This window comes from Oncorhynchus tshawytscha, linkage group LG15, assembly GCF_018296145.1.
Source record: "Oncorhynchus tshawytscha isolate Ot180627B linkage group LG15, Otsh_v2.0, whole genome shotgun sequence".
In the NCBI taxonomy this organism is placed as follows: domain Eukaryota; kingdom Metazoa; phylum Chordata; class Actinopteri; order Salmoniformes; family Salmonidae; genus Oncorhynchus; species Oncorhynchus tshawytscha.
In genome coordinates, this window is record NC_056443.1 from 34,644,574 (window position 1) to 34,716,662 (window position 72,089).

Here is a 72,089-nt window from a genome sequence, read left to right on the forward strand (position 1 = left end):
CATTCAAATCAGCATTGGAAAAAAGTTTAAATTTGTTCCACCTGAGGGAGTCTGACCACCAATCAGAGACCACTATAATGACACACCAAATGATGACCACCAATCAGATACCACTATGATGACACACCAAATGATGACCACCAATCAGAGACCACTATGATGACACACCAAATGATGACCACCAATCAGAGACCACTATGATGACACACCAAATGATGACCACCAATCAGAGACCACTATGATGACACACCAAATGATGACCACCAATCAGAGACCACTATGATGACACACCAAATGATGACCACCAATCTGAGACCACTAGATGACACACCAAATGATGACCACCAATCTGAGACCACTATGTTGACACAACAAATGATGACTACAAATCAGAGACCACTATTATGACACAACAAATGATGACCACCAATCAGATACCACTATGATGACACACCAAATGATGACCACCAATCAGAGACCACTATGATGATACACCAAATGATGACCAACAATCAGAGACCACTATGATGACACAACAAATGATGACCACCAATCAGAGACCACGATGATGACACACCAAATGATGACCACCAATCAGAGACAACTATGATGACACAACAAATGTGTTTGATGGATTGCGGGAAAAGAGCAGGAATAGGCTTTTGTAGGCTACAGTACCAAGCTATGTCTTCCAATGGTGAGACTGCTGTCGGCATCCAAAGATTATCCATCTTGAATAAACGCTTGGAGGTGAAGGTGACATCAGTGGTGTAGTCTACGGCGATACGAATATCACCTATTATTGATATCTACATAGCGCATTGATGTGAATCACACTGCTGCTCTCTCATTTAGCTATTTGCGCCTTACGGATTGTGGTTGTTGTGGGTGGCTGTTCACAAATCTAAATGTGTATTTCAACCCAATAATGGCTGAATTCATAGAAGTTTAAGCTGCCTATCAATCATTGTTTTTGAAACCAATGGACAGCCAGTGAAAAATGCGCTCTTGCAACAGTTGCATAGTGTAGATCCCAGCCTATGGAACAACAGCTGCATAGTGTGGATCCCAGCCTATGGAACAACAGCTGCATAGTGTGGATCCCAGCCTATGGAACAACAGCTGCATAGTGTAGATCCCAGCCTATGGAACAACAGCTGCATAGTGTGGATCCCAGCCTATGGAACAACAGCTGCATAGTGCAGATCCCAGCCTATAGAATAACAGCTGCATAGTGCAGATCCCAGCCTATGGAACAACAGCTGCATAGTGTAGATACCAACCTATGGAACAACAGCTGCATAGTGTAGATCCCAGCCTATGGAATATACGTGGGGCTTTTATTGCTCAATCTAATTCATGCTGATATTTTTTTTAATCCATAGCCCTAATGGACATGCTCAAACTTGCACACCTTTGATAAACTTAAAGTGGCAATCTGTAGTTGCTACATCCATTTTTGGTAAAAGACCAAGTCTATATCATGGCAAGAAAAGCAAAGAGAAACAACAGTCCATCATTACTTTAAGACATGAAGGTCAGTTAATTGGGAAATGTTCAAGAACTTTGAAGTGCAGTCGCAAAAACCATCAAGCGCTATGATGAAACAGGCTCTTTTGAGGACCGCCACAGGAATGGAAGACCCAGAGTCAACTCTGCTGCAGAGGATAAGTTCATTAGAGTTACCATCCTCAGAAATTGCAGCCCAAATACATGCTTCACCGAGTTCAAGTAACAGACACATCTCAACATTAATCGTTCAGAGGAGATCAGGCCTTCATGGTCGAATCAGGCCTTCATGGTCGAATTGCTGGTCAAATTGCTGCAAAGAAACCACTACTAAAGGACACCAATAATAAGAAGAGACTTGCTTGGGCCAAGAAACACGAGCAATGGACATTAGACCGGTGGAAATTGGTTATTTTGTCTGGAGTCCAAATTGGAGATTTTTGGTTCCAACCGCCGTGTCTTTGTGAGACGCAGTGTGGGTGAACAGATGATGTCCGCTTGTGTATTTCCCACCGTAAAGCACGGAGGAGGAGGTGTGATGGTGTGGGTGTCTTAGTGGGACTATCATTTATTTTTTAACAGGACAATGACCCAACACACCTCCAGGTTGTGTAAGGGATATTTTACCAAGAAGGAAAGTGATGGAGTGCTGCATCAGATGACCTGGCCTCCACAATCCCACGACCTCAACCAAATTGAGATGGTTTGGGGTGAGTCGGACTACAGAGTGAAGGAAAAGCAGCCAACAAGTGCTCAGCATATGTGGGAACTCCTTCAAGACTGTTGGAAAAGCATTGCAGGTGAAGCCGGTTGAGAGAATACCAAGCGTGTGCAAAGCTGTCATCAAGGCAAATGGTAGCTATTTGAAGAATCTCCAATATAAAATCTGTTTTGATTTGTTTAACACTTTTTTGGTTACTACATGATTCCATATGTATTATTTCATAGTTTTGATGTCGTCACTATTATTCTACAATGTAGAAAATAGTAAAAATAAAGAAAAACCCTTGAATGAGTAGGTGTTCTAAACCTTTTGACCGGCTGTGTCTTGAAAGAACCCAAAATATAAACTTTTTTTCTTGCTTGTTTGTCTAAATGCCTCATGATCTTAGTTCAACTCTCCACAGCTCTGTCTATTAATCTGAGAGTGGTTACATTTCTCCAGGCCCATCCTTCAGCTTTAACCCAAAATATCAAACTTGCCCTTTTTTCTTGCTTGTTTGTAAACATTGTAAATGTAAAAGCAAAGTGCTCAAACTCATTCCATAGCGCAACATTTATTTTTCAACGAATCAATGAGCCCAATGTCCTCCATGTTAAAAAAACAAATAAATTGTAAAACAATTTGATATCATTTCCAAGTCTTATTCTTGAAGGTGGTCTGAATGAATTCTGATAGACTTTGGTTTTTAATGTAAAGATATCATTTAATCGTATTATTATATGTAGTAGAAAGCGATGGGTTAGAGGAAGTCTACATAACCAACCCATAAAGTAAAAAAATTTAGTTTGAATAGTAGAATACACAAGACGCAATTTTGAAATTCGGTTGTGCATCAGCAGTTTTTCTCTTGTTATGTTAATCACTGATAGTCAGTCAATTAGCCCATGTCAGCTAACATTTTTTAGATTTGCAAAGTTAGTTTAGCGGCCAGCTATCTAAACTTGTTATCAATTGGGCCCCTCGTGATGAGTTCAGATTTGTTGTTGCCCATCCCACTATGGAGCCCATGAAGTCAACACACAGATCAATATCATAGGGGAACCTGGTCTCAGAAAAAAAACGTATTATATTTTTAAAAAATCCATAACACTCCATTTGATTTGATATGTTACTTTAAGTTAGGTTACATTACATTGGCCTAACAATATAATATCAGTCATACAATATAAAACTAATTGTAGGACAAATATTATCCTATTATCCTCTGGGATGACAGGAAGCATAATGGTTAGAGTGTTGGGCCAGTAACCGAAAGGTTGCTAGATTGAATCCCCAAGCTGACAAGGTAAAAATCTGTCTTTCTGCTCCTGAAGGCAGTTAACCCATTAGGTTCCTAGGCCGTCATTGTAAATAAGAATTTGTTCTTTAACTGACTTGCCTAGTTAAATAAAGGTTAAATAAAGGTTAAACATTTGTTTTCAATACATTGTTATATAGTAGGTTATTAGATAGGTAGGTTGTTAGATATTCGAGTTAATAAGTAGTTTGTGAAGTTGCTAAATTAGATAAAATGTTAAAGTTGTCAGTGATGAGATTCGTGTCATTCGCCCAGCCATCCAACCCAACCAACCACCCTGTTTAATTTTGACGTTAAGTAACCTATTGTCTCATGTGACCATCCTAAACGTAACACATCATACTAAATGGAGTGGTGTGGATTTGAGTCAAATATAATACGTTTTTCTCTGAGACCATGCTGTGCAAACTGGTCTTTAAGTATTTCCACGACTGGCGAATCAATCCAGTTGTTTGCAGAAAGATCGGAAGTTGGCCTATTGTATGTTTGTATGTTTAGCATTTCTTCATAGAAAGAATTTTGTTGGTCAAGGGTTTCTTGTAAGGTAACATAGTCCTCCTCAGATCATTGCTGGGTGACGACATAGTGATAGGAATGGAATACACGCTATCTCACTTGTGTCGCAGTCACACATACACACAGTAGCCTACTTACAGTATTATCTTGAGAAAAAAAAAGCAACACTGTAGTAAAGTCTGCAAAATCACTACAGTTTTTTAAGTATGGTAAATACCACAGATAAGAACAAATTCTTATTTACAATGACGGCCTCCCCCGGACAACCCTGGACCAATTGTGTGCTGCCCTACGGGACTCCTAATCACGGCCGGATGTGATACAGCCTGGATTCAAACCAGGGACTGTAGGGACTGTAGTGATGCCTCTTACACTGAGATGCAGTGCCTTGGAACGCTGTGCCACTCGGGAGTATATACCCTAACCATTCCCTTCCCCCATATTACAGTATATACCCTGACCATTCCCCTCCCCCATATTACAGTATATACCCTGACCATTCCCCTCCCCATATTACAGTAAATTCCCCCTGACAGTAAATTGACCCCCCCCCATATTACAGTATATACCCTGACCATTCTCCTACCACATATCTCAATATGTACAGTATATACCCTGACCATTCCCCTACCACATATCTCAATATGTACAGTATATACCCTAACCATTCCCCTCCCCATATCTCAATATGTACAGTATATACCCTGACCACATATCTCAATATTACAGTAAATACCCTGACCATTCTCTCCCCATATTACAGTATATACCCTGACCATTCCCCCCTCCCCCATATTACAGTAAATACCCTGACCATTCCCCTACCACATATCTCAATATGTACAGAATATACCCTGACCCTTCCCCTCCCCACATTACAGTAAATACCCTGACCATTCCCCTCCCCAAATTACAGTAAATACCCTGACCATTCCCTCCCCCATATTACAGTATATACCCTGACCATTCCCCTCCCCATATTACAGTATATACCCTGACCATTCCCCTACCACATATTTATATATGTACAGTATATACCCTTACCATTCCCCTACCACATATTACAGTATATACCCTGACCATTCCCCTACCACATATCTCAATATGTACAGTATATACCCTGACCACATATCTCAATATGTACAGTATATACCCTGACCACATATCTCAATATGTACAGTATATACCCTGACCACATATCTCAATATGTACAGTAAATACCCTGACCATTCCCCTCCCCCATATTACAGTAAATACCCTGACCACATATCTCAATGTGTACAGAATATACCCTGACCATTCCCCTCCCCATATTACAGTATTTACCCTGACCATTCCCCTCCCCCATATTACAGTATATACCCTGACCATTCCCCTCCCCATATTACAGTTTATACCCTGACCATTCCCCTCCCCATATTACAGTATATACCCTGACCATTCCCCTCCCCCATATTACAGAATATACCCAGAACCATTCCCCTCCCCCATATTACAGTAAATACCCTGACCATTCCCCTCCCCATATTACAGTAAATACCCTGACCATTCCCCTACCCATATTACAGTATATACCCTGACCATTCCCCTACCACATATTACAGTAAATACCCTGACCATTCCCCTACCCATATTACAGTATATACCCTGACCATTTCCCTCCCCCATATTACAGTTTATACCCTGACCATTCCCCTCCCCATATTACAGTATATACCCTGACCACATATCTCAATATGTACAGTATATACCCTGACCATTCCCCTCCCCCATATTACAGTATATACCCTGACCATTCCCCTCCCCATATTACAGTAAATACCCTGACCATTCCCCTCCCCATATTACAGAATATACCCAGAACCATTCCCCTCCCCCATATTACAGTAAATACCCTGACCATTCCCCTCCCCCATATTACAGTAAATACCCTGACCACATATCTCAATGTGTACAGAATATACCCTGACCATTCCCCCCCCATATTACAGTAAATACCCTGACCATTCCCCTCCCCATATTACAGTATATACCCTGATCATTCCCCTACCACATATCTCAATTGGTACAGTGAAAGAAGTGAGGCTGGAGAGGTGAAGCAGGTACGGGGGGGTCAAACATTTAATAGGGAACACACAAAGAACGAGACAGGAACAGCATCGGAACATGTGTGAGGGGTATAGTTAGTTAGTTGATGTGTGAGGGGTATAGTTAGTTAGTTGATGTGTGAGGGGTATAGTTAGTTAGTTGATGTGAGAGGGGTATAGTTAGTTAGTTGATGTGTGAGGGGTATAGTTAGTTAGTTGATGTGTGAGGGGTATAGTTAGTTAGTTGATGTGTGAGGGGTATAGTTAGTTAGTTGATGTGTGAGGGGTACAGTTAGTTAGTTGATGTGTGAGGGGTATAGTTAGTTAGTTGATGTGTGAGGGGTATAGTTAGTTAGTTGATGTGAGAGGGGTATAGTTAGTTAGTTGATGTGAGAGGGGTATAGTTAGTTAGTTGATGTGAGAGGGGTATAGTTAGTTAGTTGATGTGTGAGGGGTACAGTTAGTTAGTTGATTGAGAGGGCTATAGTTAGTTAGTTGATGTATGAGGGGTATAGTTAGTTAGTTGATGTGTGAGGGGTAAAGTTAGTCATCAACTAACTGTACCTCTCTCACATCAACTAACTAACTATACCCCTCACACATCAACAACAGTCAACTCATCTAGAAACATCATATAGGGTGAAAACAGGCCAGTCAACTCATCTAGACTCACCATACAGGGTGAAAACAGGCCAGTCAACTCATCTAGACTCACCATACAGGGTGAAAACAGGCCAGTCAACTCACTGTATCTAGACTCACCATACAGGGTGAAAACAGGCCAGTCAACTCACTGTATCTAGACTCACCATACAGGGTGAAAACAGGCCAGTCAACTCATCTAGACTCACCATACAGGGTGAAAACAGGCCAGTCAACTCACTGTATCTAGACTCACCTTACAGGACCAGCATTTGTGGGTCTTCAGACAAAACTGAAACCGGGACCTGGTCAAGCCTGTTTTTTAAACTCCAACCAAACGTATCTTTTCCAGCAAGGCTAATGTCTGTTCTTTATGTTCTATTTCTATGTTGACACTGACCATTGTGGCAGCCGGGGAGCAGCTGTTGACCACCTTGCAGCAGGATGCAGCCCGTGACCTTGCGAGAGCGAGGATGCAGAGAGAGCGAGAGACGAGAGACGAGAGACGAGAGGCGAGAGACGAGAGGCGAGACGAGAGAGAGAGACGAGAGGCGAGAGACGAGAGACGAGAGACGAGAGACGAGAGACGAGAGTAACTCAGCAAAGAAGTGCACAGTCAAATCTTGTTGACAACGATCATGACATTGTGTATTTTATTTTTTATTTTAAAATCCCTATAAATGTCATGGAACATGTAATAGAACATTCTCAGCCCTCTGTCAGCATCACCAGTGTGGACATAACCTTCCTGGGAAATTTATCTGAAAAGTGATGTGTATATTTGTTAGATACTACTGCGCTGTCGGAGCTAGGAACACAAGCATTTCACTACACCCGCAATTACAAATATGTGTATGTGACCAATAAGATTTGATTTGTACTTCCTATTGGAATCCAGCCAGCGTTAGGATGTCCAACAGTTGACATTTTTATTCCCTTGTAACCTGCATTCATAACGACTGCCATGATTAGGAACAGTGTGAGTAAACTACCTAAGGCATTTTGGTTGGAGCAACCATTTCAGCAACAGGTGTGAAACATCTAACTAACAGATTGGATTAGTTTAGAGAAATGTATGTTATTTATCTTTGCGTAGCATAAGATTAATAAATTAACCACTCAATCAATATACATGGAAAAACACAGATATTAAGAACAATTCCAAAAATCAACCTGCAGTAGAGCATGCTGGGAAAAAAAGAGAATTTGTTGACATGACTTCTCATTTAGTTTTGAGTCAGTACCACATAAACATTTTAAGTAATAATTACTTTTCATTTAACCTAATAGAAGTATTTAAGTAAGAAATGCCTTGAGGTTTACAATGTATAGGCTACATTTATTTATCCATTATTTTACCAGGTAAGTTGACTGAGAACACGTTCTCATTTGCAGCAACAACCTGAGGAATAGTTACAGGGGAGAGTAGGGGGATGAATGAGCCAATCGTAAACTGGGGATTATTAGGTGACCATGATGGTTTGAGGGACAGATTGGGAATTTATCCAGGACACCGGGGTTAACACCCCTACGATAAGTGCCATGGGATCTTTAATGACCTCAGAGAGTCAGCACCCCTGTCCCATCTGTCCCATTCGAAAGACAGCACCCTTCACAGGGCAGTGTCCCCAATCACTGCCCTGGGGCATTGGGATATTTTTTTAGGCCAGAGGAAGAAGTGCCTCCTACTGGCCCTCCAAGACCACTTCCAGCAGAATCTGGTCTCCCATCCAGGAACTGACCAGGACCAACCCTGCTTATCTTCAGAAGCAAGCCAGCAGTGGTATGCAGGGTGGTATGCTGCTGGTATGTAATGTACATAATGTTAATGACCAAAATCCTGATTTATGTTATGCTGTGTAAGGCTGAATAAATTATTGATTATGCGTGTGTACCCCTAACGCCATCGGTTCAGACTCCAGAAACATATTTTTATGGTAAGCTTTCCTCTGAAATGTCACTGCGACAAGGGGACCTTCTGGCCCTGGTGTGGCGCTCGTGGATGGATCTGTCCTTGTCTCCAGGGCTGCCGGCCTCCTCATCTGAAGGGCGTTTAAACTTAAATGGGGGCAATCTTGCAGTTGCTACATCCATTTTTAAAACTTTTTTAATGAATTACATTTAGGCCACCCATTTGATTCTTGAAAATTATAACCTATAGCTTAGTTCAATTGTCTGTCATACCCCATCAGAACCCCCAAAATATAAACTTGTTTAAGTCCTTCGTTCGTAAACAATATAGGCTAAACAAACTATACTTGTATAGCCTCAAAACGTTTTGATATCATGGTGGGTCAGTTCTTGTATTCATTATGCTGTCCATGAGTTTGAGAGTGATTAGGTTACAGTCCTCCAGCCCCACCCTTTAAGCTCTTTACCAAATCAGTGGTGGACTGACCTCTCTGTCATGGTTCGAACTGCGGATTGCACCCTTAGGATCGCTGAAATCTTCGGTGTAATCTTTACAAATGCCTATGTTTGACTTATTTTACGGACATTCATTGCGAAACCACTGGACGCCCTTAAACTTTTTGTTCCCCGTTACTTTTCATTCCTGGCCCGTTCCCTTTTCGTCAGAGGATTGACATCTGGAACGCACTGTCTGTGCAGTAGGCCAATGTAGTGTAACCATAACATAAAGTAACATATTATACATGGGGCGGCAGGGTAGCCTAGTGGTTAGAGCGTTGTACTAGTAACCGAAAGGTTGCAAGATTAAATCCCCGAGCTGACATGGTACAAATCTGTCATTCTGCCCCTGAACAGGCAGTTAACCCACTGATCCTAGGCTGTCATTGAAAATAAGAATTTGTTTTTAACTGACTTGCCTAGTTAAATAAAGGTAAAAAAAATATCAAATGGAGTATTATGGATTTATTGTAAAAATATAATACGTTTTTTCGCTGAGACCAGGTTGCCCTATGATATTGATCTGTGTGTTGTGTCATAGGCTACATGGTGGGATGGGCAAAAACAAATCTGAACTCATCTTGAGGGGCCGCTGTTGATAACAAGTTTAGATAGCTGGCCGCTAAACTAACTTTGCAAATCTAAAAAATGTTAGCTGACATGGGCTAATTGACTGACTATCAGTGATTAACATAACAAGAGAAAAACTGCTGATGCACAACCGAATTTCAAAATTGCGTCTTGTGTATTCTACTATTCAAACTCAAAACAATAAGTTGAGACCCTTGCAGAGTTCGTAAAAAAAAAATGAAATTGACCCGAGGACCTTCAATTTCATTTTTTTTTAACGAACTCTGCAAGGGTCTCAATTTATTGTTTTGAGGTCATCTGATTCTATATCTGTGGTTAAAGGCAACTTCTACCTCAAGCTATCTGACCACTGTCAAAGTTGACAAGATAAACACTCAGTGGTCCTGCAATTACTTATGGTTGTCACATTCGACTAATAAAATGTTCTCAAACATGTTTACATACCAAATTATTACCACATCACAAGGGAAAGAGTGTGTAACAGCAAATAATGGTCAACAAAACACTTGAGACAAATAGACAAGAAATTGAAAACACAAATTGCAGAGTTCGTTAAGGCCCCGAGGACCTTCAATTTCATTTTTTTTTAACGAACTCTGCAAGGGTCTCAACTTATTGTTTTGAGTTTGAATAGTAGAATACACAAGACGCAATTTTGAAATTCGGTTGTGCATCAGCAGTTTTTCTCTTACGTCAGTAACTGATAGTCAGTCAATTAGCCCATGTCAGCTAACATTTTTTGGTGGTCATCATTTGTTGTGTCATCATAGTGGTCTCTGATTGGTGGTCATCATTTGGTGTGTCATCATAGTGGTCTCTGATTGGTGGTCATCATTTGGTGTGTCATCATAGTGGTCTCTGATTTGTGGTCAGACTCCCTCAGGTGGAACAAATTTAAACTTGCACCTTTTTTCCAATGCTGATTTGAATGTCATTGTGAAAACAGAGAAGGGTCAAAGATCATTTTTCTTTCAAACATCCTTTCTGAATTTAAAAGTAATCCTCGAAGTAATCATCTAGCTTTTCAAAAGTATCTGGAATCTGATTACAATATTTTATCTGGTAATTTAACAGATTTACAGGTACCGTTGTTTTTGTATTTGACATGTAATCCGTTACTCCCCAACTTGGATCTTTAGTGTTTTGCCAGATTCAACGCTCCAAAATAACTCCAAAACCACATTTACACATTAATACAAGTTTATTTGGGATGTTTTCATTTCTCAACCTTTTTTTCCAAGATGATACATGGCACATAATAACATGTAAACAAATCAAAATAAATGTTTCCTAAATTAAACTAAAAGAATAGTAATTGAGGCCATAATCAACATTAGGAACCTGTAACTGTGGCAACATAGAACAGTAAGATTCCCTATGTTTAGATGAGTCAGAACTTGTTCAATGTGCTTTCTGATCCCAAATGTAATCCCTTACAATGCAATTTGCCCCAGAGTCATATATTTGTATTCCTTTTTTCCTCCTTATGATTGGCCGGTTTAGGTCATCTGATTCTACACTACCGTTCAAAAGTTTGGGGTAACTTAGAAATGTCCTTGTTTTTTGAAAGAAAAACACATTTTCATTTGTCCATTAAAATAACATTGAATTGATCAGAAATACAGTGTAGACGTTGTTAATGTTGTAAATGACTATTGTAGCTGGAAACGCCAGATTTTTAATGGAATATCTACACAGGCGTACAGAGGCCCATTATCAGCAACCATCACTCCTGTGTTCCAATGGCACATTGTGTTAGCTAATCAAAGGTTATCATTTTAAAAGGCTAATTGATCATTATAAAACCCTTTTGCAATTATGTTAGCACAGCTGAACACTGTTGTTCTGATTAAAGAAGCAATAAAACTGGCCTTCTTCAGACTAGTTGAGTATCTGGAGCATCAGCATTTGTGGGTTTGATTACAGGCTCAAAATGGCCAGAAATGAACTTTCTTCGGAAACTCGTCAGTCTATATTCTTTTTCTGAGAAATGATGTCTAATCCATGTGAGAAATTGCCAAGAAACTGAAGAAACTGAGAAACTGAGAAACAGATGCCTCACAAGTCCTCAAGTGGCAGCTTCATTAAATAGTACCCGCAAAACACCAGTCTCAACGTCAACAGTGAAGAGGCAACTCCGGGATGCTGGCCTTCTAGGCAGAGTTGCAAAGAAAAACCCATATCTCAGACTGGCCAATAAAAAAAAATGTTTTTTTAGATGTGCAAAAGAACACAGGCACTGGAGAGAGGAACTCTGCCCAGAAGGCCAGCAACCCCGAGTCCTATCAACGGTGTGTAACATCAACTATAGGTTACACGAAAGAATTTAGACAAATAGACAAGAAATTGAAAACACAAATGGACATTTACATCCAAAAGTATGCCTCCCTTTTGGACAAAACTTTACATTTAAAAGTATGCCTCCCTTTTGGACAAAACTTTACATTTAAAAGTATGCCTCCCTTTTGGACAAAACTTTACATTTAAAACCTGAAACATTCCCTTTGATTAACTGAGTGGCATACATAAAAAAAGGCCCATGATTAACCTCATCTAGATTATGTTTTCAGATATTAGATAATTAATTAGATAAATATTCAGAAGCCCTAATTGTTTGAACAGTCGTGCTGAAATGGTCTCTAAAACCGGTAGATTTTTAGATTTTAAAGACCATTACGGAGCGTTTCTGCAGGTGATAGATTGATAGTAGTTTGGCCATGTTGTGTGCTGGTCCGTCTAATGTCACAGTAACTGATGAATGAGAAGGTCACTGTGTAGTAGAGACTGAGAACAGTGCCTCTGCCAAGCATCTCCTTATTTCTGGCTATCTTCAAGGTTATTGTCTTTATGTGTGGTTTCCATGACAATTCATCATCAATCAAAACACCGAGAGAGCGGGTCGTACAGGTATATCATCAATATGGACTCCTGGCTAAATATAGTCTGTATTTGATGTACTTTGTACCAAGTAATTACATTGTTTTTGTTTAGTTTTTTGATTCAGTGACAATTTGTTGATTTTTAAACCTCTTTGAGAAATGACACGGTTCATCATTAACAACATGAATAAGGTTTATTAGATCTCTGCGAGAGTACAGTACACTTGTATCATCAGCAAACAATATCTGGTAGAGTTTGTTTCTGTATGTTTCATGGTTATATGGAATGAGTTTTGAGAGATACGTTTTGAATAATTTGTTATTGAAAGAAAGGGATTTCATAATAATACCATTAATCAGTCTTTCTCTTCTTTAGGCTGTGCTTTACTAGTTTTAATATTTTCAGGGAAGTCAAGGTTGTAGGATCTGGATATTTCACTTAAACACTGGGTGTACAGAGTACTGAGTAAATAGGTGTGCAGCAACGCTCCCCATCCAACCTGATCTGCAGAGAGGATCTGCAGAGAAGAATGGGAGAAACTCCCTAAATACAGGTGTGCCAAGCTTGTAGCGTCATACCCAAGAAGACTTGAGGCTGTAATCGCTGCCAAAGGTGCTTCAACAAAGTACTGAGTAAAGGGTCTGAATACTTATGTACATGTGAAATTCCTGTTCTTTCTTTTTAAATATAAATTAGCAAACATTTATAAAAACCTGTTGTGTGTAGATTGATGAGGGGGGGAAAAAACAATTAAATTAATTTTAGAATAAGGCTGTAACGTAACAAAATGTAGAAAAAGTCTGAATACCCTCCTCCGATGGCTCTGTAGGCTTGCTGAAGATAAACAAGTATCCAATGCTGGGATGGGCAACTTTGAAGGGGTGTGGGCCACAAAGAATCCGACCTCATCAAGAGGGGCCACAGTGGCTCGTGACCCCCCACCCCACAATGAGAGCAAAACATTTTGTTTTGTTTTCATTTTCTTGAAAGCGGAGACACATTTTTAAGTTTTAGAGTTAATTTCATGCAATTCTACACATTTTGCCATGGGGTTTAGTTAAAATGTTGCCATTTTAAACAAGGTTGCTTCAATTCCACACATTTTGCCATGGGGCGGAGAGGTAAATGAGCTGTTGTATAGCAAATTTCTTGAAATTCTACACCTTTTTGCCATAGGGGAAGAGAAATGTTTGCAGTTTTAATATGATATCTGAGTGAGACTGACTAACAAAATCAACGGGGGCCACCCAGCCGGTAATTCGACCAGCTATCTAACAAGTTTAGATAGCTGGCCGCTAAACTAACTTAACAATCTAAAAATGTTTTGATGACATGGGCTAATTGTGTGACGGTCATGTGACTGACATCACAAGAGAAAAAAAGCTGATGCACAACCACATTTCGAAATTGCATCCTTTGTATTCTACTATTCTAACTAAGTAAGTTGAGACCACAACTTTGTAGGGGGGGGGGTCCGAGGGCCTTCAAAAGGGGGCAGGCCCCGATCTAAAGTACAGTGGTGGAATAAGCACCATGTTTCTGTTTTCATGTATGTATGCATAGCCAGGGGTCACACTCCAACAGTCGGACATCATTTACAAACAATGCATTTGGGTATAGTGAGTCCTCCAGATCAAAGGCAGTAGGGATGACCAGAGATGTTCTCTTGATAAGCGTGTGAATTGGACCATTATCCTGTCCTGCTAAGCATTTAAAATGTAACAAGTACTTTTGGGTGTCAGGGAAAATTTACGGAGTAAGAAGTACACTATTTTATTTAGGAATGTGGGGAAGTAAAAGTAAAAGTTGTCAAAAATAGTAAAGTACAGATACCAAAAAACCTACATAAGTAGTACTTAAAAGTATTTTTACTTAAGCACCATACACCACTGCTGAAGCATCATTGCAAATTCTAAAAGTGATTGATTGTATGCTGATTGACTATCCTTTAACTGTGTTGACTGATGTCATTGTTATATTCCCCAGCAAGAAAAAACCAAAAATGTCGCTTTAAACAGAAGGGGGACGTAAACAGTGTCACACTTAAATATCACCTGAGCCAACACAGGTGAAACGCCTTCCGAATGACGAGATGACAAACCAGCCAGCCCAGGTGTTACACATTCTGACTAACGAGGTGACACCAATCGATGCAGGCCAGCGTGCTAACGTCCAACCTCAAAATATAAAGCAAAAAATCTAAACCTGTAACAGTCATTAAACTGTCTCCTCTCTGACATCAATGTCATTGGGAATATGGGAAGAAGAGCAGAAATATTGATGCAAAGGATACCAAAAAATAGGTCCTTGTGGAAAATGTGTAAATATGTTATTTAAATCACAGTTGCTGAGTTTTCTGTCATTCTAGCTGGTTTGAAAATTACAGGATTAAAAACAATGTGAATACATGGTATCCAAAAACATATTAGTAATATAATGATTGGGAGAGTTTATGATATTAATATTGAAGTCTCCCATGATATAACAGTTATTTCCCTACCTAGTTCCTATAGCAAGTGTGTCTGCCAAGCGGAGGTTGAATTGTTTTCTGTTATAGTTAGGTCTGTAAAATTCACCCAATGATTTTGGTTATCAATGGTTTCCACTGGATTCTCCAGACAACAACAACAACAACAACAACAACAACAACAGTCTTCTATATCATTCCTTTGAGAGTATTTCATGTCGTCATCAAAGAGATCTCCACCGGTTCGGCCTTCTCTACACCTGCAACCTACACGATTATAGTTTTCAATATGGTAGAGCTCTCTACATTATCTTTACGCAACCATGTGTCTGTAACTCCAAGAATATATATATATTTTAATTAATTCCAGATAATCCAAGGATAAGATGATTAAACATGTACATGGAAGACAGATAAAGCTGCATGTCTAAATGTATTTTTTTTCTGGTTGATGTCAGAAATTAAATCTTTCTCAAGATAATGCTTACGGTTAGACAAAATATTTTGTTTTATACCAGAAAAGCAATTTATGTCAGGATCACATTTTTTTTCTCTTATCATAATCACTCTCGAATTTGGTAAATGCAATGTGTAGTATTGGGTATTGACTAGCAAAATTATAGTCCAGCTAGATGTTTCAGACAGTGCTGTGCCAAGCTCTTCGTTACTGAGATGATTAAATGGAAAAGGGCTCAATACACATACAGATTGTATAAAATGAACGATCGATCATATCATTACTGGGAAGAGATAGGCAGCGATTTGTCAGACGAGATAAGTAGTTCATGCTGCGGACATCAGTCATGATGAAACGAAGTGACTGATACATTCACTGAGAATGTAGATAGCCCGTCAGAAAACAGAGTCATGTTTTTAATGATCACTGTTGAGATGGACTCATGATCTCTCCGAATCTCCGTGATTCCTCATCATTCCTGGGCCTCGCAACAAGTCGATCGTAGCTGATGACAGCGTATTCACCCCGTGCCCTAACCTCCGTCATAAGCAGGGAGCAGCTCCAGCTCTCTTCTTATGCAGTCTGTCAGAGATGTCCTTAATGTATAGAGCCCACAGTGGAGGTGTCATAATACCCATAAAACCTAGCTGTTAAACAGGGAACTGGTTCCAATCGTTTTTACACAATTCATTTTTCCAATAGGGGATTTTAGAAACACTTAAAGTAAGGGCTGTGTTTCGTGTAGGCTTTACCCTGGCTTGATGATTTGGGGCTGTGTTTCGTATAGGCTTTACCCTGGCTTGATGATTTGGGGCTGTGTTTCGTGTAGGCTTTACCCTGGCTTGATGATTTGGGGCTGTGTTTCGTGTAGGCTTTACCCTGGCTTGATGATTTGGGGCTGTGTTTCGTGTAGGCTTTACCCTGGCTTGATGATTTGGGGCTGTGTTTCGTGTAGGCTTTACCCTGGCTTGATGTTTTGATAACCATGTAAATCTCTCTAGGACAAGGTTTTTATCAATATATTTGGCTGTATTTACTCTCATATTCATATAGTTTGATTTACACAAGTACATGTCCCACAAATCAGCACTTTGGCAGTTTACAATGAAGATCATTTATATATAATAAGTTATATTTTTCAAGAATATATGGGTATATATGATTTATTTAAAAGTAAAAAAAATTGATGTAGCAACTGCAGATTTGTCCCTTTAACTTCAAATGCTATTTTCAGAGGAAGAAGGTAACCCTGGAGACAGGGGTAGATCCATCTAGCCGCACACAGGCCAGAAGGTTCCCTTGACGCAGTGACGTTTCAGAGGAACCCTCACCATAAACATTTTGTTTCTGGAGTCTGAACTCTTGGCGTTGGGTGTACGCACGCCTAATCAATAGTTCATTAATCAATACACAGCATAACTTAAATCAAGAATTTGTACATTATGTGGCCTAGGACTAGTACCAGTTGTGCATATGGAAGAAATCCTGAGAAAAGTGTCTGTCTATTTGATAAAACCATTAAATGTTATCTTACATAATGGATTATACTATCTATATGTTCCTCTCCTCACCTGATAACTCAGATTGCTCTCAATGTTTTCCACATCAGCTCTCTCAGTGAGAGCTGAGGTGGAATCGGAATCAGGATAGAGTGGGAGTTCCCACATATCCTCTCCTCTCTCTCCTCTCCTCTCCTCTCCTCTCCTCTCCTCTCCTCTCCTCTCCCTCTCCTCTCCTCTCCTCTCCTCTCCTCTCCTCTCCTCTCCTCTCCTCTCCTCTCCTCTCCTCTCCTCTCCTAGATGAGTTGACTGGCCTGTTTTCACCCTGTATGGTGTGTTAGGTGAGTTGACTGGCCTGTTTTCACCCTGTATGGTGTGTTAGGTGAGTTGACTGGCCTGTTTTCACCCTGTATGGTGTGTTAGATGAGTTGACTGGCCTGTTTTCACTCTACTGTTCAAAAGTTTGGGGTCACTTAGAAGTTTCCTTGTTTTTTAAAGAAAAGCACATTTTTGGTCCATTAAAATAACATCAAATTGATCAGAAATACAGTGTAGACATTGTTAATGTTGTAAATGACTATTGTAGCTGGAAATGGCTGACTTTTAGTGGAATATCTACATAGGAGTACAGAGGCCCATTATCAGCAACCATTACTCCTGTGTACAATGGCACATTGTGTTAGCTAATCCTAGTTTATAATTTTAAAAGGCTAATTAATCACCTCAACCCACAAGAAACCTAACTAAATCTACATAAAGTCCCTACAGAATAAGCCACGGTTATATTAATAAATGACCGATTCAGTTAAGAAATTGTTCTAAATTAATTAACTGACTTGATTTAATCAAGTTTAAAACGAACCATTCAAATGTTCTGCATCTATCCTATAGGAATCCTGACCTTGTGGATATTTCCTCTCAACATATCACTCAGATCACTCTGGGAGTGTTTGTACTCAACTCTGTTTAAGTCAGTGTCGACAACCGATTGGACAAGAGAAATGAAGAAATAACTAGCAGGGCCATAGGCTCCCTGTCTGTGAGTTGGCTACCCTAATATACATATCCTTGACCTGGAAATAAAAACAACTATTAGTTTTATTACTATGGTAAATAAATTCATGAGGTTATTGAAAAAGCAAAGATTGCTAAGATTTGTTCTAGTTTTGCCTTGCTGTGTCTTCTGTAACAACACGGAACGAGTGGTTTTCAGCGGACACAGAGTTAACATTCCCAGCATGCCCACTCCTTCCCGGTGGCCAGCCTCCAGTTCACTGGCATGTGGTGTGCAACATGCTCTGGGTGGCCAGCCTCCAGTTCACTGGCATGTGGTGTGCAACATGCTCTGGGTGGCCAGCCTCCAGTTCACTGTCATGTGGTGTGCAACATGCTCTGGGTGGCCAGCCTCCAGTTCACTGTCATGTGGTGTGCAACATGCTCTGGGTGGCCAGCCTCCAGTTCACTGTCATGTGGTGTGCAACATGCTCTGGGTGGCCAGCCTCCAGTTCGCTGTCATGTGGTGTGCAACATGCTCTGGGTGGCCAGCCTCCAGTTCGCTGTCATGTGGTGTGCAACATGCTCTGGGTGGCCAGCCTCCAGTTCACTGTCATGTGGTGTGCAACATGCGCTGGGTGGCCAGCCTCCAGTTCACTGTCATGTGGTGTGTGCAACATGCTCTGGGTGGCCAGCCTCCAGTTCACTGTCATGTGGCTACATGCTCTGGGTGGCCAGCCTCCAGTTCACTGTCATGTGGTGTGCAACATGCTCTGGGTGGCCAGCCTCCAGTTCACTGGCATGTGGTGTGTGCAACATGCTCTGGGTGGCCAGCCTCCAGTTCACTGGCATGCTCTGGTGGCCAGCCTGTTCACTGGCATGTGGCTACATGCTCTGGGTGGCCAGCCTCCAGTTCAGTTCATGCGCTGGCATGTTCACTGTCATGTGGTGTGCAACATGCTCTGGGTGGCCAGCCTCCAGTTCACTGGCATGTGGTGTGTGCAACATGCTCTGGGTGGCCAGCCTCCAGTTCACTGGCATGTGGTGTGTGCAACATGCTCTGGGTGGCCAGCCTCCAGTTCACTGGCATGTGGTGTGTGCAACATGCTCTGGGTGGCCAGCCTCCACTTCACTGTCATGTGATGCGCAACATGCTGCGGGTGGCCACCTCCCCCCACACCACCCGCTGGCTGAAGCAGGAGTACAATATGGATTGTTAAGCAAGGCCTTCAGCTGCCACTGTATGTTCCTGTAGACTTTGGCAGCGTCTAGGGCCAAGAAACAGAATCAGAAGGAAGTGGAGGAGGAGAGGGACAGATAGATGCCTCTTAAATCTAATGTCGGTTTATAGTAAAGCTGTTCAGCAATTGCTACCAACCCTGGGCCTGAATAGCTACAGGGCAAAAAAAATAGGAATTAAGATGCAGGGTTTCGTTCCAAACCTGCATGAAAACATCTTATTTACCTAATTGACTGTTCATCAGGACCTTGGTTAATCGAATGGATTAGAGTAGATTAGAAGGAGTGCAAAGGGCGAATAGAGTTATCACACACATCACATAGTAGGCGTTCCCTAATGGGAAATATGCAAATACATGCTAGAATCGCCAATAGGATCTTGCTTACTCGTACTTGGCTCTGCCCCCCTCCTGGCTAGTTCTGCCCACTAGGGTGCAACTTTCACAGGTACAGGAGGGACATGTCCCCCTCCCACATTCGGGAAATTGCATTTTGTTTGTGTCTCACTCAGTTTTATCATTGAAATGTGATACAAAAATGAGGCACTTGGGGTACTTCAGGACCCTGCAGACATCTCTGTGCAGTCAGGTAGGTTGTTTGTAGCGTTTACCCAATTGGATAAAACAAATATAAATATTATGTCCCACCCACTTCTAAAACTGAAGTTGCTTCCCTGCTGCCCACCGTGAATCATTTGTTCCCAATGGAAACAACAGGTTGTGGTCTATCTTTGATTAGTTAGAAAAATCTTTGCGACTAGCCTCATTAATAAGAGAGAGAGAGACCCAACTCGGCACTGCATCTCAGTGCAAGAGGTGTCACTGCAGTCCCTGGTTTGAATCCAGGCAGCATCACATCCGGACGTGATTGGGAGTCCCATAGGGCGGGGCACAATTGGCCCAGCGTCATACGGGTTTGGCCAGGGTAGGCCATCATTGTAAATAATCATTTGTTCTTAACTGACTTGTCTAGTTAAATAAAGGTTAGATTAAAAAAAATTGTATTAACTAGTAACACAAACATACAGAGGTGGAAAAAGTATTAAAATGCCAGTAAAATACTTGAGTGGAAAAAGTAAATACTACACACCACATTCTTTATACAACACATCAAAAACCAGATGGCATCATTTCCTTTTTAGTACTTTCTTTAGACAGCCAGGGGCAACTCCAACACAATTTAGACAGCCAGGGGCAACTCCAACACAATTTAGACAGCCAGGGGCAAACAATTTAGACAGCCAGGGGCAACCAACACAATTTAGACAGCCAGGGGCAACTCCAGCGCAATTTAGACAGCCAGGGGCAACTCCAACACAATTTAGACAGCCAGGGGCAACTCCAATGCAATTTCCAACACAATTTAGACAGCCAGGGGCAACTCCAGCGCAATTTAGACAGCCAGGGGCAACTCCAACACAATTTAGACAGCCAGGGGCAACTCCAAAGCAATTTAGACAGCCAGGGGCAACTCCAATGCAATTTAGACAGCCAGGGGCAACTCCAACACAATTTAGACAGCCAGGGGCAACTCCAATGCAATTTAGACAGCCAGGGGCAACGCAATTTTGACAGCCAGGGGCAACCAACACAATTTAGAACAGCCAGATCAGGGCAGTAGGGATGACAGGGATGTTCTCAGCCACCATTCAGACAGTAGGGATGCCAGGGATGTTCTCAGTGAGTCCACCAGATCAGAGGCAGTAGGGATGTTCTTTTGACAGCCAGGGGCAACTCCAACACAATTTAGAAAAATAAGCATTTGTGTTTAGTGAGTCCACCAGATCAGAGGCAGTAGGGATGACCAGGGATGTTCTCTGTTTAGTGAGTCCACCAGATCAGAGGCAGTAGGGATGACCAGGGATGTTCTCTGTTTAGTGAGTCCACCAGATCAGAGGCAGTAGGGATGTTCTCTCTTTAGTGAGTCCACCAGATCAGAGGCAGTAGGGATGACCAGGGATGTTCTCTGTTTAGTGAGTCCACCAGATCAGAGGCAGTAGGGATGACCAGGGATGTTCTCTGTTTAGTGAGTCCACCAGATCAGAGGCAGTAGGGATGTTCTCTCTTTAGTGAGTCCACCAGATCAGAGGCAGTAGGGATGTTCTCTGTTTAGTGAGTCCACCAGATCAGAGGCAGTAGGGATGACCAGGGATGTCCTCTTGATAAGTGTGTGAATTGGACATTTTTCCTGTCCTGCTAAGCATTCAAAATGTAACTAGTACTTTTGGGTGTCAGGGAATATGTATGGAGTAAAAAGTACACCATTTTATTTAGGAAGTAGTCAAAAATATAAATAGTTAAGTACAGATACTCCAATAAACTTCTTTAAAAAAATACTACTTTACACCACTGCAAACATAGGCACAGACACATGCATACACACACATGTACAGATGGATTTTGTGTTGTAGATATGTGGTAATGGAATATGGGCCTGAGGGCACACAATTAGTGTGATGTGAATTCTGTAATGAAGGTATTGTAATGTTTTTAAAATTGAATAACTGCCTTAATTCTGCCGGATCCCAGGAAGAGTAAATACAAATGACATGAATATGCATAGCCATCTCGTGACAACTCGATACAAAGTAGTTTTTCTCCGTTGTCGGGATGTGTCCTACTTATATACGTACACTCGTAACAACTTAAGCATTAAAATAAACTTCCATTCGATCAAATAAACCTCACGTAGCAAACATGCCATTCATTTTTTTTTGTCGACCAAATTCGACACTCTCATTGACCCAAAAACTCCATGCTTAGTGTGCGAAACAACGCCACCTGCTGGAGAGATACAGAGTTTCCGCCAAGTTGGGTCTCTCGCTTTCTCTTCCTCTCTGTTAATCATAAATCACATTTTCTACATTCTTTTTGTGACGTGAAATTGTTTGGTTCAAATCCAACCCTTGTACTGTACATGAAAATAAGGTTCTGGCAATTTGTAGGCTAATTAAACATGTTAAAATGTAAATAATGTGACATGGGGAGCGTTGTAATTCTACATTGCTTATTTGCCGAGAATGATTTTAGAATACAGAGACAAAATCAGAAGGTCAATGGCATGGAGGATTGCAGAGATGTTGGTGTTGGTGGTGGGTAAAGACAGATTTGCACGACAATGTTTGCAAGTCAAAACCACAATTTAGTTTGCCCAAAGTACCATCCATGTGTATGTAGACCTATGTATATTACAGGAAGTGAGCTATTCATCAATGCATGACATCAGTATAATGAAAGAGACATATACTATAATATGAGAATCATAACGTTGAAATACCATTATCCAATTGGTAGCATATTACATGCGAAATGCATGCTTACTGTATCACTTAGAAAATTATAATGCATGTTACTGGTGATTTCTATCCTTTGGCGGGAAAATTTCACTATTTAAATTTACTCAAAACATTCACAACTGGTGGCTTTGAGCAGTTTTGAGGTTTAGGTTGCTTGATGTTCATAGCTAGCTAGCAGCAAATCAAATTGTATTCGTCACATACACATGGTTAGCAGATGTTATTGAGTGTAGCGAAATGCAAACATTGTAATGCACATTTTTCTTCACCCACCAACAACACCAAAAATCTCTGCAATCCTCCTCCATGCCTTTGACCTTATGATTTTGTCTCTGTATTCTAGCAATGCTAAATCATATGGAATTGAAAACCTGACAGTGATCATTTGCTTTCCTCCATTTCTGGGGGGCTGTGCTTGCCCGGAACCAACAAGCAGAACTATGTTTCATGAACTGAAGGTTTTTAAACAAACATCTGCTCGTCACCGATGACCGCATGCAATTTGCATAAAGTAGAGCGGAGCTGAATGTTTTCAACTACTCCCCTAGCAGATCACCTTCCCACAATCCCTTGCGCATTGTTCCGCGTCCTTCCGTTGAAAATGAATGGGGGCGGGCCTTCGTCTGAAGAGTTCGGAAGTGGTGGAAACCCTACATGAGCATTTTTTTTTGTAAACTAAACGTTTTGTGTGTTTCAAATTAATAGGTGTTTAACCTAGTGCCTAATACACATTGCAAAGCACAAATAACATTTGAACTTTTCAAAAATCGCCCAATTTTGTATCTAGGTCATGTGGCGGGATACATACATGTTTTAATATATTTTGTTCAGGCATGAAACAGAAGAACCATCCCCACGTATCACATTTGATGTTAACTCCGAGATTGGCAAATTCTAGTGGTCATTGGTGTGAAAATATTAATCTAGTATAATACAAAGTATAATATCATCTAGTATAATATAAAGCAAGTTTCTGGTTGGTTAGATGGTCTGATTCAATAGTTGTGATTGGATACATTTATATTTCCTGAGTATCTAATCCCGCCTCTCAATACATTCACCAGTAGTCGACCCGCTTTCGTTATCTGTGGAACAAAATAACCCACCGTAACGTTTTGGATCATAAAAGGGACAACAGTGGGTGCCTTGTTTCCAAAAGTATGGATGTAACAACAGATCACATTCGTGACAAACTAATCAAGGAGTTCGGAGCGATACATGTGGTATGTGTCATGTTTCCCCAATCTCCAATGAATGCGCACACGTATGCTGCAACCCATAACGTTAGTGGGCTACGTTATCTATATTGGCCATTTTGTATTTAACATTTACACTGCTCCTGGAGAGCTACTGTGTGTTCAAGCGTTTGCACACTCTCAGGGGTGGGCAACACCAATCCTTGAGGGCCTTGATTGGTGTCACACTTTTTATCCCATGCCTAGCAGTAGCCTGAATCTACTAATCAATTGCTCATGATCAGTGTTGTGTATTAGCGACACCTAGTGGTGTATCACCAGCGGGGCACTAGGGAGTCCAGTCAATACAATTACAAACAGAAAATTAGTTCAATTTTTGTCACATACACAGGATACAGCAGGTGTAAAACACTACAGTGAAATGCTTTAACTTGCGAGCACTTTCCCGACAATGCACAATACAGGTAATAATATAGAGAGGAAGAAAAACTGGAAATATGAGAGAAGAAGAAAACAAATAAGACAAGCACTAGAATTCAGTTGAGTTGTGTGTTTAGTGCAGGACTGGAGCAAAACCATGCACCCCCCCAGTGGTTTTGGCCATTCCTGGGCTGATGTATGACCTCACCAATGACCTTTCTTTCTTTTGACAGGAGGTTGAAGACACATCCTCTAACCAATGTGCTGCCAGCTTCAAAGTTATTTATTTATTTATTTATACCTTTATTTAACTAGGCAAGTCAGTTAAGAACAAATTTTTATTTTCAATGACAGCCTAGGAACAGTGGGTTAACTGTCTGTTCAGGGGCAGAACGACAGATTAAAATCGAATATAATAATTTGTTCTTAACTGACTTGCCTAGTTAAATAAAGGTGAAATAAATTCAAGATTTTCCTGGAAAAATATAAGAAGGTGAGCAGGTACAAAAATCAAATTGTAACAATGAATGATTAGACTCAAGGAAATTGCTTTTCAGACTGGAAAGCCCAAATAAAAATGCTTTCCAGGAAGTGTGAGATCAAGTGTAACTGAATAAAATGGACTGGCACAGCTTTGAATATGAATCAAATGACTCCTCTATTGCACAAAGCTCGAGAACAAAGAGTGTCGGTGCACTGGTTCTTCATGTGTAGTAAGTGAGCAGCAATTGATTTTTCACACTGAATTAACAATTTATTGTTCTGGTCTGGAACATTAGTCAGACTCGCCAAAAGAGAATATAATAAATATTATTTGTAAACATCTCCCCCCTGTTCTAGCGCCCAGCCGGCTCCCACATTGTAAGGCGTCTGCAGCCCAGCCACTTCGCCCCCCCAGATCTCACTACTTGTGCTGTTCCTGCCTTTTCCCCTGGTTAATCTCAGAGGCCAGTACCAGGTCCTGTGGGCTGGTAGCCACCCTGCTGACCTGTGGGACAGTGACCGACCCTGTTCTGGGCTGCCAGGTCTTCATGCCTGTTCCTAGCCTGCTCCAAGTGCTACTGTCTCATCAAACGCACAGCAGAAGGGTGCAAGTATACTTTCTTTAAGCATCTTGTGTGTCCACCCTGCGATCATGAATTCTGCTACATTCTTAGAAACAAAGGCGCTATCTAGAACACCAATCAGGCTCCCTGAGGACTGGAATTGCCCAGGCCTGTGACCTATTGGGACAGCTGAGGAACCCCTTTGGAACCCTTTTTTTCCCTAAGAGTGTATGTCTGTTTGAGGAAAGGTGAGGAATGCCCAATGGGTAAACATCTGTAGTATATACTGTATCTGGGGTCTGTAAAGGAGCAAGGATGTCTAACAGGCTGAGGTTTGCAGCACAACTCAGTTGAGGTTTGCCCTGACTGTGAGATTAGTCACGCCCTGGGTATCTTGGTTCAATCATAGTAATTATAGGCCCCTTGGCTACATTTACACTTGCAGACAAATTATAATATTTTGCCTAATTATTGCTCTTTTGACAAATCAGATCTTTAGCTAATAATTGGAAAACAGATCAGAATTGGGCTCCATGTGCAAATGCAGCCCCTGTGTTTCCCAAATGTGCATTTAAAAAAAAACTTGTGATTAAATGAACAGCTTTATTCTGCCGTCCTGCTTTGCATTGTGACTCACCTGCACAGTCACTGACTGAGTGCAGAGTGGGAGAAAGCAAAACCAGTCGGAGACAAAGACATGACCCCGTCTCTGAGGATGTGAGGATTACTTCCACCACTTTTCTCCTCATGCCCAGGCTCCCATGCGGTAAATGGAAGGAACAGCATGGGAGAAGGAGAGATGGGAGGAGACAGGAGGGAAATGGTGCTCACGTTGTATCCATTTCACTGACTACCACTCTTCTTCTTCTTAGGGGGCTGAGATGTTTTAAGCCCCTACATTAGATGGCCCAAAATTGAGTATGATGTTCATGATCAGGGTTTGGGTAGGTTACTTCCTAAATGTCGGGGAGGCAGGGTAGCCTAGTGGTTAGAGTGTAGAGGTGGCAGGTAGCCTAGTGGTTAGAGTGTAGGGGAGGCAGGTAGCCTAGTGGTTAGAGTGTAGGGGCGGCAGGTAGCCTAGTGGTTAGAGTGTAGAGGTGGCAGGTAGCCTAGTGGTTAGAGCGTAGGGGCGGCAGGTAGCCTAGTGGTTAGAGTGTAGGGGCGGCAGGAAGCCTAGTGGTTAGAGTGTAGGGGAGGCAGGTAGCCTAGTGGTTAGAGTGTAGGGGCGGCAGGTAGCCTAGTGGTTAGAGTGTAGGGGGCAGGTAGCCTAGTGGTTAGAGTGTAGGGGCGGCAGGTAGTGGTTAGAGTGTAGGGGAGGCAGGTAGCCTAGTGGTTAGAGTGTAGGGGCGGCAGGTAGCCTAGTGGTTAGAGTGTAGGGGCGGCAGGTAGCCTAGTGGTTAGAGCGTAGGGGCGGCAGGTAGCCTAGTGGTTAGAGTGGAGGGGCGGCAGGTAGCCTATTGGTTAGAGTGTAGGGGCGGCAGGTAGCCTAGTGGTTAGAGTGTAGGGGTGGCAGGTAGCCTAGTGGTTAGAGTGTAGGGGCGGCAGGTAGCCTAGTGGTTAGAGCGTTGGACTAGTAACCGGAAGGTTGCACGTTCAAATCCCCCGAGCTGACAAGGTACAAATCTGTCGTTCTGCCCCTGAACAGGCAGTTAACCCACTGTTCCTCGGCCGTCATTGAAAATAAGAATTTGTTTTTAACTGACTTGCCTGGTTAAATAAAGGTACAGTTACCTGTCCAAAATTGTAATCAGTAATGTAACTTGGATTACTCATCTCTAATGCTTCAACTCCTTATTGATTGGCAACTTGAGCTGGAGTTCTTATTTGGATTACCCAAACTCAGTAACGTAATCTGATTACGTTCAGTTACTTTTAGATTACTTTCCCCTTAAGAGGCACTAGAAGAAGACCAAAATATATGTTACCAATTGAACGACATCTGTTGCAGAATAAAATCAATGTTGAAGTTTTCATAGCTGGTCATATATGGATGTTACATTTTACTTTATGGGTTGGTTATGTAGGCTTCTTCTAACCCATCGCTTTCTACTACACATAATAATACATAAAATTATATATTTACATTAATATACAGTAAATCATTTGTAAGTCCAAAAATGTATGTAGCAACTACAGAATTACCCTTTAAGTCTATAAAATGTGTGCAAGTTTGAGCATGTGTCCATTAGGCCTGTGGATTTTCTTTTTATATCAGCATGAATTAGATTGAGAAATAAAAGCCCCACTTTTATTCCATAGGCTGGGATCTGTAATGTGCAGCTGTTGTTCCATAGGCTGGGATCTGCACTATGCAGCTGTTGTTCCATAGGCTGGGATCTGCACTATGCAGCTGTTGTTCCATAGGCTGGGATCTGCACTATGCAGCTGTTGTTCCATAGGTTGGGATCTGCACTATGCAGCTGTTGTTCCATAGGCTGGGATCTGCACTATGCAGCTGTTGTTCCATAGGTTGGGATCTGCACTATGCAGCTGTTGTTCCATAGGCTGGGATCTGCACTATGCAGCTGTTGTTCCATAGGCTGGGATCTGCACTATGCAGCTGTTGTTCCATAGGCTGGGATCTGCACTATGCAGCTGTTGTTCCATAGGCTGGGATCTGCACTATGCAGCTGTTGTTCCATAGGCTGGGATCTGCACTATGCAGCTGTTGTCCATAGGCTGGGATCTGCACTATGCAGCTGTTGTTCCATAGGCTGGGATCTGCACTATGCAGCTGTTGTTCCATAGGCTGGGATCTGCACTATGCAGCTGTTGTTCCATAGGCTGGGATCCGCACTACGCAGCTGTTGTTCCATAGGCTGGGATCTGCACTATGCAGCTGTTGTTCCATAGGCTGGGATCTGCACTATGCAGCTGTTATTCCATAGGCTGGGATCTGCACTATGCAGCTGTTGTTCCATAGGCTGGGATCTACACTATGCAGCTGTTGTTCCATAGGCTGGGATCTACACTATGCAGCTGTTGTTCCATAGGCTGGGATCTGCACTATGCAGCTGTTGTTCCATAGGCTGGGATCTGCACTATGCAGCTGTTGTTCCATAGGCTGGGATCTACACTATGCAGCTGTTGTTCCATAGGCTGGGATCTACACTATGCAGCTGTTGTTCCATAGGCTGGGATCTACACTATACAGCTGTTGTTCCATAGGCTGGGATCTACACTATACAGCTGTTGCAAGAGCGCATTTTTCACTGGCTGTTCACTGGTTTCAAAAACAATGATTGATAGGCAGCTTAAACTTCTATGAATTCAGCCATTATTGGGTTGAAATACACATTTAGATTTGTGAACAGCCACCCACAACAACCACAATCCGTAAGGCGCAAATAGCTAAATGAGAGAGCAGCAGTGTGATTCACATCAATGCGCTATGTAGATATCAATAATAGGTGATATTCGTATCGCCGTAGACTACACCACTGATGTCACCTTCACCTCCAAGCGTTTATTCAAGATGGATAATCTTTGGATGCCGACAGCAGTCTCACCATTGGAAGACATAGCTTGGTACTGTAGCCTACAAAAGCCTATTCCTGCTCTTTTCCCGCAATCCATCAAACACATTTGATTGGTGGTCATCATTTGGTGTGTCATCAGTGGTCTCTGATTGGTGGTCATCATTTGTTGTGTCATCATAGTGGTCTCTGATTGTTGGTCATCATTTGGTGTATCATCATAGTGGTCTCTGATTGGTGGTCATCATTTGGTGTGTCATCATAGTGGTATCTGATTGGTGGTCATCATTTGTTGTGTCATAATAGTGGTCTCTGATTTGTAGTCATCATTTGTTGTGTCATCATAGTGGTCTCTGATTGGTGGTCATCATTTGGTGTGTCATCATAGTGGTCTCTGATTGGTGGTCAGACTCCCTCAGATGGAACAAATTTAAACGTGCGCCTTTTTTTCAATGCTGATTTGAATATCATTGTGAAAACAGAGAAGGGTCAAAGATAATTTTTTTCCCCAAACATCCTTTCTGAATTTAAAAGTAATCATCGAAGTAATCATCTAGCTTTTCAAAAGTATCTGGAATCTGATTACAATATTTTATCTGGTAATTACACTTAACCGTTAATCTTTTACAAAAGCCAACCCTGCTCATGATACTCATTGTGGACAAGATGACTTGAAAGGCCTTGTTTCCCATTGGGTAATACGGTATGTAACACAAGAGGTTAGCTGCACTGTGATTGGTTTGTTTTGAGTAAGTCAGGCTTTCGGGCCGCATCATAACAATAAGTAGAGATAAACTTCAGTACATCTTTGCTTTCACTGTGTTTGATGTACACCAATAGGAGAAGAGTCCACTCACACTGTCACCCAGGTATAATATCTGCAATTCAGTCAGAAAATGAAGTAGGCTAAAATAAGCAGATACTATTTGGACAACAGAACTGGAAATAAGAACTCCAGCTGGAAGTGGGCTCAGGCAGCCAATCAATAAGGAGGTGAAGCATTAGAGATGAAAATAGAACAGAGAGAAGGGTCAGTGTTATTAACACTGCTTGAGTCATATCTCCACAGGGTCCAGCTTCTACACACACACACACACACACACACACCTGCTACCCTTGACTTGATTTGGTGAGCAAGAAGACACGTCTCATTTAGGTTCCATTAGTGCAACTTGTGTCTGTGTCAACCCCCCCCAATCATGTCTCAAAACACAGAATAGACTATTTTATAAACAGACAGACATGATTTTTAACCACTTTTTATTTGCTAAAACCTGTAAAACTGACAAACTGTTGACCAATAAGATCCGTGTTGCTGAAGATGGTCGATAAAAGACATCCCGGAGATACACAGCACCTGTATGTCTTCAGCAAGGTTTCGCTCCCCTTGACTTCACGTTTTATGTTACAGCCTGAACTTAAAATGGATCCAATTAAGATTTTTTTCTTGTAACTCTGGTCTACACACAATAACACAATGTCAAAAGTGGAAATGTTTTTGTTGTAATTTTTTACAAATTAAAAAAATTAAAAGCTGAAATGCCAACCCCTTTGTTATGACAAAGCCTTAATTAGTTTGGGAGTAAAAATCTACTTCAGTCGCATAATAAATTGAATGAACTTACTCTGTGTGCAATAATAGTGTTTAACATGCTTTTTGAATGCCGACCTCATCTCTGTACCCCCACACATACAAGTATCTGTAATCGGTCAAGCTGTGAATTTCAAACACAGATTCAACACCAAAGACTCGCAAAGGGCACCTATTGGTAGATGGGTACAAGTAAAAAAGCAGTCATTGAATATCCCTTTGAGCCTGGTGAAGCTATTAATTACACTTTGGATGGTGTATTAATACATCCAGTCACTACAAAGATACAGGCGTCCTTCCTAACTCAGTTGCTGGAGAGGAAGGAAACTGCTCAGGGATTTCAACATGAGGCCAACGGTGACTTTAAAACAGTTACATAGTTTAATGGCTGTGATAAGAGAAAACTGAGGATGGATTAACAACATTGTAGTTACTCCACAATACTAAGCTAAATGACAGAGTGAAACAAAGGAAGCCTGTACAGAATAAACATATTCCAAAACATGCATCCTGTTTGCAATGAGGCACTTAAGTAAAATTGTAAAAGATTTGGCAAATTAGTGAACTTTATGTCCTGAATACAAAGCGTTATGTTGGAGCAAATCCACCACATATCGGAGTACCACTCTTCATATTTTCAAGCATGATGGTGGCTGCATCATGGTATGGGTATGCTTGTCATCGGCAAGGGAATTTTCTTTAGGATAAAAATAAATGGAATAGAGTTAAGCACAGGCAAAATCCTAGAGGGAAACCTGGTTCAGTCTGCTTTCCAACAGACACTGGGAGACGAATTCAACTTTCAACAGGACAATAACCTAAAACACAAGGCTAAATATACACTGGAGTTTCTTACCAAGAGGACATTGAATGTTGTTGAGTGGCCTACTTACAGTTTTGACTTAAATTGTATTGAAAATCTATGGCAATACTTGAAATCGGCTGTCTAGCGATGATCAACAACCAACTTGACAGAACTTGAAGAATTTTGTAAAGAATAATGTGCAAATATTGTACAATCCAGGTGTGTAAAGTTCTTAGAGACTTACCCAGAAAGACTCACAGCTGTAATCACTACCAAAGGTGATTTCTAACATGTATTGACTTAAAGGGTTGAATACTTAATAAGTAATCAAGATATGAGTTTTATTTATTTTTTGTTGTACAAATGTTAGAACATTTCTTCTACTTTGACATCAGAGTACTTAGTGTAGATCATTGAACAAAATGTTTTTAATCGACCTTTTAACCCAACAAAACGTGGGAAGAGTCAAGAGGGTGAATACTTTCTGAAGGCCCTGTATAAACAACAATTTAAACAAAACTGTTTCTCTGGTCATATCTTCAATAATTATATTGAATATATACATATCACATATAAAAACATACAAGCCCCACAGCTTACAGTTGACCATGATCAAAGAAATGATTGCCAAATGATAAGGAGGTTGTTTTTGTAAACAGTCTCTTCTCTTGACCCGTCGCCGTCTGCACCAACGTCTGGGTGAATCTCAAAAAGTATTTCCTTGGTTCTTCAACCTCCTTCTCAAAACTCATTGGAGGAGAAGATCTGAGGTTCCTCCTCTTCCGTGCTACGGCTCCTCCCCTCGGACCTTGTCCTCCAATGAGTGTTTAGAAGCGGTCGAAGGAATAAAGGAAACGCCCATTTCCCCGCTTTCACTCATGGCCGCCTTTGGCCGTGATATCCAACATGGCGTGCAGTTCCCAGGGTTCGTATCCCAGCAGGCCTTGCAGGTCACAGACGAAACGGTAGACGTAGCGCTTGCCAGCGTTCTTGTGGATGATGTTCTTGTCGTAGTAGTAGCGCAGGCCTCGACTCAACTTCTCGTAGTTCATCTTAGGCTTGTTCTTCCTCCGGCCCCATAGCTGGGCCACCTGGGATAACAAACCATTAAACTAGTATTATTATCAACATATTATACAGTATATAGGCCTATCTAAAGTTGGCTAATTGACCTTACTTCAAAATAAGAACACTGTAACAACATATTTGCATATAATAGGCTACAACTCTTGCCTCGTCAGGATCTGTCAGTTTAAACTCCCATCCATCCCCTGTCCAAATTATGAATGATTGACAGCTGCGGTCAATGAGGAGCTCCAATAGAAACTGCCACAGCTGAATGGGACCACTGCCTGTTGAGACATATAGGGAGGGATTAAACTGTTAAGCAAGTCAGTTAAGAACACATTCTTATTTACAATGACGGCCAACCCCGAACAAACACTAACGACGCTGGGCCAATTGTGTGCATCGCCCTATGGGACTCCCAATCACGGCTGGTTGTGATACAGCCTGCAATCGAACCAGGGTCTGTAGTGACACCTCTAGCACTGAGATGCAGTGCCTTAGACCGCTGCACCACTCAGGAGCCCCAAGACTAAGGAGATCAAGATCCAGGCAAAGGAGTTGGCTAAAGCAGAACCTAGATTGTAGATCAACGGGTAATCAAAGAGAGTGGTCATTTTCTACACAAAGAACATCACTCACCAGTATAAGCAGACAGAATGCCTGCTGGAACCACAGCTCTACCCAGATCAGTCTTGTCCCCTATAAACTCTTTGAAGCTCCTGTGTGGGGGTGGCAAATTGAAGGGGTCCTCAGAGATGGACTCTTCCACACCCTGCGTTGGTCTAGTCAAGGACAGAGAAGCGGTGATGTCCGTGTCCTCATAATGCAGGGTCCCAAACTCAGAATCACACTCTGAAGTCAAGAGATTGAGAAAATTGGTTGATGATAGGAAACTATTCCATGAATCTCTCTTAACAGAAGGAGAGACACCTCCAAAGCCCCTGGTCTAAAGCAATAATACATTTCCAAAGGCTTATCAATTAAATATACATTCTGAATGTCAACCCTTTCCCTTCAATCAAATATTAATCCAACACAAAAGGAGAAAAGTTACTTAACATAATTAAATAGAACACACACAGTGGTATGAAGAACACAAAGCATATATATATGGTTTCCTACCAAGGTCTATATGGTTTCCTACCAAGGTATCTATGGTGTCCTACCAAGGTATCTATGGTTTCCTACCAAGGTATGGTTTCCTACCAAGGTATCTATGGTGTCCTGCCAAGGTCTCTATGGTTTCCTACCAAGGTCTATATGGTTTCCTACCAAGGTATCTATGGTGTCCTGCCAAGGTCTCTATGGTTTCCTACCAAGGTATCTAGGTACCAAGGTCTATGGTTTCCTGGTCTATATGGTTTCCTACCAAGGTCTCTATGTTTTCCTACCAAGGTCTCTATGGTTTCCTACCAAGGTATCTATGGTGTCCTACCTGTCCTACCAAGGTCTCTATGGTTTCCTACCAAGGTCTCTATGGTTTCCTACCAAGGTATCTATGGTTTCCTACCAAGGTCTCTATGGTTTCCTACCAAGGTCTCTATGTTTTCCTACCAAGGTCTCTATGTTTTCCTACCAAGGTCTCTATGGTTTCCTACCAAGGTATCTATGGTGTCCTACCTGTCCTACCAAGGTCTCTATGGTTTCCTACCAAGGTCTATATGGTTTCCTACCAAGGTATCTATGGTGTCCTGCCAAGGTATCTATGGTTTCCTACCAAGGTCTATATGGTTTCCTACCAAGGTATCTATGGTGTCCTGCCAAGGTATCTATGGTTTCCTACCAAGGTCTATATGGTTTCCTACCAAGGTCTCTATGTTTTCCTACCAAGGTCTCTATGGTTTCCTACCAAGGTATCTATGGTGTCCTGCCTTTCCTACCAAGGTCTCTATGGTTTCCTACCAAGGTCTCTATGGTTTCCTACCAAGGTCTCTATGTTTTCCTACCAAGGTCTCTATGGTTTCCTACCAAGGTATCTATGGTGTCCTACCTGTCCTACCAAGGTCTCTATGGTTTCCTACCAAGGTCTCTATGGTTTCCTACCAAGGTCTCTATGGTTTCCTACCAAGGTCTCTATGGTTTCCTACCAAGGTATCTATGGTGTCCTGCCAAGGTCTCTATGGTTTCCTACCAAGGTATCTATGGTTTCCTACCAAGATCTCATTGGTTTCCTACCTGTCCTACCAAGGTCTCTATGGTTTCCTACCTGTCCTACCAAGGTCTCTATGGTTTCCTACCTGTCCTACCAAGGTCTCTATGGTTTCCTACCAAGGTCTCTATGGTTTCCTACCTGTCCTACAAGGTCTCTATGGTTTCCTACCGGTCCTACCAAGGTCTCTATGGTTTCCTACCTGTCCTACCAAGGTCTCTATGGTTTCCTACCTGTCCTACCAAGGTCTCTATGGTTTCCTACCTGTCCTACCAAGGTCTCTATGGTTTCCTACCAAGGTATCATTGGTTTCCTACCAAGGTCTCATTGGTTTCCTACCTGTCCTACCAAGGTCTCTATGGTTTCCTACCAAGGTCTCATTGGTTTCCTACCTGTCCTACCAAGGTCTCTATGGTTTCCTACCAAGGTCTCTATGGTTTCATACCTGTCCTACCAAGGTCTCTATGGTTTCCTATCTGTCCTACCAAGGTCTCTATGGTTTCCTACCAAGGTCTCTATGGTTTCCTACCAAGGTCTCTATGGTTTCCTACCTGTCCTACCAAGGTCTCTATGGTTTCCTACCAAGGTCTCTATGGTTTCCTACCAAGGTCTCTATGGTTTCCTACCAAGGTCTCTATGGTTTCCTACCAAGGTCTCTATGGTTTCCTACCAAGGTCTCTATGGTTTCCTACCAAGGTCTCTATGGTTTCCTACCTGTCCTACCAAGGTCTCTATGGTTTCCTACCTGTCCTACCAAGGTCTCTATGGTTTCCTACCAAGGTCTCTATGGTTTCCTACCTGTCCTACCAAGGTCTCTATGGTTTCCTACCAAGGTCTCTATGGTTTCCTACCGAGGTATCTATGGTGTCCTACCTGTCCTACCCAGGTCTCTATGGTTTCCTACCAAGGTCTCTATGGTTTCCTACCAAGGTCTCTATGGTTTCCTACCAAGGTATCTATGGTGTCCTGCCAAGGTCTCTATGGTTTCCTACCAAGGTATCTATGGTTTCCTACCAAGATCTCATTGGTTTCCTACCTGTCCTACCATGGTCTCTATGGTTTCCTGCCAAGGTCTCTATGGTTTCCTACCAAGGTATCTATGGTTTCCTACCAAGATCCCATTGGTTTCCTACCTGTCCTACCATGGTCTCTATGGTTTCCTACCTGTCCTACCAAGGTCTCTATGGTTTCCTACCTGTCCTACCAAGGTCTCTATGGTTTCCTACCTGTCCTACCAAGGTCTCTATGGTTTCCTACCAAGGTCTCTATGGTTTCCTACCAAGGTATCTATGGTGTCCTACCTGTCCTACCAAGGTCTCTATGGTTTCCTACCAAGGTCTCTATGGTTTCCTACCAAGGTCTCTATGGTTTCCTACCAAGGTATCTATGGTGTCCTGCCAAGGTCTCTATGGTTTCCTACCAAGATCTCATTGGTTTCCTACCTGTCCTACCATGGTCTCTATGGTTTCCTACCTGTCCTACCAAGGTCTCTATGGTTTCCTACCAAGGTCTCTATGGTTTCCTACCTGTCCTACCAAGGTCTCTATGGTTTCCTACCGGTCCTACCAAGGTCTCTATGGTTTCCTACCTGTCCTACCAAGGTCTCTATGGTTTCCTACCTGTCCTACCAAGGTCTCTATGGTTTCCTACCTGTCCTACCAAGGTCTCTATGGTTTCCTACCAAGGTATCATTGGTTTCCTACCAAGGTCTCATTGGTTTCCTACCTGTCCTACCAAGGTCTCTATGGTTTCCTACCAAGGTCTCATTGGTTTCCTACCTGTCCTACCAAGGTCTCTATGGTTTCCTATCTGTCTCACCAAGGTCTCTATGGTTTCCTACCAAGGTCTCTATGGTTTCCTACCTGTCCTACCAAGGTCTCTATGGTTTCCTACCAAGGTCTCTATGGTTTCCTACCAAGGTCTCTATGGTTTCCTACCAAGGTCTCTATGGTTTCCTACCAAGGTCTCTATGGTTTCCTACCAAGGTCTCTATGGTTTCCTACCTGTCCTACCAAGGTCTCTATGGTTTCCTACCAAGGTCTCTATGGTTTCCTACCTGTCCTACCAAGGTCTCTATGGTTTCCTACCGGTCCTACCAAGGTCTCTATGGTTTCCTACCTGTCCTACCAAGGTCTCTATGGCTTCCTACCAAGGTCTCTATGGTTTCCTACCTGTCCTACCAAGGTCTCTATGGTTTCCTACCTGTCCTACCAAGGTCTCTATGGTTTCCTTCCTGTCCTACCAAGGTCTCTATGGTTTCCTTCCTGTCCTACCAAGGTCTCTATGGTTTCCTACCAAGATCTCATTGGTTTCCTACATGTCCTACCAAGGTCTCTATGGCTTCCTACCAAGGTCTCTATGGCTTCCTACCAAGGTCTCTATGGCTTCCTACCAAGGTCTCTATGGCTTCCTACCTGTTCTACCAAAGTCTCTTTGGTTTCCTACCAAGGTCTCATTGGTTTCCTACCAAGGTCTCATTGGTTTCCTACCAAGGTCTCATTGGTTTCCTACCTGTCCTACCAAGGTCTCTATGGTGTCCTACCAAGGTCTCTATGGCTTCCTATCAAGGTCTCTATGGCTTCCTACCAAGGTCTCTATGGCTTCCTACCAAGGTCTCTATGGCTTCCTACCTGTTCTACCAAGGTCTCTTTGGTTTCCTACCAAGGTCTCATTCGTTTCCTACCTGTCCTACCAAGGTCTCTATGACTTCCTACCAAGGTCTCTATGGTTTCCTACCTGTCCTACCAAGGTCTCTATGGCTTCCTACCAAGGTCTCTATGGCTTCCTACCAAGGTCTCTATGGCTTCCTACCTGTTCTACCAAGGTCTCTTTGGTTTCCTACCAAGGTCTCATTGGTTTCCTACCAAGGTCTCATTGGTTTCCTACCAAGGTCTCATTGGTTTCCTACCAAGGTCTCATTGGTTTCCTACTTGTCCTACCAAGGTCTCTATGGCTTCCTACCAAGGTCTCTATGGTTTCCTACCTGTCCTACCAAGGTCTCTATGGCTTCCTACCAAGGTCTCTATGGCTTCCTACCAAGGTCTCTATGGCTTCCTACCAAGGTCTCATTGGTTTCCTACCTGTCCTACCAAGGTCTCTATGGTGTCCTACCAAGGTCTCTATGGCTTCCTATCAAGGTCTCTATGGCTTCCTACCAAGGTCTCTATGGCTTCCTACCAAGGTCTCTATGGCTTCCTACCTGTTCTACCAAGGTCTCTTTGGTTTCCTACCAAGGTCTCATTGGTTTCCTACCTGTCCTACCAAGGTCTCTATGACTTCCTACCAAGGTCTCTATGGCTTCCTATCAAGGTCTCTATGGCTTCCTACCAAGGTCTCTATGGCTTCCTACCAAGGTCTCTATGGCTTCCTACCTGTTCTACCAAGGTCTCTTTGGTTTCCTACCAAGGTCTCATTCGTTTCCTACCAAGGTCTCATTGGTTTCCTACCAAGGTCTCATTGGTTTCCTACCAAGGTCTCATTGGTTTCCTACTTGTCCTACCAAGGTCTCTATGGCTTCCTACCAAGGTCTCTATGGTTTCCTACCTGTCCTACCAAGGTCTCTATGGCGTCCTACCAAGGTCTCTATGGCTTCCTACCAAGGTCTCTATGGCTTCCTACCAAGGTCTCTATGGCTTCCTACCTGTTCTACCAAGGTCTCTTTGGTTTCCTACCAAGGTCTCATTGGTTTCCTACTTGTCCTACCAAGGTCTCTATGGCTTCCTACCAAGGTCTCTATGGTTTCCTACCTGTCCTACCAAGGTCTCTATGGCGTCCTACCAAGGTCTCTATGGCTTCCTACCAAGGTCTCTATGGCTTCCTACCAAGGTCTCTATGGCTTCCTACCAAGGTCTCTATGGCTTCCTACCAAGGTCTCATTGGTTTCCTACCTGTCCTACCAAGGTCTCTATGACTTCCTACCAACGTCTCTATGGTTTCCTACCTGTCCTACCAAGGTCTCTATGGCTTCCTACCAAGGTCTCTGGCTTCCTACCAAGGTCTCTATGGCTTCCTACCAAGGTCTCTATGGCTTCCTACCAAGGTCTCATTGGTTTCCTACCAAGGTCTCATTGGTTTCCTACCTGTCCTACCAAGGTCTCCATGGTTTCCTACCTGTCCTGTCAAGGTCTGGGAGCAGAGCGACAGAGGACAGGTGGTTTCTGTAAGGTCCTTCCTGTTTGACCCGGTGGTAGTCCTGATATCTCACAGTCACAGGGTCAAGGGTCAGAAGCTGTGGGGGTTCTATTGGGAGATGGGATAACTGACCATGGTGATTCTGCTTGTCCATGAGCTGCACATGGTCCACATAACTGTCTGAGGAAGACAGAGCATAGCTGATATAGATTACTGACATAAGAGACATACAGACTATATACCTCTGAAAGGATGCGTTTTTAATACCTTGGTTCATTTGCGACTGGCAGAGAGAATTCAACGTGCAAAGGACTAGAGAGGAACCACGATCATATTCACAATCTGAAACGCACATAGATACACACATGCAATATAAATCTCTACTACTATCACAGTTCAATGAATGAATAAATACACTGGTATGATACAGCATCACTCCCCCATTTTACCTCTGCGCATAGTTTCCAGATGTTCCCAGAGGATCTCTCCTGCTGTGTAGTCAGAGCTCAGGTCCAGGAAGGCCTCTCTGTCCAGGGTACAGAGCTCACTCCCAGGCAGCCCTCTCCAATCCGAGCCCAGGCTTTGGAGCCCGAACTCAGCCTGGCACCAGTCTAACCAGTGGTTCACCTCCCACTCTGACCACAGTTTAGGGTCTGGACACAAAAGAGGAAATACAATATTAGTCAAAACACAATTTGTATCGCTCTTTACATCTTGATTTCCTGACACACTGTGCAGGTTAGGCTGAAACAGAGAGACCAATTACTGGTAGGCTATACAACAAAACTACAAGTTATATAACACCAGATGTCATTGTATGTATACCCCACATGGTACCTTGTGGGAAGTGCATACGGCTACTCTCCTGGGCGAAGCCAGCGAAGGTGGCCCTTATCGCCTGGCTCAGGACCTCCTTACTGGTGGGGGTGAGAGGAGGGACATCCAGTGGGTCTACCTCTACACCGGAGACACGGGGAGCCAGGTCACGGAGTCATCCCAGAGACAATAACGAATCAGGGAGGAAAAACAGACAAGAGCTGAGAGCTCAATAGCAGAGTTTGAGCACACACAAATTAACCGACTACTAAAGACAGCACCATAAATGACAGTATAAAGTTGTAAATAAAGTAGTGAAAAGAATAAAACACAGGATTATGTTGAATGACAAAATGGGAGGGAAATACCGTAAGCGCTCCAGTCCATCCTTAGGTCTTTGGAACGAGGAATCAGGTGGAAGAAAGTGATCCAGAGGAGGGAGGAGAGGAGTTTTAATAAGACCAATGGGACGAGGAGGGAGGAGAAGGGTTTTAATAAGACCAATGGGACGAGGAGGGAGGAGAAGGGTTTTAATGAGACCAATGGGACGAGGAGGGAGGGGACAGGTGGTGACGGATATGTGTCAATCAGCAGTGATGGAGGGGCGGGTATTGGGGACACTACCAAATAGGAAACGAGAACTCCCAATTAGGCAACATGGAAAAGATACTGCAAAAAGACATACAGGGAGGTTATCTAGAGAGACGATGCCACAAGAGGAGCCATTACAACTGAGAAGGGTAGTTGTGATAGAGATAAGGAACTACTCTTTTTGTTTTTAAGTTGATAGCGTTTAACTAAGGCAATACACTAGTATATCATCAGGAACCACTGAGATCATGGCAATTCAATTGGAAATATTTACACCAGCAGCAGCGAATCAGGTCTTTCTATTTCAGCATTGCATGTGGTGAAGTGACCACCCAATGAGGGGCTGTAAGTGCATATCTGTGCAGGGGGTTTCTTCAACCCCATTCATATAACAGAAACACTGGGATTATATCAGGTAGTGTATCGTAAGTAAGTTAACATCTATGTGTGTGTGTGTGTGTGTGTGTGTGTTCCCCAGCCCAGCAGGGAGAGCCTATAGAGCCAGACACCCATTACCGGACCACTGTGGCTGCCTTACTGCGATGAGGTTCTTCCATGAAGTGGGTTTAGGGAGCCATGACAGTGAGCAATTTAGTCACAAAATTAGTCACACATTGTGTAAGACATTTGTAGAAAACAACAAAGGGGGGAGAAATGACAGACCTGGTTGGTGTTAAAGCAGTAATCAGCAGTTACAACAATAACAAAGCGAACTCCTCGCCACTGTTTCGTTAAGAGCTGAGGGACGGGGCTGGAGAAATGAAACCACTCTCAAATGCATAGAGCTATGGATGCAGGTGGTCCATGATCTCAAAACTAAAGGTTTAACCATGTTTCAATGGTAGTCACTGTTTGTTTGTTTACATTAACTTTGTTTTTCAAACATCGGAGTAAAACAAGATCATATTTTGAGGTGTACGAAAATGTAACTATGTTCAAAAAGTTATATTCTTCAAGAATCAATGAGCTTGCCCTGCTGTATCCACAAAGCTGCCCCCCCCCCCTCTTACATCGCTACACTAGCACTGTCCCTGTCTACTATGGGAGCGCTGGTGGAACCGGAGTCCCCCACAGTTCCGGAATGTCTTTCCGCACTGACCGCAGACGTACGGCTTCTCCCCAGTGTGTATGCGGAAATGCCGGGTGAGCGCCCCCGAGTGGCGAAAGCGCATGGAGCACACCGAGCAGGTATAGGGTCTCTCTCCAGTGTGGATTCTCAGGTGAGTCTTCAGGTTCTCCAGACGGTTGAAATCCCGGTCACACTCGCTGCAGTGGTAAGGGCTCTGGCCAGGGGGGAAGACCTGACGCTTGGGGTGGGCCTGGGTGTGGTGTCTACGGAGCTCGCTGGGCTGGTGGAAGCCCTGGCCACAGAGTTTGCAGATGTGGCTGGGGTGGGGGATGGTGGGATTAGGGTTGGGGTGGGGGATGGTGGGATTAGGGTTGGTTCTGATCTGGACTCCATAGATCTGAGGTGGGGCAACAGGGATGATGGGAGCTGCTGCCTCTCTTGGTTGGAAGAGGTTGTTGGGGAACTGGGAGGAGAAGGCTGGAAGGGCACTGGCTGTTGGGGCAGTCAGTTGTGGAACATCTGTGTTGACCATATGAGGGTGAGCTGTGGAGAGAGAGAATACATTAAAAACATACATATTTAATGATTTATTACACAGGTTCCATATGCATACATCCTACATGCAGGCAAAGGTGTTACTCATTCTAATAAAATCATTTTGAGAGATGCTGACACATAATGGTTAGTGTTACTCAGTAAGTGGTCAATCTTATGAAGTCTGGTGGCATCTTGTGGGTGGTATAGTCAGTGGCTATTTGGAAGCTCTCTGCTATTATCTGGTACTTACACAGACTATGGCTGGTTCCAGGAAGCAGAGCGTCAGAGATCTGTAAGTCCAAAGGGTCCGGTTTCCACTCCTCTAACATCTTGGACTGAACCAGAGACAGACTATCAGGACCGAAGTCTTCTTTTACCACAGAGTCAAAACTAGAACCAGAGCCGGAACCAGAGCCGTTCTCCTCCTTCACTCTAACTTGCTCCGTCTCAAGGCTCTGGACCACTACGTGAAGTGGTGATGGGTCATTATCTCCAAATGTTGTTTCTAGACCACTATGACTGATGCTTTCTGCACTTGCCTTGTGGTCCATACACAAACTGGAGGCCTCTTCCCCGACTTCTGAAAAGAAAAAGACATTCAGAACAATTGTCAGGCTTAGAAGGTATTTCTTGTTCTTATCTAGCTAGTCAAAGCACAAACTGAATTTCTCTAATATTGTATGTATGACATATCATTTGGATTGATAAATAGGCCTACCTTTAAGCAGGTCATGATGAGGGATAGACTGTTCTCTTGAAGCTGGGTGTAGGTCTTGGGAACACACCCGACCATCCTCGCTGATTTCACTGAAAGAACCATGGTCTTTCTGTCGTTCACTACTGACCTCTGCCTCCACAATTTCATATCCATATTCGTCCAATGAATATGAGGACTTTATATTTAATTCGTTGTCCTTTGACTGCTTTTGAGTCTTTGCTAAGTTGTTGTTGTAGAGAGGACTTGTCGAGAACTGTCCCTGCGGACTTACACCTCTCGTTGTTTCCACACATTGACGCGCAGCATTCAACTCTTGCTCGGTTTTTTGCAAGCGTTGTTTAAGAGACTTGCTTTCCCGTAGGGTTTCGTGCATCTGATCGCGGACATCCCCGAGCGCTTGACCTACCAGTTTAGTGACTTCTAATACGGCAATTTCCACAGCCACTTCGAACGCACCGTGGATCGTCGCCGCCAGTTCGTCCTGGAAAGAGAGCGATACCTCACCCTCTCCAGCGGTTTTCGAGGGGCGAGCTTGGGCTGACATTGAAGTCTCCCTTTTGATCCCTGTGTTAGTTTTTGACTGAGGCTTCATGTTGCTACAATAACCTTACTGCTAGTCTGATTATAATATTATTGGCTACTATGTTGCAATGTGATTGGCTACAATATAGCAGGAAGAGAGTAACTCCGTCTGAATCTTCCTCGCTAACCCAGCATCTGGACATGATATATTATAGAAAACCTTCTAAATGTCTATTGGCGAATGTTTTACATTTGCGCTATGAAATGTGTATCGCGCTCTTCTTCCCCAGTGTCTTACAAACAATGAACGTAAGAAAAGAGGATCAATTATATTGACAAGATGGTTGACTGACCGCTCTAACGATGGAAATACATGTCCGCAAAGGCTAAAAGCAGGCGGGAGGATGCGCGATCAGGTGGGAACATTCTAGCCAATGAGAGGGCAGGTACGCCTGTGAACAACAACTCCCATATAAAAATGTTTTTCACAAAGTTGCCGGAATGTTACGTGCATTACACTTAGGCTACATCAGTACACTCGTAGCAACCTAATCATTATGCAACTTATATTTGATTAAATGATAAGCTTCTCATATCAAAATAGTACTTACCATATTCCCCGCGCTCTCATTGCCGCCCATACAAAAACTCCGCCCTCTGCTTAAACGCTTTTCGCCAAGACAGATTTTAGGCGGAGTCGACCATCTCACTTCACCGCTTCCTCTCGGCTGTATATACAAACAACATTAACGAGTCACGTCCGGGTCACAGATTTTTTGAAGATTTCTAAAGTAAAAGTCCTCCATGTAATAGAAGAAACGTTTTTAATAACCTGTATTTATTCATGATATATGATGCTAATGTGTGTTATGTATTTGACCTTGGAAGTTGCAAATGCCACTTAAATATAAACAGATATAAATCACTGTGAATGTTTTGACAATGATTGTGTAATATCATGATTAAATACAGGTTATTGACACTTTTCTACTATTATGGCGAGGCTTTTATTTAGAAAAATTTATAAAATTCCGTGACCCGGAAAAGCTTTTATGTCGGTTGCCGTCGAGACAGTGAGCAGCAGTCATCCCGTTTACAAGAGTAGCAGTAGCTAGTTGTGGAAGAACACTTAGCTATATTGTTTGCTCGTAATTGTAACCAGTAAAACAAACAAAAAATGCTAAGGAAAAAATCCACTAGCAGAGAAAAGAAAAGGAAAAGTTCACATACGGAAGAGCAGCATGTCGACAGAAGACGAAGGTGTACAGAGTCTAGTGTGGAGGTGAGAGAACATTGCTAGCTACGTTGGCTGCTTTGCTCATTTATAAAAAAGTGTCTGTATCGCAATCACTTAATTAGTTTGTTTTATTCATGGTGTCTTTTTGGTCTCCTCACCTTCGCTCCTTCTGTTCTGTGTGCACCTTCCCATTACACACACACACACACCAAGCCCCCCGTCCCCCACAACAACAACGTTGAGATCACTTCTTCCTCTCTGTCCAGCAGAATCGGATTTTGGTGAATGTCTGAATGTGAATATAAAACCAACTTTACCTTGATCAGAATTTATTTTCCTTTTTTAAAACTAGGCAAGTCAGTTAAGAACAAATTCTTATTTTCAATGACAGCCTAGTGGGTAATTTTTTATTTCACCAGGTAGGCTAGTTGAGAACATGTTTTCATTTCCAACTGTGACCTGGCCAGGATAAAGCAAAGCAGTTACACATGGAATAAACAAACATGCAGTCAATAATACAGTAGAAAAAGTCTATATACGGTGAGTGCAAATGAGGTAAGATAAGGGAGGTAAGGTAATAAATAGCCCATGGTGGCGAAGTAATTACAATATAGCAATTAAACACTGGAATGGTAGATGTGCAGAAAATGAATGTACAAGTAGAGATACTGGGGTGCAAAGGAGCAAGATAAATAAATACAGTATGGGGATGAGGTAGTTGGATGGGCTATTTACAGATGGGCTATGTACAGGTGGGCTATGTACAGGTGCGGTGATCTGTGAGCTGACAGCTTGGTTACTTTTCCTTTACTCTGCGGTCCAACTCATCCCAAACAGGTTGAGGTCAGGTGATTGTGGAGGCCAGGTCATCTGATGCAGCACTCCATCACTCTCCTTTTTGGTCAAATAGCCCTTACACAGCCTGGCGGTGTGTTGGGTCATTGTCCTGTTGAAAAACAAATGATAGTCCCACTAAGCGCAAACCGTATGGGATCGTGTATCACTGCAGAATGCTTTGGTAGCCATGCTGGTTAAGTATGCTTTGAATTCTAAATAAATCATTGCTCGTGTTTCTTGGCCCAAGCAAGTCTCTTCTTCTTGGAGTCCTTTAGTAGTGGTTTCTTTGCAGGAATTTGACCATGAAGGCCTGATTCACGCAGTCTCCTCTGAACAGTTGATGTTGAGATGTCTGTTACTTGAACTCTGAAGTATTTATTTGGGCTGCAATTTCTGAGGTTTAATGAACGTATCCTCTGCAGCAGAGAGACCTCAGTCTTTCTTTCCTGTGGCGGTCCTCATGAGAGCCAGTTTCATCATAGCACTTAATGGTTTTTCCGACTGCACATGAAGAATCATTAAAAGTTCTTGACATTTTCCGTATTGACTGACCTTCATGTTTTTAAAGTAATGATGGACTGTCATTTCTCATAGCCCTATTTGGTAAAAACATTACACCACCCCTACCTTGTCACAACACAGCGGATTGGCTCAAACGCATTAAGAAGGAAAAAAATTCCACATTTCAATGAACACCTGTTAATTGAAATGTGTTTCAAGTGACTACCCCATGAAGCTGGTTGAACTTTTAATTTTGGTTACTATATGATTAGGTTGTGTTATTGGTTGTGTTATATTTTTTGGTTACTACATGATTTGGTTGTGTTATATGTGTTATTTCATAGTGTTGATGTCTTCACTTCTAGAATGTAAAAAATACAAAAAAATAAAGAAACCCTTGAATGAGTAGGTACAGTCGAAGTCGTAAGTTTCCATGCACCTTAGCCAAATACATTAAACTCAGTTTTCACAATTCCTGAAATTTAATCCCAGTAACAATTCCCTGTTGTAGGTCAGTTAGGATCACCACTTTATTTTAAGAATGTTAAATGCCCGAATAATTGTAAAGAGTGATTTATTTCAGCTTTTATTTATTTCATCACATTCCCAGTGGATCAGAAGTTTACATACACTCAATTAGTATTTGGTAGCATTGCCTTTTAAAAATTGTGTAACTTGGGTCACACGTTTCGGGTAGCCTTCCACAAGCTTCCCACAATAAGTTGGGTGAATTTTGGCCCATTCCTCCTGACAGAGCTGGTGTAACTGAGTCAGGTTTGTTGGCCTCCTTGCTCGCACACGCTTTTTCAGTTCGGCCCACAAATCTTCCATAGGATTGAGGTCAGGGTTTTTGATGGCCACTCCAATACCTTGACTTTATTCTCATTAAGCCATTTTGCCACAACTTTGGAAGTATGCTTGGGGTCATAACCCTAACCCATTTGGAAGACCCATTTGCGACCAAGCTTTAACTTCTTGACTGATGTCTTGAGATGTTGCTTCAATATATCCACATAATTTTCCTGCCTCATGTTGCCATCTATTTTGTGAAGTGCATCAGTCCATCCTGCAGCAAATCACCCCCACAACATGATGCAGCCAACCCCGTGCTTCATGGTTGGGATGGTGTTCTTTGGCTTGCAAGCCTCCCCCTTTTCCTCCAAACATAACGATGGTCATTATGGCTAAACAGTTCTATTTTTGTTTCATCAGACCAGAGGACATTTCTCCAAATAGTACAATCTTTGTCCCCATGTGCAGTTGCAAACCGTAGCCTGGCTTTTTTTAATGGCGGTGTTGGAGCAGTGGCTTCTACCTTGCTGAGCGGCCTTTCAGGTTATGTCGATTATAGGACTCGTTTTACTGTGGATACAGATACTTTTGTACTTGTTTTCCTCCATTATCTTCACAAGGTCCTTTGCTGCTGTTCTGGGATTGATTTGCACTTTTCGCACCAATGTACATTCGTCTCTAGGAGACAGAACGCGTCTCCTTCCTAAGCGGTATGACGGCTGCGCAGTCCCATGGTGTTTATACTTGCAAACTATTGTTTGTACAGATGAACGTGGTACCTTCAGGTGTTTGGAAATTGCTCCCGAGGATGAACCAGACTTGTGGAGGGCTACAATTATCTTTCTGAGGTCTTGGCTGATTTCTTTTGATTTTTCCCATGATGTCAAGCAAAGAGGCACTGAGTTTGAAGGTAGGCCTTGAAATACATCCACAGGTACACCTCCAATTGACTCAAATTATGTCAATTAGCTTATCAGAAGCTTCTAAAGCCATGACATCATTTTCTGAACATTTTCAAGCTGTTTAAAGGCAAAGTCAACTTTAATGTATGTAAACTTCTGTTGCACTGGAATTGTGATACAGTGAAATAATCTGTAAACAATTGTTGGGAAAATGACTTGTGTAATGCACAAAGTAGATGTCCTAACCGACTTGCCAAAACTATAGGATCTTAACAATAAATGTGTGGAGTGGTTGAAAAACAAGTTTTAATGACACCAACCTAAGTGTATGTAAACTTCCAACTTCAACTGTATGTCCAACTTTTGACTGGTACTGTATGTGTGTGTGTGTGTATGTATGTGTGTGTGTATATATATATGCACACACACATCTCTTGAATTTCCCATAAGTTTGAAAAAATATATAGATTTGTAGGCTATATTGCTCAGCCCTTACACACAAGTTAAATATCAAAACCAACTGAATCAATTGTATTAGTTTGGGGGAAGGTCAACACACATATGAAACATTCATGTATATTTAACATTCGATGGCTAGTTTGTCTCGGGAGATGAACTAGAGATGGGTTATTTGACCTGAAATTCATATGGTCCTTTTTGTTTCGCTGGTTCTTCGTAGTATTTTCATGCAAAATCGGACTATTTTAATCCACTGGAAACAAAGTTTGTTTCCAACGTGATCGGTCTGTTCGGGGTGTAAGAGTTTTTAGGAACACTGCATTTTTCACTTCAGTGGTTACTTGCATTCTACCTTTTGACACAATGTTGGCCCTCATTGACTCGGTTACTCCTGGTGAAAAAACATACTGCTATATGACTCCTTGAAACAGGACTCCAAGGAGGAGCAGGCGGATCTGGAGCTGATTGAGCCTGGCAGTGACGTCGAGGAGGGAGGACTGGACCTGAGTGTGCCATTTAAACCCATCAGTGCCTATGTCGCAGACAGACATGAGATGCTCGATCAGTGCTTTCACGTGCTGGGAGAGAATAAGCTGCAGAAGATGCTGCCTGATGAACTCAAGGTGATTGGGTAGTGAAATTCAGGGGGTAGCATGAAAAGGACTGGAACCAGGGGTGTTGGCTGTGCAGTGGCTAGGCCTAACCTAATTACTAACTCCTAACCCATTTGTGTGTTTGGTCAGCACATCTGTTCTATGCTACTTAATGTAAAGATTGGATGTGTGTTTGATGTATTGTGGACAATCAGTTAAGAGTATAGTCAGACGCTACCATTAGTCACATTTTAGTAATTTCTCTGTTTTAAATTTTATTTGGTGCTGTGGGCATTTGCCAGTTTTTTAAAAATAAATTTGTACTACATTGATAGGATGAAAGTAGACTGTTATGGTATCTTCTCTCCCTCTCTCTTGTTTCCAGATTTGTTCTCTCTTGTTTTGGTTTTACAGAGCTGTAGTCTGGATTACATCTTGTTTTTTGTTTTTACAGAGCTGTAATCTGGATGAAATCAAGACATTGTGCAGGGAGCAGCTGGAGCAGCTGTCTCAAAGCCACCTCCTTCAGATACTGGAGGGTAAGCCCATGGGTCCATTCAGCATCACAAGGTGGTGGTCTACTGTTAACCCTGCTGTCTTGTCGGTTCTCTACTGTTAACCCTGCTGTCTTGTCGGTTCTCTTGGTCTGTTATATGCTGGGTGGTGTTCAGAAGACACAAAATGGGGAAGTAGGCTATTACCTGAACTACGTTGTGTCATTCTGAACACCACCCATTTTCACCTCATTAATCTGATGGTGTGTTTGGTTAATGTTCTCAAAAGGTGAAGAGCTGACTGGTTCATCTGAAGGGGATAGGGAAAATGGCGCCACCGATAGCCAGTGAGTAGAACTGCATTTAATTGGAGCATAATGCTGCTTCTTCCCTTATCATAATCCATTGCAGCGACCTGAAAAGGACATGTTATCGCTGATGTTTTTGCTGTTGTGTTCAACCTGTGTAGCGAGAACCAATTGTAAGACATGGCTTTGTGTACACACAATAGGCCAAACTGCTTATTTGCTGTAAAAAGCAATTTTTTTTCATTCTACAAAGAATGTTTTACTCTTATAGATTTCTATTGCTTTGCTATTACTGGTCTGTAGGCTAGTTGACATTTTGGTGCTAGTTGCAGGTAGAAATGCAAACATTTCTCATCGTATCCTGATTTAATTGTATTTTTTATTTTTTATTCATTGTATCTGATTGGTCAATGTTAGTCTGGAAGTGATTCAACAAAGTGTTTTTTTTTTTTTTCATTCTTTCTGTAAAGGCAGGATAATAATGTGGATTCTACGTCGTCCCTCAAAGAGAGTGTTGAAGTGGAGATCAAACAAGGTACTGGTAGCTGATATTGGTCTAGACAAGTTGTTCTCAAACTTTCTATAGTCCCGTACCCCTTCAAACATTCAACCTCCAGCTGCGTACCCCCTCTAGCACCAGGGTCAGCTGCGTACCCCCTCTAGCACCAGGGTCAGCTGTACCCCCTCTAGCACCAGGGTCAGCTGTACCCCCTCTAGCACCAGGGTCAGCTGTACCCCCTCTAGCACCAGGGTCAGCTGTACCCCCTCTAGCACCAGGGTCAGCTGTACCCCCTCTAGCACCAGGGTCAGCTGTACCCCCTCTAGCACCAGGGTCAGCTGTACCCCCTCTAGCACCAGGGTCAGCTGCGTACCCCTCTAGCACCAGGGTCAGCTGCGTACCCCCTCTAGCACCAGGGTCAGCTGAGTACCCCTCTAGCACCAGGGTCAGCTGCGTACCCCCTCTAGCACCAGGGTCAGCTGCGTACCCCCTCTAGCACCAGGGTCAGCTGCGCACCAGGGTCATACCCCCTCTAGCACCAGGGTCAGCTGCGCACCAGGGTCAGCTGCGTACCCCCTCTAGCACCAGGGTCAGCTGAGTACCCCCTCTAGCACCAGGGTCAGCTGCGTACCCCCTCTAGCACCAGGGTCAGCTGCGTACCCCCTCTAGCACCAGGGTCAGCTGCGTACCCCCTCTAGCACCAGGGTCAGCTGCATACCCCCTCTAGCACCAGGGTCAGTGCTCTCAAATGTTTTTTTTTTTAAGCCTGCACCAGGGTCAGCTGCACACACCCCATTTATTAAACATAAGAATGAGTGAGTTTTTGCACCAGGGTCAGCTAGGACCAGGGCACAAATTTTGCTCTTTATTTAACCATCTTACATATAAAACCTTGTTTGTTCATCAAATTGTCAATAACTCCCCACAGGTTAATGAGAAGGGTGTGCTTGGAAAGGATGCACATAACTCTGCAATGTTGGGTTGTATTGGAGTCTCAGTATTAACTCATGCTAGTGAGGGCTGAGAATCCACTCTCACATAGGTACGTGGTTGCAAAGGGCATCAGTGTCTTAACAGCACGATTTGCCAAGGCAGGATACTCTTGAGCGCAGCCCAATCCAGAAATCTGGCAGTGGCTTCTGATTAAATTAAATTTTTACAGTACCGCTTGTTGCAATTTCAATGAGGCTCTCTTGTTCAGATATCAGTAAGTGGGCTGGAGGCAGGGCATGAAAGGGATAACGAATCCAGTTGTTTGTGTCTTCCATTTTGGGAATGTAATTGCGCACCCAGCTCACTCAGGTGCCTCGCTATATCACATTTGACATTGTCCGTAAGCGTGTTAATTTGCACATACAAAAAATCATACAATGATGGAAAGACCTGTTTGTCCTTGTTAATGCAGACAGAAAAGAGCTCCAACTTCTTAATCGTACCCTCAATTTTGTCCCCGTACATTGAATATAGTTGCGGACAGTCCCTGTAATCCTAGATTCAGATCATTCAGGTGAGAAAAAACCACCCAGATAGGCCAGTCATCATACAAGCGGTCAGACAAGTGAAAATTATGGTCAGTAAAGAGGACTTTAAACTCGTCTCTCAATGAAAAAAAGTGTCAATACGTTCCCCCTTGATAACCAGCGCACTTCTGTATGTTGTAAAAGCGTTACATGGTCGCTGCCCGTATCGGTGCAGAAAATACATGAGTTCAGGGGCCTTGCTTTAACAAAGCCTCTCGGTGGATGCTGCATAGAATTCAATGGCTTGTATGCAAAGTAGTAATTGTTTCAAAACATCTCCTGTCACTGATGCGTCGTGAAACAGTGTTGTTTGTTGAAGAAATTGTGTGTAGTTTTTTTGGGGGGCCTTTTCCCTCAGCATTGTCCCAGCTATATCCGCAGCAGCAGGGAGAATGAAGTCCTCCACAATAGTATGGGGCTTGTCTGTCCTAGTCACTCGGTAGCTCACCATATAAGACGCTTCTAGCACCTTCTTATGAATGGTACCTGTTGCTTTTATACATGTCTTACTCATGTCTGACCATGCTGGTCATTTATGAACATTTGAACATCTTGGCCATGTTCTGTTATAATCTCCACCCGGCACAGCCAGAAGAGGACTGGCCACCCCACATAGCCTGGTTCCTCTCTAGGTTTCTTCCTAGGTTTTGGCCTTTCTAGGGAGTTTTTCCTAGCCACCGTGCTTCTACACCTGCATTGCTTGCTGTTTGGGGTTTTAGGCTGGGTTTCTGTACAGCACTTTGAGATATCAGCTGATGTAAGAAGGGCTATATAAATACGTTTGATTTGATTTTGAGAAGTCGTCTTAATTCTCGCACAATAAACTCCCGTGGCTTATTTGTCAAATGGGCATGTTTTCATTTCTACATGTCTGCGCAAGAGTGAAAGTTTTAATGGACTGTTTGAAAATGTGAAACACATTTTGGGAAATAGCCGGTCTAGATTTTTAAGGCATATTGGCCACACTCTGCTCTCGTGTCAGATGAAAGGAAAGTGCGTGCACTTACGATGGATGCATCAAGGAATTATTTTTTTTGCTCATCGTATAAAGTGCTTTTTGTTGACCGCTGATATGCTTCATTTTGGGGGATAACATGAACCATTTACACACGGGAATTGGCCTGTATGAAAAATGTTTCTTACAGAAGAAATATGGAAAGCAAACGCATAACCATGGTAACAATTAAAAGGAAACAGTTTGGCGATTATTTCAAAATGATTAAACTAAAAGGTGAGGGACACCACAGTTCACCTGACAAGACTGAATCCTGACGTTACACTGTTGATTGTATGTGCATTTTACAATTACTGTTCTCGCTGCATTTGCGGATAAGGAAATCTAAAAAATACTCTGGATTCATTCAGTAACATGATAAGACTGTTCCTGGTACATGGTGTAAGGTGCAACGTAAGACACAACAACAAAAAATGACAAGTGTTTGTGTGAGAGGTCTAACTGGTGTCTCCAAGTGGCCACTCATCTCTCCAAAGTGTGCACAGTTCCTAAGTAATTCCAATGCACTTTTTGATTTGATTTTTATGACTGAGTCTTCAACTATAAGCTACTTTTTTTGTTTGTTGAGTTCTCCTGTCTGTGTCTTTGAGGAACTAGTGCAAACACACTTGTAGTTTAATTTAAAACAAAGCTCTGGATCCCCGACGTCACACAATTACTGTTTGCGCAATCCCAAAATGGTCAATTTTTTATAAAGCACAATCTAGATTTAGGTGGTCATGATTTGAAATCTTGTTCTATTGCCAACGTGACTACCAAAGTTATAAAATACAATCTTAATAGTGTTACGCTTTCACAAGACAATTCGGGGAAACGGATTGTAATTTTGGTGAGCATAGAAAGAGGTCATGTGTACATTCAGGTGCATGTGCCACAGCGAATCTTCTTCACAATAATCCAAACCGGCTCATTCTGTTTAGAACAACCCAGGGTATAACGCCGTGTCATCTTGTAACTGTACATCAAACATTGTTTTCATAAATGTGGACACGGTGACATGAGTTTTATCATTCGTAAATGTGAAGTGCATGTTTGGACTCACGGGTGTTTTGGCTTGCTTGTATGACAATCAAAGCAGTATTTTACTATAATCAAGGACTCATCTTTAAAAACACATTGAGTCCTCTTTAATTTACAGCATTCCTCTCTGACAAAACATTTCTGAAAGTTGCCCAATTAGCAGGAGGGGGGGGGGGTGATGACTTCCTGTCACATGGTGCTCAAGTTCAGAACCGCTGTCAATCAAAAACCCCATACAGAGCTGTGGAGCAGAGACCCTGAGGTCTGACGGCTTGTTGAGCATCTTACTGTACAGCCACTGTGTTCCAATGTAGGCGCTTATCAGTGTCCAAATCTGCCATTTCCAACCTGTATACGAGTGTAAAACAGTGGATTTTAAAGCACAAAATATTTAAAAGTTACTTTTGTGGTGTAGTATTACTTTTAAGTCAATCGTCATAAAAACATTACTGAGTTTTCTGGGCCCTGATGTCTGCAGTAGTGCTGCACGGGGGTCAGCTGTTTGTTCATCCTATTGTATGAAAATTTGAGGCCCGACCCTAAACCCGCAAATATATAAAATGTGCTGTAGGCTACAGTCAGATGGTGGAACAATTTATTTTTATGGGGGTGAAGGATATATATATATATATTTTTTTTTGTTGCCTAATTTAGATATGTTTCTGCTTAGAATTTCCAGGATTTTGGTAAGCTATTTGTAAGTCAACTTGTCTATAATTAGATACGTGCAGCTTCTCTTTTGTTGTATGTTGCCCTACAAGACTAGATAAGCCTTTGCCTACCTCAATGTCATAAATGATAGAATGAATGCTTCAATCTAGTTGACATCGGTAATGTTTTCTGTCATGTCTGCTGGGATGGTTGATGAGTGTGATGAACAGATTCCTTTTGACCCAAACTGATTCCTGTCACTTTATCTGCAGAAGGTGGTGGCTCGGAGGAGAGCGACGTCCTTAGCATCAACGCCGACACCTACGACAGTGACATCGAGGGACACAAAGACGAGCCGTCTGAAAAAACTGAGGAAGCCGCCAGGACACCGGAAGTAGTTGCTGGAGAAACATCTAACCCCGGCCCCTCCGCGACCTTTGCCCCTGCCGACGGGAAACCCTCTGCGGACAAACCCCCCGAACCGAAGAAAGAACTCCAGAAGGACATAGACAAAAGCGTTAGCGAGATCCTAGCTTTAGCATCGACGCCTGACCAGGAAGACACAAAAAAAACGATGGCGCCACCACTAGCCGCTGCTCCAGAGGCCCCCTTGTTGGTTACGAGGCTACCCGCTCAGAGTGCACCTGTCCCTGGCCTAACTCCAGCGCCAAGCCAGCCCTCAGCCCAGCAGCTGGAGCTCCTGGAGTTAGAGATGAGAGCTAGGGCCATTAAGGCCCTAATGAAAGCCAACGATGTGAAGAAACAGACGTAAACAAGGCAGGCTAAGGCTCTCAAAGACTTGTCGTTTTTAGATGTTTCTAAAATCATTTCATTCTCAGAAAAGGAGTCATATGAGTCACTTGTTGTTCTTTTGAATGTTAAGGATTGTAATCGAGTAAAGTTTTTTTTTCCTTCTACTTAACATGCTTTGTACATATTTATTTGAGAAAATGTGTTCAGTGGATTCTCTATCACGGGAACCGACGGCCCGAGCCGTGAGCATATGGAGCAGCTGCACCCACACTTTCAAAATAGGAGTGCAAATGTACACTGACTGTACAAGACATTAAGGACACATTCCTAAAATTGAGTTGCACCCACTTTTGCCCTCAGAACAGCCTCAATTCATCAGGGCATGGCCTCTACAAGGTGTCGAAAGCGTTCCACAGGGATGCTGGCTCATGTTGACTCCAATGCTTCCCACAGTTGTCTAGTTGGCTGGATGTCCTTTGGGTGGTGGACCATTCTTGATACACACAGGAAAAACTGTTGAGAGTGGAAACCCAGCAAGCGTTGCAGTTCTTGACAAAAACTGGTGCGCCTGGCACTTACTACCAAACCCCATTCAAGACACTTAAATATTTTGTCTGGCCTGGTCACCCTCTGAATAGCACACATACACAATCCATGTCTCAAGGCTTACAAATCCTAATTGAACCTGTCTCCTCCCCTTCATCTAAACTGATTTAACAACTGACATCAATAAGGGATCATAGCTTTCATCTGGGGTGTCATTTCCTACCATTGCTTTACATGTCACACTAAATATCTGCTTGGGACATTTTCTGAAAAGACTGCACACTTACAAAAAATATTGAGAGTTATCATCTTGGCTCATGCCATACATACCCATGTTTCTGTTTTATAAATCAGACCGGTCCTGAAACACGCGTGAGCGAGCATTAAAACTCTGCCTGGAAAAAAGATGAAGTCTATTTAGTGTGAGAATATCGCCCCTATGTGCTATATACTTTGGAAGTATTTTGCATTAGGCCGAGGCAGTTCTTCTAAAGTGAAGAGCAGTAAGCAAACGGGAAAGAGGACTGCAAATTACTGTGCACCTGTAAACCGACCGTTAGAATTTTAATTGGGGATTATGTTTTGCCCTGACTTTTTCTTTAACCTATGCTGCTGCACTGCTTACATTCTGAAACATTGTTCGCCTTCCACTGTAAATAGACAGACTTCAATGCTAAACATCAACTGTCTGTTCACCTGTTACATTCTACTGTAAGCTACAGACCGTTTTCCTTTCTGACGTTTAGAGCAAAATACCTGCGCTAGTAGCGTATCTAATACACCCAATTAAATGAGAAATGCACATGGTCATTTTAGGGCTATGACTATTTCGGGAACATGAACCCATCATGGCCAGAAAAAGTGAAGTGTGTTCAATGTTTATAAAAAAAAAAAAAGATGGATTGTGTATAAATGCAATATTGTTTACTCAAAATTAGTTTTCAGACGTAACCTACAACAGTCTGTTCCACCGTTAAAAAATAATATTAAATAAAATTTAAAAAACTGCGCTCATGATTGAATTGCATAGAGCAAAATACTAAATGTTTTATCTGTCCTGAGTTGAATATGTGAGGTCTATGTCATCAACCTAGTTTTGGAGCATTCCGTATTATTCTGTACGTAAATCTGTAAATGCATTTAGTATGTGTTACGTTTCTTATGTTACGTATTCATTTGTGGATGTCCATCACCCATGTTGTATGATATGTTTATTATACAATTTATAAAATTGTTACGAATTGTAGCTACATGGCTAATGTTAGCTAGCTGTCTTACATTTGGGGTTAGGGTTACATGTAGGAGTTAGGCTAGGGTTAGCTAAAATGCTAAGTAGTTATAAAGTAGCGTAAAAAGTAGTGAGTAGTTGAAAAATAGCTCATCAGCTAAAATACTAAAGTTGTCAGTGATGAGTTTTGAACTAACAACCTTTTGAGTTGTTGGACGTTCACGTTATTCACCCACCGAAAACAACAACCATTTTATTTATGCCTTAAAGCAACCATCTGTTTTATATAACCATGCCAACCTTAACATATACTAATTTCAGTGTCCTGGATTTCTATGTATTATGTTACGTCTGGAGTAGGAGACCTTGCTTTAGAGTCAATGGGGGGTGGGGGCAGTCCATTGTGCTAATACAGTGGAGATGGGCTAAAAACACTTAAATTAACTTTTTTGTGATGTTTTTAATTTCTTTAATTTCAGCTCATGAAGCATGGGACCAATGCTACAGGTTGCGTTTAAAATATATATTTTTGTTCAATGTATATAGTTCAAGTTCAATGGCCGAGACCATTCTCACACATTTTGTGAACAAATTTGTTCTTTTTCGTGAGCATTTCTCCTTTGCCAAGATAACCCAACCACCTGACAGGTTTGGCATATCAAGAAACTGATTAAACAGCATGGTCATTACAGAGGTGCACCTTGTGCTGGGGACAATAAAAGGCTTCTCTAAAATGTGCATTTTTGTCACGTGTAACCACACCAGCCCAGGACCCTCCACATCTAGCTGTTTTACCTGTGGAATCGTCTGAGACCAGCCACCCGGACAGCTGATGAAACTTTAGAGTATTTCTGTCTGTAATGAAGCCATTTTGTGGGTGGAAACTAATTCTGATTGGCTGGGTCTGGCTCCCCAATGGGTGAGCATATGCCCCATCCATGGCTGCCCAGTCATGTGAAATACATAGATTAGGGTCTAAGGAATTCATTTCAATTGACTGATTTCCTTATATAAACGGTAACTCTGTAAAATTGTTGATAGTCACGTTGCGTTTGAATGTTTTTTTGTTCAGTATAATTCCACTGCAAGATTCCCCTCCTCCCAAATTGTGACCCCCCAATTTCAACTGCCCCCTTAGTCACTTTATCCTGGAGTGTAGGCCGTCATTGTAAATAAGAACTTGTTCTCAACTGACATGCCTAGTTAAATAAAAAATCCTGGCTCCTGATTAGTCTGCTTGGCAAGTAATTTTAAATGTTTTCATGCCGACTGCTTCAAACAATGGCGCCAAAAGAAGTCAAGACCCCTGCTCCCAAGCTTCTGCAACCTCATTTTCAGACAGTCAGGTGACCATGCCCGTGCGCTCACTAGATCCGCCCCACAGGAGGCCCATCTCCTACAGAATATTTGATTTATTTATTTAACTAGGCACGTCAGTTAAGAACAAATTGCCTTAGACCGCTGTGCCACTCGGGAGACAGAAATACAGTGCCTAGTGAAACTCTTCACACCCCTTGCACAGTTGTCACATTTTGCTGCCTTTAATGTGAAAAATCTCCCTCAAGATCTACATAAATACAGAACTACATACAGTTGAAGTCGAAAGTTTACATACACCTTAACCAAATACATGTAAACTCAGTTTTTCACAATTCCTGACATTTAGTCCTAGTAAAAATTCCCTGGTTTAGGTCAGTTAGGGTCACCACTTTATTTTAAGAATGTGAAATGTCAGAATAATAGTAGAGAGAATGATTTATTTCAGCTTTTATTTCTTTCATCACATTCCCAGTGGGTCAGAAGTTTACATACACTCAATTAGTATTCGGTAGCATTGCCTTTAAATTGTTTATCTTGGGTCAAATGTTTTGGGTAGCCTTCCACAAGCTTCCCACAATAAGTTGGGTGAATTTTGGCCCATTCCTCCTGATTGAGTTAGTGTAACTGAGTCAGGTTCGTAGGCCTCCTTGCTTGCACACGCTTTTTCAGTTCTGCCCACAAATTTTCTATGGGATTGAGGTCAAGGCTTTGTGATGGCCACTCCGATACCTTGACTTTGTTGTCTTTAAGCCATTTTGCCACAACTTTGGAATTATGCTTGGGGTCATTGTCCATTTGGAAGACCCATTTGCGACCAAGCTTTAACTTCCTGACTGATGTCTTGAGATGTTGCTTCAATATATCCACATATTTTCCTCACTCATGATGCCATCTATTTTGTGAAGTGCACCAGTCCCTCCTGCAGTAAAGCACCCCCACAACATGATGATGCCACCCCCATGCTTCACGGTTGGGATGGTGTTCTTCAGCTTGCAAGCCTCCCCCTTTTTCCTCCAAACATAAAGATGGTCATTATGGCCAAACAGGTCAATTTTTGTTTCATCAGACCAGAGGATATTTCTCCTTTACTGTGGATATAGAGATAGATACTTTTGTACCTGTTTCCTCCAGCATCTTCACAGGGTCCTTTGCTGTTGTTCTGGGATTGATTTGTACTTTTCGCACCAAACTTGAAGATAAATCTAACATATTTTATTTTATATTCTGTGCTCAGATATGACACTGCCGTAGAGACTGGGGTAGAAGATGTTTATTTTGAGAGGGTACAGAAGTTTTCCAAAGAGAGAATTAAGACATTTACATTTGTGATGGGTACAGCTGCACAAAGGAGAGATTTACTATGAAAGTTAAATATTTTAGTTGTGTTTTTGGGACCCTTTGAAACCAGAAAGGCAGTGTTGTTGACAATTCTCCATGTGTTTCCCTTTTATAACACTAGATGGTATACTTACTCTATCATACGTGGTCATTTCCTTAGAGCCACCATGCAGCCTATCTCAGTTGCTGTTATCTGTCCTCCCACTCTGTATCTGCACTGATTGGACAATACTTGATATGTTAAAAGGCTCATTGTCAGGCTGGCTTTCTCCTGGTCAGTTCTCATTGTCAGGCTGGCTTTCTCCTGGTCAGTTCTCATTGTCAGGCTGGCTTTCTCCTGGTCAGTTCTCATTGTCAGGCTGGCTTTCTCCTGGTCAGTTCTCATTGTCAGGCTGCCTTTCTCCTGGTCAGTTCTCATTGTCAGGCTGGCTTTCTCCTGGTCAGTTCTCATTGTCAGGCTGGCTTTCTCCTGGTCAGTTCTCATTGTCAGGCTGGCTTTCTCCTGGTCAGTTCTCATTGTCAGGCTGGCTTTCTCCTGGTCAGTTCTCATGATCATGTTTGCTTCCCCATGGTCAGTTCTATCGTCTCAGTGCAGTGAAGGGCAGGATGCGATGGTGTGTGTGTGTATATTTTTTGACTTAAATGAGAAATAGCCACTCCTGTTCAAATGTGTAAAACTTCCTTACTTCCTACCCTTCTTGAGCCTTGAGAATGTTATTGGGTTGGTGAAAGCCAGGTTTCAAACCTATTTCTGTCACGTACATAACCTTGTCAACAAAATTATTATTCAGAGGGAGGTCAAGGTGTCATCACAGGTTTCAGTATTAGATGGTCTCAACACTGGCACATTGTCCAGGCAGATTATAGAGCCAAGCCAGCAGCATTTACTTTAAAATACCATTTATTTATCATGAATACAAACTTGTATATATTCAGCGATCACGTTTTAAGTTGCCAACTATGTCAATATGAGTGAATTGAGCACATCAAAGGTAAATGATGAAGAGGGAAACGAGGCTGTTTTAATACAATCGTATTAGGTCGTATTAGGTTTTCACGAGTGGCACAGCGGTCTAAGGCACTGCATATCAGTGCTTGAGGCGTCACTACAGACCCTGGTTCGGTTCCAGGCTTTATCGCAACCGGCCGTGATTGGGAGTCCCACCGGGCGGTGCAAATGGGTTTGGCCGGTGTAGGCCGTCATTGGGAGTCCCACCGGGCGGTGCAAATGGGTTTGGCCGGTGTAGGCCGTCATTGCGAGTCCCACCTGGCGGTGCAAATGGGTTTGGCCGGTATAGGCCGTCATTGGGAGTCCCACCGGGCGGTGCAAATGGGTTTGGCCGGTGTAGGCCGTCATTGGGAGTCCCACCGGGCGGTGCAAATGGGTTTGGCCGGTGTAGGCCGTCATTGGGAGTCCCACCGGGCGGTGCAAATGGGTTTGGCCGGTGTAGGCCGTCATTGGGAGTCCCACCGGGTGGTGCAAATGGGTTTGGCCGGTGTAGGCCGTCATTGGGAGTCCCACCGGGCGGTGCAAATGGGTTTGGCCGGTGTAGGCCGTCATTGGGAGTCCCACCGGGCGGTGCAAATGGGTTTGGCCGGTGTAGGCCGTCATTGTAGATAATAATTTGTTCTTAACTGACTTTCCTGGTTAAGTTAAATGAAATAGTTCAAAACACAACGTTCCCAGTTCAATAAGCAATTCATGACCAGAGCTGTAGGTGGCACAATTACACTAGTTCACAGAGAACTATTAGTATGCAATGTGTGAACAGAAATGTTGATTTTGATTAGCAGTCTCTCCTTAATTCCTTGTGTCCTCTCCACTTGATTCCTTTAAAACTTTTTTGGAGGAGAAAGCGAGGTACCACCAGATCTTCTCCTCCAATGAATTATGAGAAGGAAACGAGAAGAAATGAATCGAGGAAAGACTAGTGGAGAAAGAAAGTTAATGCTGCGTCAGTCTGTTAAATTACCCTATTCCGTGACCACTGATTTCTGTCAACTATCCATTAAACTAGCATGGCCGAGACTGATACACTATCTGATCTATATAGTATCCACCACACTACTTTTACCTATCCAGTCGGATTCAGGTACGGTAAGAAAGGGAAAAGAGACGATTTGAATATTGTGCCACTGAAACAACCGCCTGTGGAGAAGCAATTGTGCATAGGCCAAGTGACTCATGGTGAAATTGATGCCATTAAGTCCCTTTTTAAGCTGCGTTTGATACCTTAACCCTCTGTTGTTTTCAGATCTGCAAGGTGAAAGCTCAACCCCTACGCTACTTATACCTATCCAGACCCTTCAAATTGGCAAACATGGAAGGATTAGGACTAAGGGGAAGGGGTAGGGGGGGCGAATTGTAACCAGCAGATACTACAGGGAAAACAGGGCTTATAGGACAACATATTAATGATTGGCCATTCTTCTTATGACGCCAACTCTCAACATTAGTGTAGTGGACTAGAAGATACTTTTGTATATGTAGTGTATGTGGTCACCCCTTCAAATGAGTGAATTCAGCTATTTCAGCCACATCAGTTGCTGACAGGTGTATAAAAATCGAGCACACAGCCATGCAATCTCCATAGCGGAACATTGGCAGTAGAATGGCCTTACTGAAGAGCTCAGGGACTTTCAACTTGGCAACGTCAAGTCAGTTCGTCAAAATTAATGCCCTGCTTGAGCTGCCCCGGTCAATTGTAAGTGCTGTTATTGTGAAGTGGAAACGTCTAGGAGCAACAACGTCTCAGCCGCGAAGTGGTAGGCCACAAAAGGTCACAGAACAGGACCGCCGAGTGCTGATGTAACAGTATAACTTTAGACCGTCCCCTCGCCCATACCCGGGCGCGAACCGTGGACCCTCTGCACACATCAACAACAGTCACCCACGAAGCATCGTTACCCATCGCTCCACAAAAGCCGCGGCCCTTGCAGAGCAAGGGGAACCACTACTTCAAGGTCTCAGAGCAAGTGACGTCACCGATTTGAAATGCTATTTAGCGCGCACCACCGCTAACTAAGCTAGCCGTTTCACATCCGTTACACATGATGACGCTATTTAGCGCGCACCACCGCTAACTAAGCTAGCCGTTTCACATCCGTTACACTGAAGCGTGTAAAAATGGTATTTCCCCGGTTGCAACACTCCGCACCGAGTTCCAAACTGCCTCTGGAAGCAACGTCAGCACAAGAACGGTTCGTCGGCAGCTTCATGAAGTGGGATTCCGTGGCCGAGCAGCAGCACACAAGCCTAAGATCACCATGCGCAATGCCAAGTGTCAGCTGGAGTGGTGTAAAGCTCGCCACCATTGGACTTTGGAGCAGTGGAAATGCGTTCTCTGGAGTAAGGAATCACGCTTCACCATCTGGCAGTCCGATTGACGAATCTGGTTTTAGTGGATCCCAGGAGAAGGCTACCTACCCCAGTGCATAATGGCAACTGTAAAGTTAGGTGGAGGAAGAATAATTTTTCATGGTTCGGGGCTACGCCCCTTAGTTCCAGTGAACGGAAATCTTAATTCTACAGCATCCAATGACATTCAAGACGATTCTGTGCTTCCAAATTTGCGGCAAAAGTTTGGGGAAGGACCTTTCATGTTTCAGCATGACAATACCCGCAGCAATGCTCCAACATCTAGTGGAAACCCTTCCCAGAAGAGCAGAGGCTGTTATAGCAACAAAGGGGGGACAAACTTCATACTAATACCCATGATTTTGAAATGAGATGTTGGGATGATACCATTGGTCATGTCGTGTATTGGACTTGTCGGTAGATGCTGCTGCCCAGTGTCCAGCTCTATAAAGCACGATACACTGGGCTATCTATCTTCAGGTCCTATCTCCATGTACAGGAGGAGTACGTCAAAACCTTTTAATAACGGCAATCCGTGTGAAGACAGGGGTTTATCTGTTGATTTTTATATTCACAGTAACCCTAGGAGCCACTATAAGTCACCCTGCATATGCGTTAACCATGAGTAAAAGTCTGCACTGTTGTTGAACTTGGCCTGCACACCCATATGCAAAACCCGCCCACAATAGACTTTAAATCAGATAATTGGCCATGGTTTTATTAATGATATAAATCAAGTAAAGTAGGCACCCATTTGATCAATTAAAACAGCTTTTGAATTAATTTCTACTGCTTTTTCCCTCATCAACGGGGAATTAGAGTACATAGCATGCTCTCACCTTACATGTTTTTGCGCTTTGCCGTGATTTAGTCTGAAGCCGCTTTGTTCTGGTAAACTGTAAGGTTAGGGGGCGCAATTACATGCAGATTCAGAACCAAACAGCCCCCCCCCCTCCTCCCCACAGGAACAAATGAAATGCAGAATAAGCGTTGAAGTGCCTCTTGGGTATTTGCATTTAAAATATTTTTAACATTTTCTAAATGCTGATCGCTGTTCTCCACACCAATGTTTATCAACAGGTATCCCTCGTAATTCATTTCTGATTTCAAGGGGGAAATGTCCGCTTTAAAAAATATAAAGACTGAAGTGTTCATAATGTCTATGATTGATTGCTTGTTTTATTTGAAAACCGGTGTCATTTTTAACTGCGTTAGGATGTGAATTATTATCTGGGATGAGCTGATAAACTGCTCTGACTATCACCGTGTAGACCTAGAAATAGTGGATAGCTGTGATCGTTATGCTATTGAATCCAGCCAAGGTGGAGTGTACATCACAGCGGCGTCTGAAATGGCACCCTAGTATTGTCTAATATAGTGCACTACTTTAGACCAGAGCCCTATTCCCTATATAGTGCACTACTTTAGACCAGAGCCCTATTCCCTATATAGTGCACTACTTTAGACCAGAGCCCTATTCCCTATATAGTACACTACTTTAGACCAGAGCCCTATTCCCTATATAGTACACTACTTTAGACCAGAGCCCTATTCTCTATATAGTGCACTACTATAGACCAGAGCCCTATTCCCTATATAGTGCACTACTTTAGACCAGAGCCCTATTCTCTATATAGTGCACAACATTAGACCAGAGCCCTATTCCCTATATAGTGCCCGACTATTCTACTTTTAAAAATACGGTGCCATTTGGGATGCACAGAAGAGTAGGGAGGGCTTTCTTACTACAGTCATACATGTCATGAGGGTAGGGGGCTTTACTTACTACAGTCATACATGTCATGAGAGTAGGGGGCTTTCTTACTACAGTCATACATGTCATGAGAGTGGGGGCTTTCTTACTACAGTCATACATGTCATGAGGGTAGGGGGGGGGCTTTCTTACTACTGTCATACATGTCATGAGGTTAGGGGGCTTTCTTACTACTGTCATACATGTCATGAGGGTAGGGAGGGATTTCTTACTACTGTCATACATGTCATGAGGGTAGGGAGGGCTTTCTTACTACAGTCATACATGTCATGAGGGTAGGAGGGCTTTCTTACTACAGTCATACATGTCATGAGGGGGGGGGGGCTTTCTTACTACAGTCATTCATGTCATGAAGGTAGGGGAGGGCTTTCTTACTACAGTCATACATGTCATGAGGGTAGGGAGGGCTTTCTTACTACAGTCATACATGTCATGAGGGTAGGGGGGGGCTTTCTTACTACAGTCATACATGTCATGAGGGTATGTCATGGGGGCTTTCTTACTACAGTCATACATGTCATGAGGGGGCTTTCTTACTACAGTCATACATGTAGGGGGCTTTCTTACTACTGTCATACATGTCATGAGGGTGAGGGGGGGGCTTTCTTACTACTGTCATACATGTCATGAGGGTATGAGGGAGCTTTCTTACTACAGTCATACATGTCATGAGGGTAGGGGGCTTTCTTACTACAGTCATACATGTCATGAGGGTAGGGAGTCATACATGTCATGAGAGTTAGGGTAGGGGGCTTTCTTACTACAGTCATACATGTCATGAGGGTAGGGGGGACTTTCTTACTACAGTCATACATGTCATGAGGGTGAGGGGGCTTTCTTACTACAGTCATACATGTCATGAGGGTAGGGGGGGCTTTCTTACTACAGTCATATATGTCATGAGGGTAGGGGGCTTTCTTACTACAGTCATACATGTCATGAGGGTAGGGAGGGCTTTCTTACTACAGTCATACATGTCATGAGGGTAGGGGGCTTTCTTACTACAGTCATATATGTCATGAGGGTAGGGGGGGGGCTTTCTTACTACAGTCATACATGTCATGAGGGTAGGGAGGGCTTTCTTACTACAGTCATACATGTCATGAGGGTAGGGGAGGGCTTTCTTACTACAGTCATTCATGTCATGAGGGTAGGGGAGGGCTTTCTTACTACAGTCATACATGTCATGAGGGTGAGGGGGGGGGGCTTTCTTACTACAGTCATTCATGTCATGAGGGTAGGGGCTTTCTTACTACAGGCTTTCTTACTACAGTTATACATGTCATGAGGGTGGGGGGCTTTCTTACTACAGTCATTCATGTCATGAGGGTATGAGGGAGGGCTTTCTTACTACAGTCATACATGTCATGAGGGTAGGGGGAGGGCTTTCTTACTACAGTCATACATGTCATGAGGGTGAGGGGGGGGCTTTCTTACTACAGTCATACATGTCATGAGAGTAGGGGGCTTTCTTACTACTGTCATACATGTCATGAGGGTAGGGGGCTTTCTTACTACAGTCAAACATGTCATGAGGGTAGGGGACTTTCTTACTACAGTCATACATGTCATGAGGGGGGGTCATGAGGGGGCTTTCTTACTACAGTCATACATGTCATGAGGGGGCTTTCTTACTACAGGTCATGAGGGTAGGGGGCTTTCTTACTACAGTCATACATGTCATGAGGGTAGGGGGGGCTTTCTTACTACAGTCATACATGTCATGAGGGTAGGGAGGGCTTTCTTACTACTGTCATACATGTCATGAGGGTAGGGGGGGCTTTGCCTGCCATAGGGATGACAGCTAGACGGATACATCAACTGTGACTGGTCCAGACCAATTCGCATACATCAGAGTTGTGGTTACATCTCACATAAACATGTTTTACGTAAAGCGGTGGTTCTGTATTGTCTCATGACAGTAGACATGTTGGGAATCCATTTAACATGTAGGCTGTGTATGTATGTGTGTGTATACGTGTATATATGTACACACATACATACACACACACATATACATACATACATACATACATACAGACATACATGTATGTGTGTGTGTATATCTATATATGACCAATATACCACCGCTAAGGGCTGTTCTTATGTACGACGCAACACAGAGTGCCTGAATACAGCCCTTAGCCGTGGTATATTGACCATATATCACAAACAACCCCTAGGTGCCTTATTGCTAGTATAAACTGGTTACCAACATAATTAGAGCAGTAAAAATACATGTTTTGTCATACCTGTGGTATACGGTCTGATATACCACAGCTGTCAGCCAATCAGCATTCAGGGCTCGAAACTCCCAGTTTATTTATTTATATATATATATATATATATATATATATATATATATATATATTGTATATTAGTGTCTATATATATACATATATATATATATATATATATTGTATATTAAGTGTCTAAATGCAACTTACTTTCTTTTCACATTTGTCTACATTGCCTGGATCCCATCATAAAGTCTCATTCACCAAACAAAATTTGCTATCTAACTAAGTAAGACATTTGATTAAAATGAAAATTGGTTAAATGGCCGAGGGGTCCCATATTTCTTCCAAAGTGTTTGTACTTTGATGCCAGCGATTTTTTTTCTTTCTTCTCCCCCTCAATATGTGAACGAGTCAAATGTCACATCAATCTCTCAACTCAACTTCCAAAATGGCGGCCTGCCCATTGTGATCCATCAATCAAAAAAAAGTTCTGAAGTGAAAGAGAGAAAAAAAAAGTTACTCAAGATTCTCCACAGTGGACAGGATTCTAGTCTACAGTGCAGGATTCTAGTCTACAGTGCAGGATTCTAGTCTACAGTGCAGGATTCTAGTCTACAGCGCAGGATTCTAGTCTACAGTGCAGGATTCTAGTATACAGCGCAGGATTCTAGTCTACAGTGCAGGATTCTAGTCTACAGTGCAGGATTCTAGTCTACAGTGCAGGATTCTAGTCTACAGTGCAGGATTCTAGTCTACAGTGCAGGATTCTAGTCTACAGTGCAGGATTCTAGTCTACAGTGCAGGATTCTAGTCTACAGTGCAGGATTCTAGTCTACAGTGCAGGATTCTAGTCTACAGTTCAGGATTCTAGTCTACAGTGCAGGACTCTAGTCTACAGTGCAGGACTCTAGTCTACAGTGTAGGACTCTAGTCTACAGTGCAGGATTTTAGTCTACAGTGCAGGATTCTAGTCTACAGCGCAGGATTCTAGTCTACAGCGCAGGATTCTAGTCTACAGCGCAGGACTCTAGTCTACAGCGCAGGATTCTAGTCTACAGTGCAGGACTCTAGTCTACAGTGCAGGTTTCTAGATTCTAGTCTACAGTGCAGGATTCTAGTCTACAGTGCAGGACTCTAGTCTACAGTGCAGGATTCTAGTCTACAGTGCAGGTTTCTAGTCTACAGTGCAGGATTCTAGTCTACAGTGCAGGACTCTAGTCTACAGTGCAGGACTCTAGTCTACAGTGCAGGATTCTAGTCTACAGCGCAGGATTCTAGTCTACAGTGCAGGATTCTAGTCTACAGTGCAGGATTCTAGTCTACAGTGCAGGATTCTAGTCTACAGTGCAGGACTCTAGTCTACAGTGCAGGACTCTAGACCACAGTGTGTATTTGTTATTGCATAATATGTTTAAATAGCTTAAATCCATTCTTGTAAAAATACCTCTTTCAAGCCATTTTGTATGCCGAGGTCCACTTTGCTGATGTCAAATCTATACAGATATAATCGGGTGTTCATGTCTCCGACGCCGTCCGAAGAAAGACACTGTATATTCAAATAAGGAGACACGTCTATATGAGTGCTCAGTTCTTTGTGTGCACATCAGCGTTACGTTTCTTCCAGTCTACTCCTCTACGCGACTTCTTTTCCTTTTTATTCTTGCTTGGAATTAAATTGAAGCAACAGCACATGCTGACAAACAATAAATAACTTAGCACCTCTGAGTGACTAAATAAATTGATTTCCCCGAGCAATGATTCATCGCGCACATTTCATTTTCATCAAGTTAAGGCTGCAAATATTTTACCAAAGCAAAGGAGATATGCTATTACCAGGCATCCTTTTACAATTTGTTTGAATTAAGTTGCCCTTATTTTTAATGGAGTAAATTGCTGTTGAAATCCTTAATAATCACGATGACTAGTTTTTACAGGTTCCTGTTCTGAAGGCTATGTCATCGATTATAAATCAACGTTGAATGTCATGAAAAAGAAAAGTAATATATTGGTTAATTTGGCTGACATTTGAATTATACAATTATGGGAATACATCTATCAAAATAGCATGGTTGCTAATTTACTACTTTTTGATGAACCAAGAAAGGAGAAGAGTTGAAATAGTCCTACTTAGGAGGGTTTTGAAACAGTGGTTGGTTTGCAAACAGTGGGTAGTTTGCAAACAGTAGTTGGTTTGCAAACAGTGGTTGATTTGCAAACAGTGGGTAGTTTGCAAACAGTGGTTGGTTTGCAAACAGTGGGTAGTTTGCAAACAGTGGTTGGTTTGCAAACAGTGGGTAGTTTGCAAACAGTGGTTGGTTTGCAAACAGTGGTTGGGAGTGGGTAGTTTGCAAAAGTTGGTTTGCAAAACTAACAAACAGTTTGCAAACAGTGGATAGTTTGGAAACACTTGCAGACACACAGTTAGAAGTGTGTCTTTGCAGACACACAGTTAGTTGTCTTTGCAGCAATATTGCCGAAATCCTAAAAAGCCTCAACGTGGAAATTTGACATGCCACTCCAGCTTAACACCAGCATTTTGAGAAATCCCCCCTCCCATCCTTTGACATCTGACTTACATATTCCCTCTGTGCCCTACCCGAGTTTTCCCCAAGTAAAGGGCCTAGCATACAAATGCTGCATAATGCCATCAAACATCCGTTGATATTCCAGCGTGTTGGCTGGCGAGCCAATAAAGCAAAAATGTTCCTGACGGATATAGAGAGACATAAGCCAGGATAGATGACCTTGCACAGTCAAACAGGATAATAGAATGAAATATCGCAATATTACATCAAAGCCAACTCACTTCCATGGCAGCCAGTGCTACGAGATAAACAAGCTCAGTCCTGAGATTGTTGGTGGCTTGTCCTCTGAGAGGTTTCAGGCCATTTAGGTCTCTCTCTCTGTCTCTCTCTCTCTCATATATATATATATATATATATATATATATATATATATATATATATATATATTATGTGTGTGTGTGTGTATATATATATATATATATACACACACACACACACACACACACACACACACACACACACACACACACACACACAGTGGGGCAAAAAAGTATTTAGTCAGCCACCAATTGTGCAAGTTCTCTCACTTAAAAAGATGAGAGAGGCCTGTAATTTTCATCTCAATTGGGTTGAGGTCGGGTGATTGTGGAGGTCAGGCCATCTGATGCAGCACTCCATCACTCTCCTTATTGGTCAAATAACCCTTACACAGTCTGGAGATGTGTTTTGGGTTATTGTCCTGTTGAAAAACAAATGATAGGTCCACTAAGCGCAAACCAGATGGGATGGCGTGTCACTGCAGAATGCTGTGGTAGCCATGCTGGTTAAGTGTGCCTTGAATTCTAAATAAATCACTGACAGTGTCACCAGCAAACCACCAAACATCAGCACACCCTCCCACCACCTCCTCCATGCTTCACGGTGGGAACCACACCTGCGGAGATCATCCGTTCACCTACTTTGTGTCTCACAAAGGCATGGCGGTTGGAACCAAAAATCTCAAATTTGGACTCATCAGATCAATGTCCGTTGCTCGTGTTTCTTGGCCCAAGCAAGTCTCTTCTTCTTATTGGTGTCCTTTTAGTTGTGGTTTCTTTGCAGCAATTTGACCATGAAGGCCTGATTTCACGCAGTCCCTGCTGAACAGCTGATGTTGAGATGTGTCTGTTCCTTGAACTCTGTGAAGCATTTATTTGGGCTGCAATAATGAGGTCAGTTACCTCTAATGAACTTATCCTCTGCATCAGAGGTGACTCTGGGTCTTCCTTTCCTGTGACAATCCTCATGAGAGCCATTTTCAGCATAGCGCATGTTTTTTTGCGACTGCACTTGAAGAAACTTTCAAAGTTCTTAGAATTTTCTGCATTGAATGATCATGTCTTAAAGTGATGACGGACTGTTGTTTCTCTTTGCTTATTTGAGCTGTTCTTGCCATTAATATGGACTTGGTATTTTACCAAATAGTGCACTCTTCTGAATACCACTCCTACCTTGTCACAACACAACTGATTGGCTCAAACACATTAAAAAGGAAAGGAATTCCACTATTTAACTTTTAACAATGCATACCTGTTAATTTAAATGGATTCCAGGTGACTACCTCTTGAAGCTGGTTGATAGAATGCCAAGAGTGTGCAAAGCTGTTGTCAAGACAAAGGGTGGCTACTTTGAAGAATCTCAAATATAAAATATATTTTGATTTGTTTAATTAACACTTTTCTGGTTACTACATGATTCCATATGTGTTATTTCAAAGTTATTCTACAACGTAGAATATAGTACAAATAAAAAAAAACCTTGAATGAAGTAAGTGTGTCCAAAACTTTGACTGGTACTGTATATATCTGTCTGTCTATCTCAGGCCTGGGCAATTATTTTCTGAGGAGGGCCACATTAGGATATATTTTTGCCATTGCGGGCCAGACTCATATTACAGGGTTATTATGTGTATGACTCTGTTGACAGATATATCTACTGTAAATAACATCTAGATATGCTACTTATTTCATTTTTTTTTTAACATGCACAGAAATAAACCACATCCATGTTCTCCTTTTGGTAGGCATTTTCATTATTAAACATGCAATGAAACTACACGGAGGGAAAAGTACACTGTGCATTCAGCACCACAGACAGAACTCTTGTTAACGGGTATTCACAGGTAAAACACCAGAAAGAGAGAGAGCTCAACATTACACTTAAACTACTCAATCAGTGTGAGAAGTGATGATGGGTGTAGAGCAGTGAAGTCAGGTATAGTTTCTGACATGGCTATGTGGAAGGTTTGCTAAGAGGAAGTGATGTAAAGTAGTTAAGTAAAAATACTTGAAAGTACTACTTAAGTAGTTTTTTTTTAGGGTATCTGTACTTTACTATTTATATTTTTGACTACTTTTTTAGTTTTACTCCACTACATTCCTAAAGAAAATTATGTACTTCTTACTCCATACATTTTCCCCTGACACCCAAAAGTACTCGTTACATTATGAATGCTTAGCAGGACAGGAAAATTGTCTAATTCACACACTTATCAAGAGAACATCCCTGGTCATCCCTACTGCCTCTGATCTGGCGGACTCACTAAACAGAGAACATTCCTGGTTATTCCTACTGCCTCTGATCTGGTGGACTCACTAAACAGAGAACATCCCTGGTCATCCCTACTGCCTCTGATCTGGAGGACTCACTAAACAGAGAACATCCCTGGTCATCCCTACTGCCTCTGATCTGGAGGACTCACTAAACAGAGAACATCCCTGGTCATCCCTACTGCCTCTGATCTGGAGGACTCACTAAACAGAGAACATCCCTGGTCATCCCTACTGCCTCTGATCTGGAGGACTCACTAAACACAGAACATCCCTGGTCATCCCTACTGCCTCTGATCTGGCGGACTCACTAAACACAAATACTTAATTTGTAAATTATGTCTTGTGGTGTGCTCCTAGCGATCTGTAAATGGGAAAAAAAACAAGAAAATCGTGTCATCTGGATTGCTTAATATAAGGAATTTTAAATGATTTTTACTTCTCAAGTACATTTAAACCAAATACTTTTACTCAAGTAGTATTTTAGTGGATGACTTTTACTTGAGTAATTTTCTGTTAAGGTCTTTACTTTTACTCAAGTAGTACTTTTTAGTGGATGATTTTACTTGAGTAATTTTCTGTTAAGGTCTTTACTTTTACTCAAGTAGTATTTTAGTGGATGACTTTTACTTGAGTAATTTTCTGTTAAGGTCTTTACTTTTACTCAAGTATGAAAATGTGGTACTTTTCCCACCACTGGGAGTCGGTAAGAGATGATATGTTCCTTGTCTTGTTATATTTCATCACTGAAAATGTCTGTTCACATACATAGATTGACCCAAACAGTACAAACATCTTCTGAGCATGACTCCTAATCTTTGGAAAGTCTTGTTCATCGAGAAATGCATAGA

General features: G+C 42.5%; 3 protein-coding genes across 5 annotated transcripts; 1 reads left to right on the forward strand and 2 right to left on the reverse strand.

The window, feature by feature from the left end:
- Nucleotides 1–31,459: 31,459 nt before the first annotated feature.
- LOC112236535 (protein c-ets-1-A) lies at nucleotides 31,460–39,803 on the reverse strand. The gene is made up of 8 exons (XM_024405129.2): nucleotides 39,672–39,803; nucleotides 39,325–39,444; nucleotides 38,937–39,140; nucleotides 38,755–38,829; nucleotides 38,467–38,667; nucleotides 32,847–33,059; nucleotides 32,373–32,491; nucleotides 31,460–32,230 (listed from the first exon to the last, which is right to left on the reverse strand). The coding sequence occupies exons 1-8, from the start codon at nucleotides 39,688–39,690 to the stop codon at nucleotides 32,012–32,014; spliced, it is 1,170 nt and encodes a 389-aa protein (XP_024260897.1). The 5' UTR covers nucleotides 39,691–39,803; the 3' UTR covers nucleotides 31,460–32,011.
- A 14-nt stretch (nucleotides 39,804–39,817) lies between these two features.
- On the reverse strand, nucleotides 39,818–43,474 carry LOC121838609 (zinc finger protein 528-like). 3 transcript variants are annotated; one of them, XM_042298481.1, is made up of 4 exons: nucleotides 43,352–43,474; nucleotides 42,219–42,307; nucleotides 41,751–42,080; nucleotides 39,818–41,506 (listed from the first exon to the last, which is right to left on the reverse strand). In XM_042298481.1, the coding sequence occupies exons 1-4, from the start codon at nucleotides 43,369–43,371 to the stop codon at nucleotides 40,914–40,916; spliced, it is 1,032 nt and encodes a 343-aa protein (XP_042154415.1). In that variant the 5' UTR covers nucleotides 43,372–43,474; the 3' UTR covers nucleotides 39,818–40,913. The 3 variants fall into 3 exon arrangements, with proteins under 3 accessions (XP_042154415.1, XP_024260896.1, XP_024260895.1); XM_024405128.2 differs by lacking the exon at nucleotides 43,352–43,474 and having other exon boundaries at nucleotides 41,751–42,077; nucleotides 42,219–43,342; XM_024405127.2 differs by lacking the exon at nucleotides 43,352–43,474 and having other exon boundaries at nucleotides 42,219–43,340.
- Nucleotides 43,475–43,793: 319 nt separating this feature from the next.
- LOC112236537 (caspase activity and apoptosis inhibitor 1) lies at nucleotides 43,794–54,485 on the forward strand. The gene is made up of 6 exons (XM_024405130.2): nucleotides 43,794–44,022; nucleotides 47,900–48,091; nucleotides 48,516–48,600; nucleotides 48,845–48,902; nucleotides 49,334–49,398; nucleotides 53,841–54,485. Exons 1-6 carry the CDS (start codon nucleotides 43,918–43,920, stop codon nucleotides 54,338–54,340), a joined length of 1,005 nt encoding a protein of 334 aa, XP_024260898.2. The 5' UTR covers nucleotides 43,794–43,917; the 3' UTR covers nucleotides 54,341–54,485.
- The last annotated feature ends 17,604 nt before the right edge of the window (nucleotides 54,486–72,089 follow it).

What these genes read in the sequence shown, in the direction of transcription:
- LOC112236535 (XM_024405129.2), bottom strand. An exon ending in CCAGTCGCAAATGAACCAAG is followed by an intron (nt 38,668 to 38,754) that starts GTATTAAAAACG and finishes TGTCTTCCTCAG; the next exon opens with ACAGTTATGTGGACCATGTG. An exon ending in CCCAGACCTTGACAGGACAG is followed by an intron (nt 33,060 to 38,466) that starts GTAGGAAACCAT and finishes TCTTGACTTCAG; the next exon opens with AGTGTGATTCTGAGTTTGGG.
- LOC121838609 (XM_024405127.2), bottom strand. Translation starts at nt 42,810, where the DNA reads ATGAAGCCTCAGTCAAAAACTAACACAGGGATCAAAAGGGAGACTTCA. An exon ending in TCATCATGACCTGCTTAAAG is followed by an intron (nt 42,081 to 42,218) that starts GTAGGCCTATTT and finishes TTTTCTTTTCAG; the next exon opens with AAGTCGGGGAAGAGGCCTCC. An exon ending in TGGAACCAGCCATAGTCTGT is followed by an intron (nt 41,507 to 41,750) that starts GTAAGTACCAGA and finishes CTCTCTCCACAG; the next exon opens with CTCACCCTCATATGGTCAAC.
- LOC112236537 (XM_024405130.2), top strand. Translation starts at nt 43,918, where the DNA reads ATGCTAAGGAAAAAATCCACTAGCAGAGAAAAGAAAAGGAAAAGTTCA. An exon ending in AATGGCGCCACCGATAGCCA is followed by an intron (nt 48,903 to 49,333) that starts GTGAGTAGAACT and finishes CTTTCTGTAAAG; the next exon opens with GCAGGATAATAATGTGGATT. An exon ending in TGAAGTGGAGATCAAACAAG is followed by an intron (nt 49,399 to 53,840) that starts GTACTGGTAGCT and finishes CTTTATCTGCAG; the next exon opens with AAGGTGGTGGCTCGGAGGAG.